The sequence below is a fragment of the Humulus lupulus genome, chromosome X (assembly GCF_963169125.1).
Source record: "Humulus lupulus chromosome X, drHumLupu1.1, whole genome shotgun sequence".
Classification (NCBI taxonomy): Eukaryota; Viridiplantae; Streptophyta; class Magnoliopsida; order Rosales; family Cannabaceae; genus Humulus; species Humulus lupulus.
In genome coordinates, this window is record NC_084802.1 from 5,928,554 (window position 1) to 6,000,642 (window position 72,089).

The window sequence follows — 72,089 nt, forward strand, 5'->3', positions numbered from 1 at the left end:
TCCTCCACTAAACTCTTTGTCACCGAAGCTAACACACCATTAAAGTTACTTTTTCAAAATAAATTATCATGATACATACAGCATTTTTAGAAATGAGTAATGCTCTATGCCTCCATATCTAACAAACTATCATTAAAGCACAGCTTAGCTGATTTAACATTGTGTTATTGTTAACACTTAACTTTTTTCCTCTACTAAAACTAACACACCATTAAAGGTACTTTTCTAAAATAAATTATCATGATATATGCAGCATTTTCCTTCAGAAACTCATCAGCAAGTGATATTATTAGGAATTAGTAAAGATGATCAGAGTGGCAACAGAATACTATTAATACAAAGTCATAATAACTAGAATCTAGCAAAACTACAACTCACAAGCGTAGAAACCACAGGAGTTCCAGCTGGTGCCGCCGGCTTCGGAGGCACAGGCGGCGCAACAGGAGCATTCCCGGCCACAACAGCAGCTTCGCATTCAGCATCACTCAAACCCAACTTCTTGAACGGTCCGCTATGCGTTTCGCTAGCTCGCACCACAAATCGACGATTGGTCTTCGCTTTAATCGCTACAGAATTAAAGCTTCTCACACTAACCAAAGGTCGAAGACCGACGTAGCTTTGGCAATCCAAACCCTTGATTGCTCCCACATTAGTGGGCACATTAAGAATCGTCGTCGACGACGCCATTAATTAACCCAAAACACAAACTCTAAACCAAAAAAACCGTTATTTTGGTTGGTTTAGTGTGTGTTTGGATGGCGAGAAAGAGAAAAGGAAAATAAAGATGTTAGTTTTAGAGAGAGAAGCGATTATGTATGGGATGAAGGAGATAGGAGAGAGCCAATCGGAGATAGGAGGAAGAAGATGACAGACGTCTTTGGATCGGATTCTATTGGGTCCCACCTAAGGACTCACACCAACTCTTCAAACGACATTTTTTTTGTTTCAATGTCAAACGACATGTCGTTTTCATAAACTTGTTTAAATTTTTTTCTCTTATTATAATGCAAGTATGAAACAAAGGATAGAAAAATAATTTGTATTAAATTACTTAAAAAAATAATATTTGACAAACTTTTTAATAATAATATTGTAAATATTTGAATAATTCTATTTTTTAAGCATATATAAAGTTATATAAAATCAACTTTCAAAACAAAATAAAATAAAATAAAATTATTTAATTTTTTTTACTTACTTAGTAAGTAAATTCTTCAAGAACTTATACTTATATATTTACCGAATAATAAATAACATTAATTCATTTTTTTTTAAATAATTAGCTTCTGGTTTTACTTTATTTTTAATTTAGACCAAATTAGGCGAGTCTAATTCGAACGTGACATTGTGCTTTCTTTGACAAAAAAAATTATAAGTAATTAAGCATATACTAAGGTATAAAACTCTGACTTTATTATTGGTAGGTAGGTGTGGTTGATAATATTTTTGGGAAATTTCCTGGATTAATATTTATAAAGTTCATTTTGTTGCACTTTAATCTTAATCTAAATTTTTTGGCGCAAAAATCTCTATCGTTACACATTTGGTGCGGATATTCATCCCTCAACCATTAAGTATATAAAGCGGTACACGTGGCAGCACCCGATTGATAGCAAAATTCACATTTGAGAAATTTGCAGCATAAATACCTATGTAGTTTATTTTGTTGCACTTTAATGTCTAACTAAATATTCTGTTGCCAAAAAATTAACAAAATAATTTATTTACCTCAAAAAATTACTAAAATCTAATTAACAAATTATTGATCTTAAAAAAAATTAAAATTCATCTTAAAAATTGATTAAATTCTTAGTTTTTTAAAGATAATTTTTTTGTTATTTTTGTTTTAACTAACATTTCAATAAGTTGTTAATTAAAATCCAACAATAAAAAATTACTAAAACTAATTATCAAATTATTGAAATGTTAATTAAAACAAAAATAATAAAAAATGCATCTTAAAAATTTATTAAAATCTTAGTTTTGTGTAGATGAATTGTTTTTGTTTTAATTAACATTTCAATAATTTGTTAATTATATTTAAATAATTTTTTGAGGTGAAAAAATTATTTTATTTTATTTTTGGCAACAAAATATTTACTTAGGCATTAAAGTGCAACAAAATGAGCTACGTAGATATTTATGCCACAAATTTCTCAAAAGTGAATTTTGCCGCCAATTAGGTGCTGCCACGTGTACTGTTTGACACACTTAACGGTTGAGGGATCAACGCTCGCACCAAGTGTGTAACGGCAGGGATTTTTGCCGCCAAAAAATTTACATAGGGATTTAAGTGCAACAAAATAAACTACATAGGGATTAATACCGCAAATTTCCCTAATATTATATTACATAATTATAAAAAATATAAAAAAAAAAAATTAAACCCTTTGGACACATTACATGATGCATAATGTGTGTCAATCAGTTTTGTCTAATATTACTAAAATATTTTTGTGGGTTTATATCTGTTGACCCTCGTTTTGGTCAACTGATACGGAGTCAAATACTTGATGTGATGGAAGGTGTTGAAATAGATCTAATGGAAAGAACAGTAAACGACACGACAAATTATAGTGGTTCGGCCCCACGAATCGGTAATGACCTACGTCCACTTAAGCTATTATTGCTATTAATTCTCAAATGAGTGATCAAAGAACTAGGGTTCTCTGAGTTTCACAGACCTTAGAGAGATGAATCATACAATCGTAAGATAATAGCTCTAATTATCTTGTAAAGTATAAACTTAAATTAGCCAAAAGTCCCTTCCTTGAATTATTTCCCTCTATTTATAGGCTCAAGGAGGATTACACGAATTAGTTACAGATATTCTTTCCTAAATAATTGGATCATCGTGGATCATGGGAGATAATCTCGGATATGATTATAATTGTACAAGATTATCTCAAAATATATGGAGTATACGATCAGGTTGGTCATATATAAAATTCGAATGTTACGTCAGGGGAATCTCACTGGTCGATGGTCGAACAAAACTTCTGCCAGGTGTCAGCCACGTGTTAAAAACGCGTGCCACGTCACACATGCCTGCTTTTTGGATAACATTTGCCCCCCAAGTTTATTTATTACGACCAGCAATAAATGAACTTTAAAGAAAACGACTATTCGATTACCCCACCAAATCTGTCAGAGTAGTTCGTGCCTTCTTGGAAAAAGTGACCTACCCCTGTCTAATCATGCCTTTTCGGTTCCCAAGCAATCCATTGACGGCTATCACTCTTCCCCATGCTTTGAAAAGAGGAAACTTATGATTACCTCTTTTTTCATGCTGCAGACGAAATATATAGCTTCTAGAACTTCTTTTTTCTTTTTACGCAAGCTATTTTCTTATCAAGAAACCCTAAGTCAGAACCTCTACTTTCTCTGAAGATCATCTTTCGACGTTCCAGGGACTAGCCGTTCGTCCACCTACACTCGGGATTTCTTCAAAGCTTCATAATCTTCGCTTCGGTAAGTTTCAGAACTTTTCTACTCTTTATTTTTGTTGTGCATGCCGATGTAAATTAACTGTTTAGGTTCTAATATTGTCTGCATTCCTGGGTAGAAATGCATGAAAATAGGGGATTTATAGAGTGATGTTAGATAGGATGGTGTATCTTTGTCATTTAGGAGTTATGAATCAGTTTGATAGTCGAGATCATAAATTTAGGACGTAAAATCGAAGTAAAAATTTGATTTTTATGCTAGTTGAAAATCTGAGTTTTTCCCGCCCTTACTGAAGTTGAAAAAGCTTTTTCAGAAAAGAAAAAAAAAACTTTTTACTTTCACCTTTTGATCTGTTTTTCAAACTTGTTCGCATGGAAAAGTTAGTTTTTTGCTAGAATGCTGTTGTATAAAAGTTTGACTTTTATACACGACCAGTGTTATTCTAATCAACTTTCTAGACTTTCCATCCTCACCTCCCCATTTTTCTGTCCGCAGATTTTAATGCCAGATTTGTGGGGAGGTGAGAGGCCGATCGAAGATGATCTTCTTGCGCAACTACTTGAAGGCGAAGAACAGCCTGCCCAGCGCATTCACGAGATTTCGTTCTCTAGACTCTCTCCTTCCAGACCTCAACCATCTTTAGCCAGAATTGGTCGTGTCAAACCCACTGCCCAAAAGAAAAAGCATGAACACACTGCAAACCCTTCAACTCAGCCTCATTCGCAGGCTAGGGTTCCCTCGACCAGTGGTCGAGAAAACATTGTCCCAGACCCCCTTATCCAGGTTAGGTCTCACCCTCGACATTCAATTCTTCTTGATGTCGAGTGGTATCTTTCTCCACTTAGCCAAGTAACCCCCAGGATGCTTGCTAATTACCTCAGGAAGTATAGCCTCACTGGGGTAACTCTCAAAATCCCCACTGCGGATGAGAGTGCTAATTTTCCTGGAGGCGTTTACAGCGCCTGGTCGAGGTATCACATAGAGGCTGGGGCTATCCTTCCTCTTCATCCATTCTTCCAGGGGGTGGCGAACTACTTTGGTGTCGCCCCTTTCCAATTACACCCAATGGATATAGAATGCTTGTTGCACTCTATATCCTTTATAAACATAAAAATTGCCCAGAGCCTACCCCCCACGAGGTCAATTATCCCTTTGACCTTAAATCCAACCCCCAACAGTCTGGTACGGGTTCTTTCATTTTTTTCACCAGGAGACCACCCGAACCTTTCTGAGTGAAACCACCCACATCTCCAACGTGGGCAAATACAGTCAGGAGTATTTCCTCACGCCTGACATGGTTGTGAATCACCTGGCCTTCCCTCAAGGAGGTACATGCCTTTTTCCACTGGTCTCTGTTTTTACTCAGCAAATTTCCCTGTATTTTTCTGAATTAACTTGTGCTTTTCAGGCCCATGGTTACGACCAGACCCAACACCAGACATGGTGTTGAGGTCTGCCATGTTGGCCAGAATGACAGATGCTGAGAAGAGCGTCAAGTCTCTGGTCACCGAGGCTAACTTGAGGCTGTCTGGCCTCCTGCCCCTCACCAGGATATGAGGGAACCCGCGGCGGTAAGTGCCACTGTCCAGGGAAATCCCGAGCAGCAACCACTAGCGTCTCCTCCTCGACGGAGACCGACTGGGGTTACAATCAGGGAACCCACTGGCACTCCCTCAGCAGAAAGGTCTTCTGCCCCTCAAGGGAAGGGAAAACAAAAGGCAGTTGAGACTGTCTTAGACTTAAACGAGTCTTCCGACGAAAACGATATTGTTATTTCACTCTTAGATAACTTGCCAATTCCCTGTCATTTATTTGACGGGGATGGAAATTTTACATATACTCCAAATCTAGGGCCAGACTTCTTCATGCCAGAGAGTGAGTGTATGACTAGTAGAGTCAATAGTGTAGCGACCAGTAGTAATAGCTCGAGTATTGGACTTTGTAATTTTCTTTATCACTTTTCTGATGTGCCATAACTTGTCACTTATTTTTAGCTTACTGTCTGCATATTTGTTTCTTTTGCAGATATGACTTCCGCAAATGTTTTCGATCTGTACAGCACCCAGGAAGAAGAAGAGGTTCCTTTGGTCCGAAGGAGGAAATCGGCCAGGAAACACGATGGTGAGTCCAACCAAGTACTTCCGGCCAAGAAGAATCGAGCAACCGATCCTTCAAAGGATGGGCCCTCTGGCCAACCATCTACCCAAACTCCTGCCTTTGCTGAGAAGGAAATCTTTCCTCCTCCTGCTGCCACAAATCCTTCACCTACGACTCCTACCGAACAGGCCCAGCAAGCCGAGGGTGTTCTCCCTGGGGCTATATTTTCGGGTCAATCCCTACGGTCGGCCAAGGATCGCCTCACCCATATCCTTAAGCATGACCGTTGTAGAGAGGCCATGGCTGAAGCTGAAACCATGGGGGTCGACCAGATCCTCAATAGGGCCCTTAATGAAGTGGCTAGTGTAAGCATTCTTTTTCCTCTTTTGTGATCATGGTCTTGACTTTTCCTTCTTTGAAGTTGGCCTAACTCTTATTCTTTGATTGAAGGCCATGCTGACCATGACTGTTGCTCATGCCCGCGCAGGTGCAATCATGGAGCAGACCTGAGCGAAGCTAACTGAGGAGCTTTAGGTCCTTGGTCACTTGCCTTGACCACGACCTGTACGAACATTACTGCTCGGTATAAAATGCAAAACTTATAATACAGCAAAACAACACACGTAATGAACAAATACTTGTAAAAAAATTACAAAGCTTGGCAAGAATGACTGGTTGCGCACAGTCCCTTATAATTCTCGTATTTAAATGGACTAAACATGTCTTTACGAGTGATCTTTAAAAGATCTTACACTTATAAGCGATCAGTCATATAACATGACTAACCCTTTTTCAAAACTTGTAAAAAGTAAAAATTAATACAAGCCAGTCCTTTAAGAATGACTGTTTACTGATAATACTTACGCAAGTGTTCTCCATTCCAATAGCGTGGAACGAGATCTCCATTTAAGCGTGCAAGTTTGTATGTGCCTGGATGAAGGACTTCTTCAATCTGGTAAGGTCCTTCCCAGTTTGGTCCGAGTACTCCAGCAGCCGGGTCGCGAGTATTTAAGAAAACTCTTCGAAGTACTAAGTCTCCGACGTTGAACTTTCTTTCTTTTACTTTAGAGTTAAAATACCGAGCGACTTTTTGCTGGTACGCAGCTACTCGGAGTTGGATTTTCTCTCGTTTCTCCTCAACCAAGTTTAGGGGCTCCATCAACAGTTGGCTATTCTGGTCTTGGTCGTATGTGATTCTTCGATGTGAGGGCAGATCCAACTCGACTAGCAACATAGCTTCACACCCGTATGCTAAGGAAAACGGGGTATGACCTGTTGCTGTTTGATGAAAAGTTCTATACGACCAGAGTACTTCAGGCAGCTGTTCTGGCCATGCTCCTTTAGCTTCCTCGATCCTTTTCTTCAGGGTATCCTTTAATGTCTTATTTACCACTTCGACTTGCCCATTTGCTTGTGGATGCGCAACTGAAGAAAAGCTCTTGATGATTCCATGCCTCTCGCAGAAGTCTGTGAATAGGTCGCTGTCGAACTGGGTGTCGTTGTCTGAGACAATCTTCCGGGGCAATCCATATCGACAAACAATGTTCTTAATGACAAAGTCAAGCACTTTCTTTGCCGTTATGGTAGCGAGTGGCTCAGCTTCGGCCCATTTGGTGAAGTAGTCGACTGCTACAACTACGTATTTTACTCCACCTTTTCCTGTTGGCAAGGACCCGATTAAGTCTATACCCCCGAAGGGCCACGGACTTTGCATCTGCTTTAACTCATTAGGAGCTGCGCGTGGGATCTTGGAAAACCTCTGACACTTATCACACTTTCGCACAAACTCCATCGAGTCTTCGTTCATGGTCGGCCAGAAATAACCCTGCCTCAAAATCTTATTTGATAAGCTTTGCCCCCCAGCATGATCTCCACAGAAGCCTTCATGTACCTCCTTCATCAGTTCTTTAGCCTTTTCTGGCGTAACACACCTGAACAGTGGCATGGAGTATCCTCTTCGGCATAGAACACCATCGACCAGTATGTACCTAGCAGCCTGTAATGCCCCAAATTTCCTAATAAGGTTTAGGACCTTGATTAGGAGGTCGGGAGGGCCATAATTGATTTATTATAGTATTTAATGATTATATGCATGTTTACGTGAATTATATTATTATATGATGGGGAATGCATGCATATGGGCTCATATGCTAACTGTGAGGGTATTTTGGTAATTTGGCCACTGTGGGCGTAATTGTATATTTTTGGTGCATGATTGTGATTAGTTAATATAGCCACATTATAAGGTGGGTTGGTTCGAGCTAGTCGACATGAGACGATCATGAGATGTAAGTGTTCGGTCTAGTCATAACGGGTTTAAGTTCGGGGCTCGGGGTGAATTTAATGATTAGAGCATTACCGGGAATTAAAGGGTAATGGGATATGGATTATTGGTGTTTGAGGTTTTTGAGAATAGCGGGAATTGGAGGGTGTTAATTGTGATTAATGAAATATGTGAAAGGACGGTTTTGCCCTTGGTGGCTATTAAGGTTTTATTTTAGACCTAAGGGTATTTAGGTCTTTTTACCTTAAGAGATATATATCAGCCATTGAGGCTGTAGAAGAGTAACAAAAACAGAGCCTCTCCTCCTTCTCTCCCGATAGATTTTCTTCCTCTTTTCTCTTTGGATTTTCGAGCTTAGTTTGAGGAATCGAGCCAAGGAACCAAGCTTAGCCAAGCTAGGGTTATGCTCCACCATTGAAGAGGGTGTGTTGCCAAGATTAAGGTGAGTTTCTAGCCACTAGAACTCTTGGTTTTGCTCTGTTTTCTTAGTTAAGTTTCAGCTGGTTTTTGGGTTGGAAACTTGGGAATTGGTTGGAGTTTTGGCTAGGGTTCTTGGGGTTGTGGTCCCTAGGACATGTGGGGATGGTTTTTGGGTTCATTTGGCACCAAAAATGGGATTTGGAAGCAGTGGAATCGAGTTAGAATTGAGGAAGTCGAAGAAGGAAGTTTCAGGGGTGGTGCTGTCTGGGGGTAGCGCTACAGCGCCCATCAGAGGGCGCTATAGCGCTACACAGGGCTCAGTTGGGCGGTTTGTGTTTCTGTCTTAAGCGCTAGGGCACTAGTAGGGCAGCGCTGTAGCGCTACCCTGTTCCTTCAGAACCCTGTTTTGGGTGTTTTTAAGGGTTTTTGACTTGGGGTTTCAATCCTTAAGGCCCGGGATCGAATCTACTCACTATGTGGGCATGTTTCGAGGTCCCGAGAGTGGGGTTTAGGTTAAGAACCTATCTTTGGTAATTTTCATTAATTGGAGGTTATTTTGGTTATGACTAGGTGACCGTTAAAGGATTAAGGATCGATCGTCCTCAGGGGTCGTTCTTGTTCTAACTCTCACTCGAACCGGAGGTAAGAAAACTGCACCCTGTGTGTATGTGACATGCATGGCTATTCTTGATGCATGTTGGTTGACTATTGAGCGTGACATGCGTGGTTATTATTGGTGCATGTTGGATTGCTGGATATATTGCATATGATGCATGAGAAACATGTGGTTAGGACATGCTTTGTATACTGGGTATGATATTGTTCAGAGCTTGAGCATCTGTGTTTATGCATAGCCCTAATTGTTCTAATACCTGTTAAGTAAGCATGCTGAATACCTTGGTTATGGATATTGGACATGTGATATATGTTTGGTGGCATGGCTTACCTGCGTATGGCGCTGACTTATTAGTCAGAATCGACAATGGTGTCAGATCCGTCTGTGAAGCTGTGACTTATTAGTTAAGTTCACCACGGGCTGAGCACTGGTCGTGTTTTACCGACCCAAGGGTCAGGGGTGGCAGTGCGTTGTGAACGCCGGGCCAACTAAAGATTAGATCTAATCGAGGTCGGCATTGAATGACTCATATGGGGTATTAATGCTGGACCGACCGGAAGGTCAATGAGAACTATAAGCGCTTGCCTGGTCTAAGACTAGATGATTTCAGCCAAGGTATATGACCTCGGTGACTGTTTGTCACATGGCTGGGGGACGCTGTCCTTAGTTACGACTCTAGAGTCGGGAGGATGGTTATGTTGGTGACTATCACCATGCACCTATCATGATTAATCTTATGAAGGAACCACCTATCAATTGAACTATCTGTTGATATTATATCATGTTACCTGATGATATTACATCATGCCATCTGTTGATACTACGTCATGTTATTCGTTGATATTATATCATGTTATACGGTGTTTTCTTGCTGGGCTTCAGCTCACGGGTGCTACATGGTGCAGGTAAAGGCAAGAGGAAGCTGGACCATCCTAGAGTTGGAGAGCTTAGGTGATGACGTGTACATATGCAGCTGCTCGTCCGCCACGGCCGAGGTTTAAAGTGGAACTAGGGTTGAACCCTGTTTTGCCGCTTAGAACGGCCTGTTGTAAATATTTTCTGTAATAAACTCTGAAACTTTATTTTCGGGATCCCAATGTATGTATTAAACGTTCTAGTGAAACGTTACATCTTAACCAAAGTTTTAATCCCTAAACCGCTAAACGTACCTAGTTCACGATTTTGGCCAAATGACTCGGTTAGCGAGTTTAGCACTGTTTACAAGGCACACCGTAACGGTCCCTGGAGTTTGGGGCGTTACACAGCCTGTCTTTGAAGAGTCCTGGCTATGTTTCTATCTGCTGGTAGTACACCACTCGTTATATACTCCCAGTATGGTGCCATCCGTGTATCTTCTAACCGGACCTCCATATTGGTTTCATCTGCTCGTATGCTTGGCTCGTGTAGCCGCTCAACTAGCACTATATTTAAAGTGTCTGCATCCTTCGCACTCGCGAGTTTGGCTAAGGCATCTGCGTTTGAATTCTGATCTCGAGGTATTTGCTGGATGGTATATTTCTCAAATTGTGCCACCATTTTCAGATAGGCCACCATTTTCAGACCTTGTGCTTGATACTCTCCTAAGACTTGATTCACTACTAGCTGTGAATCACTATATACATCCAGCACTTTTATGCTCATGTCTTTGGCCAACCTTAACCCAGCGAGTAGGGCTTCATACTCGACTTCGTTGTTTGAAGCAGTGAAATCAAACCTAATTGCGCAGTGAAATCGATACCCCTCTGGTGTTATCTATATCACTCCTGCTCCTGCGTGAGATTCATTGGACGATCCGTCAGTGAAAAGCTTCCACGAAGGAGCTACGCCTTGAGGCTCAGGCGCACTAGGCTTCTCGCTCTGTTCGTTGTTTGGGAGTTCAGTGAATTCAGCGATGAATTCAGCCAAGACTTGTCCTTTTACTGCTGCTCGTGGTGAGTATGTTATATCGAACTGCCCGAGTTCGACTGCCCATTTCAACAAACGACCAGCAGCCTCTGGCTTTTGTAGAACTTGCCGGAGGGGCTGATCAGTTAAGACTGCGATGGGATGGGCTTGGAAGTAAGGACGTAACTTCCTTGAGGCCAAAATTAAGCAATAGGCTAATCTTTCGATGGGAGGATATCTCAATTCGGCCCCGATTAACCTCTTGCTTACATAATACACTGCCTTTTGTACGCCTTCTTCTTCTCTTACTAGCACCGCACTAGCAGCATATTCGGCGATCGCTAGGTAAATGAACAAAGTTTCTCCATCTATAGGTTTTGATAAGATAGGAGGCTGTGCCATGTGGGCTTTTAAGGCTTCGAAAGCCTGTTCGTAGTCTCCAGTCCACTCGAACTTCTTGTTGCCCCTAAGTAGATTAAAGAAAGGGATGCATTTATCCGTTGATTTTGAAATAAATCTACTGAGTGCGGCAATCCTTCCAGTCAAACTTTGCACATCTTTGATTTTTACTGGCGATTTCATATCAATCAGGGCTTTGATCTTTTCGGGATTGGCTTTGATTCCCCTCGAATTGACAATGAACCCCAAAAATTTCCCTGATCCTACTCCGAAGGAACACTTGAGAGAATTTAGCTTCATTTGATACTTATTCAAAACATTGAAACACTCTTGTAAATCCTTCACATGTCCTTCTGCCTTATTCGACTTTACCAGCATGTCATCCATGTATACCTCTATGTTTACTCAGATCAATTCCTTAAACATGTGGTTAACTAGTCGCTGGTAAGTCGCACCAGTGTTTTTCAGTCCGAAAGGGCATTACTTTATAACAGTATAACCTTGTATCGGTCCGAAAGTGTAACGCCCTACCTCCTTAGAGCCGTTACTAAGTGAGTTTTAAACGTGCGTTTAACTCGTTAATCGAGGTTTTTAGGTCAAAAGTGTAATTAAAACATTAACAGTGAAATAAACTTTGAAAATAATTCCATTTACTACAAATCGTTGAGAGTTTGACACTTGGATCCCAAGATACTGTTTAGAAATATTTACAACATAAAATTTACAAGTTTGAGTCGACTAGACGAAAAAATCTAAGTTTTAATACAACCGTCTCCCAAAACTACTGGCCGTGGCAGCCAGGCAGACCAAACATGTACACGCCGCTTCACACTCTCCATACTCATGGTTGGTTGACTTTCCTCTTGCCCTTACCTGCACCACAGAGCACCCGTGAGCCGAATCCCAGCAAGAAAACCCTCACAAGCAGATAACATATGCACAGCAAACACTTAGCATATAATCAGGCCACCGGTGGGCTAAACACATATGGCCATGCCGTCCCAGGTGCTTTACCAGGCCCTGGGTTCACGGTCCACACCGTGAGGATATCCCAGGTATCCTTTAGGGTCTCACCCTGGCAGCTCGCACTCCACGTGCTCAACGCTGCTCCCGGCCCCATGCCGTACTCGGCCTTGCACTCAATGTGCTAAATGCCATTCCCGACCCTTTGCCGTTCCCGGTCCCCTGCCGATCTCGGCCTGCGCTGTTCCCGGCTCTCGCCGAACGTTTACGTAATCGTATTCACAGCATAACAAACATATAATGAATACTAACAAATTCAATCAAAGGGCTACGCCCTACAATTCAAATATATTGGGCTCAGCCCTGCATACAAGCTCTGTGGAAACAGTGGTTTTCTTACCTGTATCCCGAGCTTCCCGATGCACTAAGGCCGCGAGCACGGTCCTCTAACTCAAACCTCTCCAAGGACCTAGTCACAACACATATAAACACCCTTTAATGCTAACCAATCCAAAACCACTTCCCGGGACCAATCCCACACTCTGGGAATCCCCAAATTCCTAAAACAATACATCGGAAACATCCCCTGAACCCCCGGAGCAAAAGCTCAAAATTGCAAAATTCCATGTCCTGAAAATAACCTAGCACCGCGGTGCTACCCTAGAGGGCCGCGGTGCCCAGCAAGTCAGAGAGCATTTCCCCTTCCCAGAAACAGCCTCGCGCCGCGGCGCCTAAGAACAGGGCCGCGGCGCTCCTTCGCGAGCCCAAAATTCTGGGTTTTCTCTTGCATTTTCCCCTAGCCAAAACACTCCCAAATCCACCCCAAAGCATACCTAAGTCCCAAATTCAATTCAAAACCCCACATAGACCATCTAACAACTCATAAACATCAACAATAAACCCAAACACACAATCAAATCCCCAATTCACCAATTGGCTTGAAACTTTATGAAACTTAAACTAACAAACCAGAAACTTGATTCACAGCAGCTAATACATAACAGAGATGCATAAAACCCTTACCTCAAGTAGAAATTCGCCCCTAAGTCTTCTCCAAGTTCAACTCCAAGAAAATCCCCCTTATTCCCAAACTGAATCTAAGCAAGCTTCATCCCCAAGAACCCACCAAACAGCCACACATCAACTTACAATTTTCATACTAACACTCTAAGAAAATCAAGCTTAGAAACTTAACAAAACGGAGATAAATCCTTACCTCAGAAAAGTCTTGGTTTATGATCAAGTTTAATGGCATCCAACCACTTGATTCTCCTCCTAGATCCCTCAAGTTTCAGCTCCCTTCTTCCTTTCCTTTCTTTCTAGTTCTCTCCTCAAACTTTCAGCCAAAACAAAATATACCTAAGTGTTAAAACGTGAATGACTTCTCTCCTCAGCTGAAGTTATCTAAATCCTTGCCAAAAGACCATCTTACCCTTCTATCTAATTCATCTTCTAACTAAGCCTCAAGGACACTCTTGTCCTTTCACTTATATTACAATTCTACCATTTTCCATCCAAACTTGTTACTCTCAGCAGTTACTAATGGTTACTCAGGTTACCTAATCACCAATAACCGTTAACCACAAACTCACAACCCAACTCATGAGTTTTCCCCAAAGTACCCCTAGGCTCCTCCCGAGTCGGGTATAGAATCCCGTTGTGACTTTTGAGTTATCTAGCTCTCTAGGACCGTCTCGGCACTTGCATCACATTATTATCACCACACACACGTGGTACAAATCACATAATACAATTATCACTTTTATGCCATCGACGGGCTAAAATTACCAATTTACCCTTAACATGCGAACGGGGCCCACATGCATATTTATACCACGTAAACATGAATTCTAATCATATATTCATTTAGATTCACATATTAGCATATTAATTCACTTATTGCCCTCCAGGCACGCTAATCAAGGTCCTAAACCTCATTAGCAACTTTGGGTGTTACAGAAAGCTAGTGTGATCTTCGTCAGGGGGATGCATACTGATCTGATTGTATCCTGAGTATGCATCCACGAAAGAGAGGATCTCATGTCCTGCAGTTGCATCGACCAGCTGGTCGATCCTTGGGAGTGGGAAGCAATCCTTTGGGCAGGCTTTATTAAGGTCTGTGAAATCCACACAGGTTCGCCATTTGCCGTTAGGCTTGGGAACCAGTACTGGATTAGAGACCCGCGATGGATAAAACACCACCCTGATGAACCCATTCTCCTTTAGTTTTTCAACTTCTTCTTTTAAGGCTTTCAATCTATCTTTATTGAGCAACCTTCTTTTCTGTTGCACGGGTGGAAAGCTTTTGTCGACGTTCAGGACATGGCTGATGACTGCAGGATCTATCCCAGCCATGTCTTTATGTGACCAGGCGAAAACTTCTTGGTTCTTCCTTAAAAATTCCACCAGTGCGTGCTTTGTTGTTGCATCCAAATTTTTGCCGACCTTTACTACTCTGGTTGGAAACTTTTCGTCAAGCCGGACCTCCTCAAGGTCCTCGACAAGTCCAACATCTTCCTCAAAATCCCCAAAGCGAGGGTCTAAGTCTCTATCCTCACTTTGGGCAACACCCTATTTGGTGACTTCATCACCTGATTGGGCTTGTGTATCAATGACCATCTGCAACCTTTCTGGGGGAGTGCTCCTCGACATTCCCTTCTTGGCCTTAGAAATTGAGGCGTTATAGCACTCCATTGCTTCCCTCTGATTTCTCAACACGCGTCTTACCCCTGTGTCTGTTGGGAATTTCATGGCTAGGTGCCATATTGAGGTGACAGCCCGAAGGTCTAGCAACCTCACTCCAGCTCCTTCAACCCAGCCGCCCATGTGGCACGTTTTCATTGGCTGGAAATGGGTCAAAACCCACTTTTGCCACCAGCCACCTTCAACCCATATTTTGTGGGTATTGGGCTTTGCAAAATTGTCATTTTGAGCTTTAAAGCTCATCTTTTTTGGTGCTTTAGAAAAAAGGCATATTGACTATACACCAAAATAACTAGGTTAATATTTATAATTAGATTTGATTTTTCAAAATCATATTTTATTATTAATATTTCAGATTTATTTTGTACAAAAACTTGTTGCGATATTTTTGCTATGCAAGTGCACACAGTCGCAGTTCGTAATAAAATGGTAAAAACCAAGTATCGTCCTCAAGGACTGATTTATCAATTACCAATCAATTAATCATTTAATTCTATTTGATTAAACAATTTTCAGAGATTTTAAACTAAGAAAAATACTAACGAAGCACAATGAAGAATTAAACAAATTAACGGAGAAAATACAATTAGGACAATTATGATCCTCTATTTTCCACCCTCTTATTTCCTAATGCAAGCATCTATATCCCCTTATCCCTATTCAAGAATAAGTTGCAACAACAATTCATAATCTGGTCAAGACTTATGAAATTCAATCTAAATGACAACTTCCTATATTTCTATGGTAAGTTGAATCATGTAGAGGGCATTAGCCACGCAACTCAGAAAATAGACAAATAATCTAGATACTTTCGTTCTAAATTAAATTTGCATCCAAACAATCAAAGCATATCAAATTTCACTTTTTAGATTTCAATTTGATTCATAAAATAGCAATTAGAGGTGATCAATCAATAACCGCACAATTAACATAGATTGCAAGGAATTGAAAGAGATGAAGAAGAATATCAATTTTGCATTAAACCATAACAAGGGTTTCCAAAAGATTCACATAAAAGCCCTAAAAGAAAATTTAGCCTATGATATGCATTCTAGCCATATAATGGTTCAATTACAAACATGAAAATTAACAGAAAAAGATGAAAAACTCAGGGACGAATCCTCCAATATGGTGTTCTTACTCCAGCCATCGTTATCCCTTTTCAGCCTCTCTCAGTCGCCTATATGATTCCCAAAAACCCTACTGAAAGTTCCCTCTAGAAAAGACTGAATTGCCCATAAAAAATAACCAATTATGCCAGAATTCGCGAAACCAGCGCTGTAGCGCTGATGTTGTAGCGCTGTAGCGCTAAACTCAGAAACGATACGGGGGAAAAACTGGGCACCAGCGCTGTAGCGCTATAGCGCTAAAGTCAAGAACTATCTTCCTGAAAACTGCGTCCAAGCGCTGTAGCGCTGATGTTGTAGCGCTGTAGCGCTTAAGTCAGTGCCGAACCTCTTCAAGATTTCTTCCTAGCGCTACGGCGCTCCCAAGGTAGCGCTGTAGCGCTACTTACAGAACCACCCAAAAGTCACAAATCCGTCTCGATTTCATTCCATTTTCGCTCCTTTTAAATATTTGCATCACTTAACATCAATAACCCTGAAACAAGAACAAACAAGCATAAATCCGAAATAAAACAACCCTAACTAATGAAAAATAGCCTAAAAACTAGAACCATAAACGAGCCTAAAACTCGTTTATCAAACCTCATTTTGTTGTTTAATTTCTTTTTAGTCATTTTCTCCTCCTATAAATAGGGACTCTTTCTTCACAATTAGCATGTAATTTTGAGAGTAAAGAAACTATAGCAAAATTTCTACTCACTTTCTTCTCTTATTTTCTTCTTAGAATTTTAGGAGAATCATGAGCATAATGGCCTAATCTTCCTAGCAGTTTAGGGATGATTCCATATGCTAGTGATGTTATTTTGCTACTTTGATTTACTATGTTCTTAATGTAATATATTGGAGTTATTTATGTTTTTTCATCTCCATCTCTATCTTGTTATCTTTATTTATTTTTGCTAACAGTACATATGATTAGTCATGCTCTTTCTATGTGCTTTTAATTAGTAAAAGTAATATTGATACATAATTTTATGTCTAATCTTCTATTGCATTATTGTCTTTGGGTATTTTGTCATTTTTAGATTTTTCACAAGATTAACATTGTGCTTTTAAAGTAAAGAACTTTATAACTCAAATGGACTTTTGTTAGAAAAAAAATATGGACTTTAATGTTAGATTTTCCAAGTAAATGTTGGGATGTGAACTATTTACTTGTGTATTTTTGTAAATCAAGTAACCAAGTAACTAAGCAAGCATATGGATGATACTTGAAACCTTTCCATTTCTCAACTCTTGATTACATCTTACATTTATTTCACTTATCTCATTTCATCAAAAAGACAACACAAAAATCTCAAATCTCTTTTAATTTCCATTTGTTATTTATTTCTTGTTACTAATTTCTTTGTGTTATTTTATACTAATCTTTTGATTTTAGGTTACCTCCTTGTGGATCGACCACCTGATTATACTACAACCACCGCTTAGTGGTTGTCACGATTTGGGCGTTAAACAAGCTTCCCTTTAGACATGTGGAAGGAGAATGATTTAGGCAGTACTCCCATTACATGAATCTAAAGTTTGACCCTCCATCTAGGATTACTATTGCTAGAGATATTTACAATGTGTATGTGGATGAGAAGAAAAAACTGAAAAGTGTGATGAGTAGGGAGAGAGTATGTTTGACTACAAATACATGGACTTCCATTCAAAACATCAATTACATGTGCATGAAATCACATTGGATTAATGGAGATTGAAAATTGCATAAGAGGATAATTGAGTTTTTTCAAGTCTCCAATCACAAAGGGGAGACAATTGCAAATGAAATTTGGGGAATATGGAAGGTGTTTACTGTGACAGTTGACAATGCATCTTCTAATGACACGACTCTTGAGAGGATAAAAAATAAATTGGGTGAGAATATTGGTGGTGACTTGCTACACATGAGGTGTTGTTGTCACATTATTAATCTGGTAGATGGAGATGGTTTGAAGGACTTGCACTCATCTATATGCAGTATTCGCAATGCAGTGAGATATGTTAGATCTTCACCGGCACGACTTAGAAGGTTCAAGGAATGTGCAAAGGAGGAGAACATTCAATCTAAGGCATTGTTGTCTTTGGATGTTCCAACTAGGTGTAACTCGACGTACTTGATGCTTGAAGTTGCTTTGAAATTTAAGAAAGCTTTCAGTAGATTAGAGGGGGATTTGAATTTCACTAGCTACTTTGATGAACCCTTGAATGGTAAAGAGGTAGATGGCCCTCTAAGTGAGTTAGATTAGGATAATGCAACAGTGTTTCTCAAGTTTTTGAAGGCTTTTTATCAGTTGACTCTCAAGTTTAGTGGATCATTGTATTCCACGAGCAACCTTTACTTCTTAGAATTTTGTGAGGTGAAGCAGGAGTTGAATGTTCTATCTAAATACTCAAACAATTTGTTGGGCAATATGACAGCTAGCATGTGGAAGAAGTTTGAAAAGTATTGGGGGAATCCTAAAAAGATGAATGTTGTTCTATTTCTTGGTATAGTACTTGATCCATGGTATAAATTGGAGTATGTTGCAGTGTGCTTTAACTATATCTACGAGGAAACAGTTGCAAAAAACTTGTTGAAATCTATTGAGGATAAATTCGTAGGATGTTCCATGAGTACAATGATATCCCTTTCCCATGAATTTTACATGGGTGCTAAAAGACAAATTCATTCGACCTTTATGAGACAAAAGGCAATAAAGCGAGATGGGACTAAGAGGAATGAAGTTGATCGATACTTGGATGCAAATTCTGATGACTTTGGTGATGACTTTGATATACTAGCATGGTGGAAACAAAATGCTAGTAGGTACAAAGTGTTGTCAAGAATTACAAGGGATGTACTTGCAACTCCCATTTCTACAATTGCCTCAGAGTCTGCCTTTTCTACTGGAGGTAGAATCCTTGATCCATTTAGGAGTTCATGATCTCCTAAAATGGTTGAGGCATTGATTTGTTAAAAAAATTGGTTAAGTTCTAAGGGTGAGCCAGTTGTCATTCTCGAATATATGGATGAAGTTGAAGGTTACAAAGATTGTATTGAAGTTCTTCCAGGTGATTAGTCTTTCAACTCTCAAATTTCATTTCATTTCATTTGTATTCACTTGTGTTATTATATGCTAACTTAGTTTCTTTATTTATTTTGTTTTTAGATGAAATCTCATTTCTTACACAGGCTATGGAAATGATTGAGTAAGAACAATTTTAATTATACTATATTTTTCTTAATTGACAACTTACTCATAATATTATTATTATGTTTTCATTGTAGATTGAAGGGTTGATGGTTAGAGGGTATTGTCTTCAACCATTTTACTACTTTATTGTTTGACTCAAGTTTGAAGGATTAATGTTTTCATTGTGTTTTCTTTTAGTTTGTTATTTGATACATTGAGTTATGTTTTGTATGGACTATGAACACTATTGTAAAATCATTTATTGGCATGTTTGACAATATTGACAAAATTAATTAAAGAAGATTTTTCGAAATGGGTAGTTTCCTGTTTTGTTGTAATATGTTTTCTATAATCAGATTATTCTATATATGTTAATAAAATAAATATATAATTTCCTATAAAAGAATATCTTTTCTTGAAATAGAAATTATTGGTATTTATTTTTATTTTTTGATCTAATTTGTTTGTCCATAAATCGTGTACAGCTTGCAAAGATAATGTATATATTGTTTCCTTATTTATTTAAGGAAACTGAGTTTAAAAATTGTCCAGGTTCAATGAATCTATTTGAACGGATTTTCAGTCTGTTTGAACAGATTCTGACTTTCCTGTTTGGGAATATTTTCCATTTATTGGCTGATTGGTTTCTGATTTGTTTTCCATGACCTAAAAGGATTCTAAAAAGTATATAATCATACTTAGGTCGCTGGTTATTTATCATCTTTCTTGGTGTATTATTTTCCAAATATTTTCAAGTTTTAGAGAGACTTTTTATTATGTGAAGAACTTGAGTCCAGCAAGTTCTTAGTGGTTTATTACAGTGTACTTCTGTATTATTTTCTTTGTGCTAATTGTGCAGGTAGAACACACTTGGGCATTGTTTATCAAGCTTCAGTAGAAGTCTTGTTCGTGAGTCACTTTTCGGGAGGAAAAGTGCGAGTGTTATGATTTGAAGGGAGTTCAAGATCTTAACACTTCAGAAATTTGATTAGGAGTTGAGATTACAACAGTTGTGACAAATTCAAGAGGGAGTCTTTATTTGTATAAGTCAATTTGGTTTTGTAATCGTTTAGATATTCTTCTAATAAATTTCATTCTCTGGGCGTGGCCCCGTGGACTAGTAGCAATCTACAAAGATTGTTAATACCACGTATAACTTCGTGTGTTCTTTATCTTATGTTCGTTTTTATCTTCTGGTGATAAACTGTTTAAACATATTTGGTTTCTGTTCAAATAGTCTCTGTGTCTATTTAAACATTTCTGTAACAGTTCAGCAATTAATTATTTAATTTGAATAATTAAGTTGGTAACCATAAAAACGAAATTTCAACTATGAAGTATTAGGTTTGGATGACCTAAGACTATGTGATTTGTTATGTTGGGTTTTTATTGCATGGACTAAAGAATTATGGACTTTATGTTATGTTTTGAAAATATTTTTTTTATTTTTATTTATGTGTTATGGACGTCCCTGTTAGGAACGAGTTTCCTAATATGCAGCGGAATGGTGGTGTGGTTGGCCTAGTGTACAACAAAAATTTTGTAACATATTTAAACTACCTTTAAATAAGCGGATCCATTAATATACATACATTAATCATAAACAAGATAATGATATAATTCATACCTCTTGAAAGCCTATCAAGTATCCTTGCTATCTTTTCGTATTTAGAACAATCTTCCTATCCAAGCCGCTCCCACGTACTCACACCAAGATCTTCCAAAACGTTATCTACATCTCAAGAAATGTGTGAGCACTTAGAGAATGAAAGATATTTTATTTGCGATTCTACTTGATGTACTCAGCACATGACATCAAGAGAATAGGCCTGAGAATTGGTTCTTTATTTTCAGGGAGAGAAAACTATCGTTCTATTTTTCACAGAGCGAATGTTCAGAGTAGTCTCACTCACTTCTCATATCTGAATAATTTTTTGATCAGTCATACTTAACAGAAAATATTCAAAATTTAAAAATAAATCTGTAACTATTTTACAATTTACTTTTTAATTAATTAATTATTCTATTAATGAAAAAATCGAAAAACTAATTTTTTAATTATCCATTAATTAATTAAATAAATAAAATTGAAAATCTCATCCCTGAAAAAGCTGGCCTACTCGCCACACACAGTCCTGGACTGTGTGTGAACGTGTAACTTCCTAATTTCTAGGGATATTGGTTTTTCAAATTTTATTTAATTATTTATTCAAATTACTTTGTCAGATCTAACAACCTGATAACTAATTCAAATTTGAATTCAAATTAATTATCTCTTTAATTAATTATCAAATATAATTAATTATTTGAATAAATATTAATCTTTTAAATTCAAATCCAATTTGAACTTATCAGATTATTTTCTCCCACTCAAATAAAGATATTTAATTAATTCTACCAATTAAATAAATCCAAAAATTCGAAAATAAATATTTAATTTATTATAATTTCGAAAATTATAATTAATTAATTATTTAATTAAATTTCGAAATTAATTTAATTATTTAATATAATATCGAAAATTATACAATAATTAAATATTAATTAATTTTGTTAACTACAACTAATTTGTAATTAATTAATTAATTACTATTATTATATAATTGCATATTTGGCCTGAATAACAAATTTCTTCTTAAATATGTCTTTAAACTATTTTCCCTTCATATCAACTCTTACCTTGAACAGTGTTGATAGAGCCTCTATGGGGATCTATGGACCTATAATTCCAAGCTCCAATAAATTTGAGATTATTAATTAAACTCTTTAATTAAATAATCTTAATTTATTAATCTCGTGATTATTCCACTATAAATATGAGACTGCACTCTTGTAATTATAGACATATCATTTACTGAGTACTTTATATTCATAAAGCGTCCATTGATATAATCATTGCATACAACTTGACCCTCTAATAATGGTTCATAATTAATCGGGAATAAAATTACCGGTTTACCCTTTTAATTATCTCTTGTTTCCTTAAGTGCCATTGACTCTACTAGTGAATGTTAATTCATAATTAAATTATGAATTTGTTTTCAATAACCTTTCAGTCCCAAAAGTCAACCCTTAAGAGAACCATCATTCAATCTCTTGCGATAAGGTATAGATTACATATCTGTATACTATGTCCCCAGCCATCTGTATTAATGAGTTTCCAAAACAAAAGTTTTTAGCCTGATCATTTTGACAGACCCTAACAAGTGAATTAAAGAACTCATATAACATAAACATGAATTCATAGTAACTTCAGGATTAAGATCTATTTGTATATGATCATCAGTTGATATATTTGATTAATACTTCGAAACGGTATTTAACTAAGTATTAATAAATATATGTGGTCTAGTTCTATATATTCTCTAATATATAAAGCACCTCCACTAAAGTTTCCTACCATACTAGTGATCCGGATCTAGATCACATGTATTCATAATACTAGTGGACCGTACTTGCAGTAATTAATCTAAAGATTCCATAACTTTATTTTACTGCGAACTATTCAAGTTCATTTATCTCAAACACAATCCTCTCATACCAATACGTGTTTGAGATCACATATATGAACTTAGGAATTTTCCTGATATTTACATAATATTATCATAGAATAATATAGTCCATAAAATATATGCATAACAAATTCAATTCATTTATTTATTTCATAAAAACAATGTCTACTACATATGCTTTAAGGACACATTTCCAACATTATTGAGTTAAATATATGATTCACATTGAAAAGTAAAAAAAAAAAAAACTAAAGCAATAAATAGAACAATTACTTCAAAAAAAATAATGGAACAATGATAAAGTTCGAACTGTGGTTTCGAACCAAACCAATCCGTTCTTAAGTGGATTGTTTTGGTTTGGTATGAGCCTTTACTAGTCTGGTTTGGTTTTGAATTTTCAAAAAACTGCCATAGTGGTTTGGTTTGAAAAAATTAACAATCCGGACTAAACCAATCCGTGAACACCCCTATAATGAGTGGAGAAAAAACTTGTTTATTATCGATAGAAGATAAATGATATTCTAATTTATTATTTAGTTACACAGTCATATTATCTATACACATATGACACTTATATATAATGTATTTATTATCTATTATATATTATTGTAATAATAATATTTTATAACATGTGAATTTATATTAATATAATTATTAAATATCTAGTTTTGTATTAAATATTATTATAATGATATTTTATAATATTTGAATTTATATTATTATAATTACAAAATATTTATTGTAGTAAAATTTTATAAAAATTATGATAATATATTATATGTTATATATTATTATAATAAAAATATTTATAACATTTGAATTTATATTAATATAATTATTAAATATCTAGTCTTATTTATATATTATTATAATAATAATATTTTATAACATTAAATTTATATTAATATAATTAATAAATATATAGTCATAATAATGACATTTTATAATATTTGAATTTATATTAGTATAATTAATAAATATATATTTTTAATTTGTTTTTAAAATATATTCCATTAAATATTTAGAATATTCTGTTAAAGTTAACAAAAAAAAGTTGTTAAAACTAATAATTTTTGTTTTCTACACACTTTTAATATATAAGATATATTAGAATAATTGCTTCTCTTACTACTTCTTCTAATGTGAATGGACTAATGTGTGTCACCAAAATGCGGATGGGCATAATCGTAAATATAAAATTTTTGTTTGTTTGTTTTTGTACCCAAAATTTACAAATCTGTAACTAAAGTTATGTCATAATTTTGTAAACAACATTTATAGACTAAATAGAAAATTGTAATAAGTAGTAACAGAAGTGTTGTAACTATTATTAGTATTTTTGTAAAATTCCATATTTAAAAAAAAAAAAATTGAGATTTACAATGCTATATATAATTTTTCCAAAATAATATAAACTTTAAATTTGTTGTTTCTAAAATTAAATTAAACAAAAATTTAAAGCTAATCTCAAAATGAAATAAATAGAAGAAAAAAAAAGGTGATAGTGATACTAAACAAAAGTTTCCACTTTTTATTGCAGTGATGAGCTGTTAGCAATGTTGTTAAAGGTTTGAGTTGTTAGATGGGCCGGCCCACATAGTACTGTTTGTCTCTTCTTTAGGGAGTGAAATGGGCCTCCAATCAAAGTGATAATAATCGTTACACAACTTGTAGTTGTAGCAATGTGCTTAAAGTTAAATCATTTAATGGTAAAAAACTACTTTTGAAATCCGTACAACTACTTTTTAAAAGTTAAATCATTTAATGATAAGACACCTTTGTGGATGAGAAAGTCTTTTTCTTATTTTCAAATGGTGAGAGTAATTAAAGTGAGGGGATTATTCCTACTTATGCCCAACTTGGCCTCTACTAATAGGCTATTTGTCTTAATGAAGGATTGAGGTATGATAATAATAGTTTAAGGAGATTAGAATTTATTATTATTATGCTTCGAAATTCCGCGCTTGATGATTATCTACTCTCAAATTACACACTATTTTTAAATTTTAATCTGTGTGGTAGATAACAATGACACATCACAATATGTAAAAATATTGTATAATTTGATAATGTATCTGTCATACTCTTATCTCAAATTTGAGTTGGTCATTGATTGTGTACATGATAATGTTGACCTATATATCAATTTGGTTAAAGGGTGAGCTGTGCTCTTTTGAGGGAGAAGATGGTGATCATCCCAAATCTTGATTTGGTCATTAATGGTTGTTATATGGTTGTAATTTTTACAACAATTTCATATTTTTGCCTGAATTTGTTGGATCTTAAAACTGCATCCGATACATTTTAGCTATGTATTGGTAACACACATCACTAAACCCGAATATGAAAATGCAAAAACCTTAAAATTTTGTTCTGTGCTAATCCTTGCGTATTTTTTTTACTCGAAAGGATCAGTGCGATTAAGAGAAAAAAAATAGTGTGATCCTAATGTCTTATTGCGAAACAATCATAATACTTTTTACCATTTAAAAAATTTAAAAATTTAATACATTTAATAAGCTCATGAAATGCATCAAGTGAAGTTGTAAATTTGGCAAAAATTAACAAAGAATAGAGTAAAGAATTAACTTCGCGATATAATCTCAACCTGAAGTTTAAGGAAGAATAAAATAAGGGTTAGCTATCCATTCTCAAGCACTATATGTTAGACCATCTCTAATACAATTTATATATTAATACTATATTTGACACAATATTTATAATTGTGCTCCAATGCATATGATACAAATTAACATAAAAAAATCATTAATTCATTTAATATTTATTAAGAACATATAAAATTAATTTTTTAATTATTTTTTATTATCCAAATTATATACTCCAATTTTTTTTAATAAACTACATTGCATTTGCAGTTTGAGTAGCTTTTTTAATGATATATGCGTATAAAATATGAACTAAAATATTACATTTAGTAGCATCCCATTTTAATCAAATGTGATTGGTTGAAAAACAATATGACGAGTGTAATGTTTTGGTGCATTTTATGAGTGCACATACCATTAATGCACGTGATCTCAAATCCAGTGAAACAGTGTGGAATGGTTTGATGTGATTTATAATTAAAAAAATTTAAAAGTTAATAACTTTCTACATCCACGACAATTAAACTGATTTAATTTAACACTAAATTCGAATAATACAACCAAAGATTCAAATTTTAACAATACAACTAAAATTTAAACAAGATGATCAAAATTAAATTTAGAACCATTAAATAGTTAGGTAGTTAGTTAGATTAGTTAGTCTGTTGGATTGGTTTGACAATTAACCACATTTGGTTAATTAGTTTTGCTCTATTTACAAGCCCTCTTATCCACTCTTTTGATTTCAAGAAATTGATTTCACAAATTAAATAAAATCATCTCAGTTTTTCTAACATGTTATAAAAAAAAAAAATTAAATAATAAAATTGAAATATATATAAAAATTAATATATTTATAAAAATACAGAATTATGTCATTTGAATCACAATTATAAAATCTTAAACTGTAAATTGTACCGCACCTCATAATTTAGGAAAATTACAGCTTAGAAGAGCTTTGTATAGTGTGATGAGCGGTTTATGTGAGTTGACGGTTTTGTTTGTAGCCATAGGAGATAATATAAATATAGATAGTCTTTAAATCTTCACCAAACTTTTCTAAATTTTCAATACAAACAAATTCAGTGAATTAAATCATTATATAATTTTGATAAATTATTTTATAAAAAATGCACAGTACGATAATTATGCAGTAGGGGCTTCAAAAATAGTCTCACTAGCGAGATTCTTTTATGTTTCTGAACCGTGATAGTTTCGGCCTTATAAATTTTTAGAAAATTTCGAATAATTTACTGTGGTAAAAACTAAGTTAAAACATGTTATTTTACAAGCGCATAAAAAAATTAATCACGCATGTCAATTATAAAAAAAATCGGGCGAAAAACGATTTAGAAGTCGGAATACACAAGAACTCCACTGCTCTTTTTGAAGCCCCTAGATCATATTTTCCCATTAGTTTAATACTAATTATAAATCTACTATTATTAATAAGGAAACTACAAATAAATCCCAGAAATGAGTATCAACTTTTACTGCCAAAAAAATATATCAAATTTAATTTTTGGGTAATTTTCAGCTGCGATTCTTATTTTTTATACTTCGTAATACTTAGGTTCAAAAAATTAATTTTATATCAGTTAGGTCTCTAATATTTTCAAATCATGTCATTTAAGTCCCTAAATGCTATTTTTGTTTATTTTTCTTTGAAAATACATAAAAAGATATAAAATAAATGGTGAATCATTATTAAAATATTTAGATATTTAATTTATGATAATAACAAACATGATATGAGAAAAAAATATTTTCATGATATTTTTAAAAATATTTAATATTTTTATAAATTAAATTAATGTTTTATTAAAAAAAATATTCTTACTTACATTGCTGTTGTATAATTAATATTAATAACTATATTATTTCGATTATATTGGTATTATCAATTTTTATTATGTTTATACTTTTTTATTTTATACATTATTTTTAAAATTTAATAATAGTGTATATAAAATTATTTATGTGCATATATATATATATATATGATTAGTTATAAGTTGTATTATTGAAAAAAATTTTAAAATAAAAATTAAATATGTATATTATAAATATTGATAATTTTATGATAATTTAGTTATTTATATTAAAATTTTATAGTGAAGAATTATTTTTAATGAAAAGCTAATTTAATTTATAAAACTATTAAATATTTTTAAAATGTCAATCAAAAGATATTTTTAATATTAAATATATATTTTTTCAATATCAATATTAAGTAGTATAATTTTTTTTTAAGATTGACTCGTTAATTTTTTATATTTTATTTATGTATTTTAAAAGAAAAAAAAATTATTTAAGGATGTAAATAATATGATTTGAAAATATTAAGGAGATAACTATACAAAATAAATTTTTGGGTGCTAAGTATTAAAAGGCGTAAAGAATGAGATTGAGGTTGAAAAAAACACTTAATTTTTATATAGAAAAAGAGATATTTTTATTTTTGGATTATTTATTCAGAATTTTCATCTGTGACAACATAAAACCAATGATATATCGACACGTGGAAGTTGACCAACCAGAGTGCGAGTACACATGAAAAAATATTAGTCAAGCGCGTGAAAAAGGTTAAGTATCTAAAATACTGTCACGTGTGCGACTAACATGTTTGTCGCGTTCCTTCTCTACCTTCTCTGGCCAAGTCTTAAAAGCTCAGTTAGAGAGAGAGCCAGTCTCAAAAGGCTCAGCTTTTCCAGAGCTAGAGAGAGAAACAAAATCACTCAGAGAGAGCTTCGACAATGGCGTCTAGGGTTCCGATTTCGTTTCTCATTTTCTCATTTTGCATTCTCTTTGTTTCCTCCTTGAATGTGATCTCCGCTGAGGAGACCGAATCGAAAGAATCTGAATCGAAGGAGTTCGTTCTCACTTTGGATCACTCCAATTTCAACGAAACAATCACCAAGAGCAAATTCATCGTGGTCGAGTTCTACGCTCCTTGGTATGGAATTTTATTTTTATTTTTAACATGTTATATTGACCGATCGCAGTATATTATTTGTTCGGTAATTTTGTGGATCTGCTTCGTCATTTCCCGTATTTCAACTTCTTTTGCGTTACTAGTTTTGCGATATTGTATCCTAGATTTGATTTTCTTCGCAATTTAATATTTATATCCGAATATTCGAGCCTTTTTTTCTTTTTTCTGCATGCAATGGTTTAACGATCCTTCATTTTCGCCCTGGCTGATTCAATTTGTGCGATTATTATTATATCATTATTAAATGTTACTGTTTGGGCACTTGAGTATTGTGCTTCTTTTATTTAATTCATTTTCTAAATGTCCTGAATTCAAATCCATCGATTTACTAATAATCTCTGTTTTTTTTTTCCTTTTATCTTGTAGGTGTGGCCACTGTAAGAAGCTTGCTCCAGAGGTAAGAAGCATTTATATAAATTTGTGCACTTACCTTTTTTTTTTTTTCATTTCAGTTGCGTGTTTATATTTGAGGAAAATAATTATGGAATATCAGATTAGCTAACATCAAAATCTATTACGTTGCAGTATGAAAAAGCTGCCTCCATTTTGAGCAGTCATGATCCACCAGTTGTTTTGGCTAAAGTTGATTGTAATGAGGAAGTGAACAAAGGCATTGCGTCTGAATATGACATCAAGGGTTTCCCCACAATTAAGATTATAAGGAATGGTGGTAAGAATGTTCAGGAATACAAGGGACCACGTGAAGCGGATGGTATTGTTGATTATTTGAAGAAACAAAGCGGCCCTGCATCTGCTGAAATTAATACTGTGGAAGTTGCCAGTGGTATCATTGAAGACAAGAAGATATTCATCGTAAGTGCTCGCTGCTTATGTGCTACCGTCCTGCCCCTTACATTTTTGCCTCAACATCCTTACATGGCATAGATATAACTGTCTTTGCATTTGCAGGTTGGAGTGTTCCCGAAATTTTCTGGAGAGGAGTTTGAGAATTTCATGGCTCTAGCAGAAAAATTGCGTGCAGAATATGAGTTTGGTCATACTTCAGACGCTAAACTCCTCCCACGTGGTGAATCATCAGTTACTGGGCCTTTGGTTAGACTTTTCAAGCCATTTGACGAACTTGTTGTTGATTCTAAGGTACTGTAATACAAATTTGTAAAAGTTAAATTATAGTGTGCAAGACCCTTTATTTAAACAAGATTGTTTAAAGAAACCATGTCAAGTAAAGTATCTGATTGAGGAATCATGGATGCAGGATTTCAATGTTGATGCTCTGGAGAAATTTGTTGAAGAGACTAGTGTGCCAGTTGTTACCGAGTTTAACAAAGACCCTAACAATCACCCTTTTGTTATCAAATTCTTTAATAGCCCCAACGCAAAGGTATTGTATGATCAATACTCTTTTGTTTTTCTTTTTCCCTTAAATTTTTATGCGGATGAATTATTACATGATCACACTGGTACTGCATCCTGTAGTCTAGTGATGGAAGATCATACTTGGAAGATTTTTGAAGCATATATATGTACTGTCTTTTTATTATGCACATATATATGTACTGTCTTTTTATTATGCACATATATATATATTATATGTTTTAAGTTTCCACTCATCCGTGGATGCGCAAGCTTTTCCTGCATCCTCTTTTTACTTTTCCTGATGGCATTCGATAAAGTCATCAATTATGTTTTACTTTGAGACTGAGTTTTGGTTTTTGTAGGCAATGTTGTTTCTGAACTTCACCAGTGACGTGGCTGATGCTTTTAAAGCAAAATATCGTGACGTTGCTGAGAAATACAGAACAGAAGGTTTAAGTTTTCTATTGGGAGATGTTGAGGCCAGCCAAGGTGCCTTCCAGGTTGGTGTCTTTTCATTTGCCAGTTCCTATTTGTATCTATTTTCTTCTTTTTGGGACAAGATTTTTTAACAGATAATAATTTATTTCTGTATGCTTGTAACATCATGATTTAAATTTTGAAGTTTTATTTTTCCAGTTGCCAATCTTTTCCTTATGTAGTGCAATAACCCAATATGTTTCGTGGTTTATACTGATTCTGCTTACTTGTTTTACAGTATTTTGGACTTAGGGAGGATCAAGTGCCCCTAATAGTTGTACAGACCAATGATGGGCAAAAGTTTTTGAAGGCAAATCTGGAGCCTGACCATATTGCACCATGGGTGAAGGAATACAAGGTTAGTTTTCTCATCAACATACCTACATCTGAAAGGCTGATCTTAAATTTGTTATACTTATAAATATTAGTGTATGTGTCTTTTAACCTTTGTGGGTGAATGATACAACTGCAGGAAGGCAGTGTGCCACCATACAAGAAGTCTGAACCAATCCCTGAGAAGAACGACGAACCTGTTAAAGTGGTCGTTGCTGACACCCTCCAGGAATTTGTTTTCAAATCTGACAAAAATAGTGCGTACTACAAATTCTCTCTGTAGTGATTTGTGGTCTTGAATTCTCCTAACTTCAATTGTTATGTTGATCTTGGTTCTGTTGTTCACTTATTTGCTTTACTTTTTCTTTCCTCACAAGGAAAATATATGCTTTGCTCCATTCTGGGATTGGTGTACAACTGATTTTATTTCTGTTCTTCCGGTTCTTTTATGTGAATATTGGAATAATGAGATTATACTTTTGCTGCAGTCCTCCTAGAGTTTTATGCTCCATGGTGCGGACACTGCAAACAACTTGCTCCTATCTTGGATGAAGTTGCCACCTCATACGAAAGCGACTCTGAAATTGTTATCGCAAAGCTTGTAAGTTCTGTAACCCTGCTTCTTTATGTTGTGAAGTCTTTTTTCTCCATCATTGAATTGCTTTCTTTCCTTATCATCTTAGTAAAAGATTGAAATGACGAATCCCAAATTGGTTTCTGGTATAACTTGCTTCTTTTAATTTCCAGGATGCTACAGCAAATGATCTCCCAAATGACACTTTCGACATCAAAGGGTATCCCACTCTATATTTCAAGACAGCAAGCGGGAAAATCTCTCTATATGATGAGGACAGGACCAAGGAAGCCATCATTGATTTCATCGAGAAGAATCGGGACAAGGCTGAAAAGCAAGCTGAAAAGGAAGAAGAAGCAGCAGCAACCAAAGATGAGCTCTAAATATGGTATGTTTCTCTTTTTAAAGATGTTTGCTCTTTACAGTTATTCTAGGTGTTAATCTAACAAAATGCAGTTCGCACTCGTTAGAATCGGTATCTCGTATTTGAAATGCCGAGGATTTTTTTGTTGTTGGTTTGAACAGCAATGGCGGCCGCTGCTATACAACGTGAAAAGCATAGCAACTATTTAAGGTACTTGGCGGCTAACATCGGTAGCAAAGAAAATGTCTCGACTTCCCCTCCTTTTACTTCTTCCCGTCCAATTTTTATACTTTCGGTTAGTACTGTTTTTGGTTTCCTTTTAATAAATTTGGAGAGGAGGGTTTTGGCATTTGTAGAGCTTCAAGAGTTTCAGGAATAGCTTATAGCTTACATTGTACAAGTTTTGTTATTGGTAGAAACCTTTAAATTTAGAAACGATATTAAGTTATGTTTTCAGTGCCAGAATCTCGCTTCAATCCATCTAATATCTATACTATACACCAAATGATATGACAAGTTAAACCAATATCCCATTTTAAAAGAAGCTAATCCAATTTACGTTCATTTTAATAACTTTAAGCGATTGTTAATCATCATCAGTTATATTCCATGGTCGAAAATTATTTTTTCAATTCAGCTAAAAAAATACTCTTTTTCTATTCCTCAAGAATTGAGATTGGTAAATGCTAGTTTTCTTTATGAGAAGTTTGAGTTCGTTATTTCAGTTTGAGATATTACGAGTACTCGAAGTAAACAACAACCAATAGGTTTTTTTTATCCATTTTGTACTTGTTTTGATAGTTCTATGGCCTCTGGATAATATCGAAAGTTTTGCAATACATTATCTAAACCAAAATGCAAAATAAATTTAAGAAAGAGACCATTTTTGCTCATAATAAAAGGGGTTGTTGACACATTAAGCATATTTAAGTCGTTACCAACTTTTTCCTCATAAAAAATGTGACGAATAGCTAGTTGTGGCGTGCTTAAAATCTCACCAAACGAATCTAGTTAGTGGAGTTTTCTTGAGGTACGTGCCAATTGCGAATCTAGGCTTGGCCCCACAGTTTTATTTTTTCTGCAAATGCAGTAGCAGCAGCTTATAATTTTACTTTGAAGTAACAAAAACAAAAACAAGAAGGAATCTTCATGATTTTGCTCCACTACTACTACTACTATACAATTTGAAGTGGACCTATTACAACACTTTTTTCGTTCTTTCTTTTCAATGAAACATGTTTTGGCTTTTCTTTGACCATAAATGGAGCTATTTCATTCCCGAAATGGGACACCAACAAACGCCAATGAATGACGATAGGATATACCTAGTTGATTTTTTTTAAAAATGTACCCAATAATATTTACTCAAAATATATAAGACTCAATATATTAAAAAAAAAACTCACTTAAATGTGTGTAATATTTTGGTGCACAAAATCATTACTCCTGTCCATGATCATATGTCCATGCTTATTATGAAAGTTGCTGAGATTATCTTCCTAGAGACAGAATGGAATGGAGTACTTTGCTGTGGTTAATTTCTTGGCAAGTCTAAGTACTTATCTGACTACCAAAACACTTGCAAGTCCCTAATGTAAAATATTGCAAGGAAAAGGTCAGATGGCTTCCACCACTTAGAGAAGAAATTCAAATAAACAATGTTGATGCTGGAACTTGGCCATGTGTTAGATTAATTCAAACACATTTTATAACCCACTTGTTGCTGAGCTTTTTGGCTATTAGAGATGGTGTTTTGTTGATATTGGTTTTAAACTCACATTTTCAAGCTGCTATTAAACTTGTCATTTAAATGGTGCTGAAATTAAAACTCTTGTTTGATTTTGATGGAATCATTTGTAGGTGTGGTTTTAATGGCTTATGTTTTAGGCCTAATAGAGATGCTAATTGATTAGCTCATTGTTTAGTCAATTGTGCCTTGGTTAGCCAAATTAGTGCTCCTTCTGTCATTTAAGGCAGACTTGCCTATCAGTTCTTTTGTAGTATCTTCCTTTTAAAATAAAAAAAAATCATTACCCAGTAAGAAGTTAATTCATAAATAATGAAGATTCACGTCAGTAAAGTGCCTTCTAAGGAACATATTATTGTTTATATAACGTCATTTGGGATATTAAATTGAATTGAAAGTTAGATATTCTAAATCTTTATATATATATAAATAAATTGTAGCTATTTAGACTCTTTTGGCATGTATATATTCTCTTCAACAACTTTGCACGCATAGGCATGGCTTAGCTCGTTTGGTTAACCCTAGTTTTCTTCCATTCAAAGTAACTAGCACCCATATATAAATTGTTAATACAAATTAAATTGACAATATATTTGATACAATATTTGATAATTAAAATATTCAAATACTGTATAATTTTGTTTATTATGACACCACTGGATATAATGGTGCATAAAATTTATAGAATTTTCTATATATATAGGTACCACTAGTAATTATTTTTAATCACTACCTATAGATATTTTTAGTATTTTTTTGTTATATTATTTTGTATAATATGACGTTAGATTAAATAATGTGACAAAATATGATTTGTCACACCTTGTAACATAACATTGAGAGTTACAAAATTGGATATATGTGTGTGTCCAAGTGTAATATATTTTGGAGTTACAAAATCAGTTACAAATTTGTAACTCATAAATATTATCCAATAATGTGTATATTAAGAGTTACACATTTGATATTGAATTTCACAAAGTCATTATGTGATATGGCTGTTGAATACATGTTTTTAACTCCCATTATGTGTAAGGAGGTAACAAAATTATGTGGGAAGAGATTTGGATGTTTTTGGAAAAATTGAAAAATTGGGAGGCTAGAAAGGCCAGCGGCCGTGGCCGCTGACATCCCAAGCCGCGGCCTGGGAGGCAGGGGCCAGCGGCAATGGCCGCTAATGTCCCTAGCAGCCAAATCCAATTTTTTCTTTTCTCTAATTTGAATGGTTTTATGTAATGCCATACGTCACTATGACTGCTTCTTGAAATGACGACTGACCCTACAAACCAACACGAGTTTTTCCAGCGTGCTTTGTCCTCACTCACACGCTTCCTGGGAAAACTTCCTAGGATGTCACCCATCTTGAGATTACTCCAGGTCAAGCACGCTTAACTTTGGAGTTCTCAATTGATGGGCTACCGAAAAGAAGATGCATCTTGTTGACATAGGTAGTACCCGTCAATCCATTTAAGTCATCTTCAACTATGTAGTCACATACCTACACAGTCTTAGAATCATCACACTTGATCTTCACCAGGCAGTGTGGGATTGCACAGCTTTTTACTTGGTCTTTCCCTCTGCGGATCACGAGATTCTGACTATCACATTTTAACATCCAAAGTAACTCCCAAATCTTCATTTTAATTCCATAAACATTCAATTAAACATTGGTAGCAACCATGGGGGTTGGTGGAATTTGAAATTCAAAGGGTGTCTCAAAACTCTATAAATAAGAGTCTAATGTTCACTTGTAAGACACAATATTTTCTATATACACAAAGTACTTGGCTGGAAAATACATCAAAATGCTTGATAATTCCAAACTTAAGAGTCCCTTAGAGTGCCTTAGAGAATAGGGGGAAATAAACTTTTTGGACAAATGTCTTGAACTTTGTTCAAGTTGGTGATCCTTACTACTCTACGCTTTGGTTGTGTGAGAGTTTGCGTTCTTTCTATTGTTCTTATTGTTTTGAGTTTGTAATCTTCTTCTTCTATTTATTTGTATTTTTAATAATTGAGTTGCTGCAACATTTATCTTAATCAAATACCTTGCTATTGTATTTTTTTGTATTTTGGTTTTCCCTATTTCCATTGAATAATATATATTCTCTAACATTTTCGGTACATAAATAAGACGCAACTCTATTGTTTTACATGTCAGTGTATAATATAGTTACACGAGACATCTCATAAATTTTCAGGAAATTCCGAATAATTAAAAATGTTGAAATCAAGATTCAAACAATTTGTTGCACATGTGTTTCTTTCAATATTTATATGCGCATGCAGTTGAGTACTATTCAGTATTCTAAATTATCCGGAATTTCCTTAAAATTTATGAGAGGTCTCCTGTAATTATATTATATACCATCATATAAAAAAAATACAATTACAATTTATTCATATACCGAAAATACTATAAATACACACCCGAAATTTTGTGCAAGATCGTAGATGAATGGAAAATTTTGTTCAGATAAGCAACCTGGCTTTAATCAATTATTATGAACAAACTGATACAAAACTACTTTATAAAACTCCTATATATATGTATCTTTAGATGGACAGAAGTTAACGATATTAATTAAGCTAAAGATTTTATAAATAATAGATTCGCAGTGTGCTGCTAATAATATATACCACACAAATCTAATCTCTACTAAACATATATAAATATATATATATATATAGCACAAATAATTAAAGTACAACAGCATTAAACTTTGCATTTTTTGTTCTTTTATTTTTATTTACCAAAACCCTTGTACCAAAATGCAGATTACAACAAAACCAAACTGCCAAATAAGTTATCTTATATGACCAGCAAGAACCAAAAAATAATTATTTGGCCGTAGGAATATCCTTTGCACATGGTACTACTCAAACTATTGCTATATATATCATATGCATGCATCCATGCACATATATATATACATATATATATAGTATATAGTATATAGCAATAGCTAGGTTAATATATATAGCATGATGATAATCTCGTGATCAACATTTTCACAAGACAGCTATAGTCCTTCGACTCTCGGTCTTCTTCTCTCGGAAGGCCCTGGTTGAGATGCTGATGCTTTTCTCTTGCTCACCTTTATATTATTATTATTATTATTGTTATTGTCAATAATAATAATGTCGTTCACGGTTTCAATAGCAACAACCTCGTTTGCTGTGAAATCGTAATCGTCCTTAATGCTTTGGCAAGAAGAAAAATTATGCTCACGATCGTCGTCCAGGGGTTTGAGAAGGTAATTCTCAAGTTTCTTTAAATCTGATAACTGAAGTGGTTTTAGCAGAAATTCCTCTGCCCCTCCTTCTAAACACCTATATATATACATAATTACTCTATAATTAATTAATCACTTTTAATTATCATGATACATAATTAATTAAAGAGAGAAGGAGAGACTAATTACTTGTTGATTCTAGAAGGTACATTCTCTGATGACATTATTACAACTGGTACATCTTTCCAAAAAGATCCCTATTAGAAGGCATGAGTTGCAATGAGCACAACAATATTATTAAAAAAAAAGAATTGTAATTGATTTTATTTTCTCATATGTTTGGTACAAGTGAAAAATATAAATATGTCAAAAAAAAATTCTTATCAACTAAAATTTCCCTCTATTTTTTTCTCATAATATATTTATATATATATATATATATTTTGATTAAATCCAATATCCAAACATAGATCTTTATATAAAGAAGAAAACATTTAAGAGAAAGAAAAGAAAAGAAAAAGTTTTGGGGAATAATTGATGGACATGTTACTTTTTGAGTAAATTTGGTGCACTTTTTTTTTGGTTTGAACAGGGTGCAATATATATAAATATATATATATTAATGAGATATTTGTTGTGAAAATACTTAAAATATTGTATTTGTAACTCTTAAGCATCTAAGTTATTTTTTTGGCGGCTAAAGTACATTTCGTCTATGTTTTTGTGCAGTTTAGTGCATCTGTTTGTTTCACTGTTAAGTCTGCTACCATAGTGTGAAATTTACTTATAACTTAAGTACTTTTGCCACAGATTTATCTTAAATTGAGTACTTTCACTGTAAATATCTATTTAATTGGACACTTTTACCTACGTGTCACAATCGAACTTAACGGTGGGAATTGACGGTTGTACTAAACTGCACCAAAATATGAAAGAAGGGTACTTTCGCCGCTAAAAAAATAACTTGGATATTTAAGTGCTACAAACATAATAAATTGAGTACTTTCACTCACTACATGACTACTTGAAAATCTCTACACATCATCAATTTTTTTGCAAAGAAAAGATGTTTATTATATAAATGTACATAGAGGAGCGTATTATAGTTAGTTACATATTTTTTTTAAAATATATTGTTATAATTAAATTTGATCATATATTATGAGTTGTCAAAAGTTATAACATATGTATATTCACTAATAATAATCTATCTATCTATATATATGTGTGTATAATTAACTATAGTGATACCTTGACTCGTTTAAGTAAATCATAGCCGCTCATCCCGGGCATACAATAGTCTGTCATGATCAAGTTGACTTTTAACCCCAACTGCATTCGATTACATTCAGATAATAATGCATATAATTAATCATCATATATATATTAATTAAGTAATTACTTGTAAAGTAGTAATAATTAATTAACAATGTCAAGATTCCTAAGGCCAACTTTTTGACACTTGAAAGTGGTCAAACTAAACATGATCATAAAGGAAAAGAATAATACTATGAGTGAAAAAAATTAAGAAATTTCTTATGACTTAAGATAACACGCTACCTAGATTAATTATAGGTCAGTTGAAATAATTAATTAAGGAACCACATTTTGAGCTATTATTCACTTCTATACCAAGATTAGTACTATATATATATATGTACATTTATATATATATATAGGAGTATATAGGTCTGATCATTTCTTTTCACCATTAATGTTGTCACATGCCTAAGATTATTTGAGCCATCTTTTCATATTAATTGTTAGGTATATATATATATATACACTAAATTTGCACTAAAACATCACATTAGAACGGTTCGATTATCTTAATGTGTAATATATATTTTCAATATTTTGGGGAGCTTTATTTTTCCAATTTTTTTTTTATTTTCTTTTCAAAATTTTGGATTGTATTCTCACAAATGTATTATACAAATCTGAATCGGTATACAGAAAAATTGGAAATTATTATCTTATTAGCTTAGTAAATATATATATATATATAATCACACATCACCTAATTAATAAGAGCATTAAATTTTCCTTAACATATAAATAAATGGAGGTAATTATTTTTCAGAGAATTTTTCATAAAACGTTTTCTTAAGTATAAAAGAAGCTAGATTATAAGTTGTCTTCAAAAAAAATTAAGAAACTTAAATTGATAATAATAGACTAGAGAAACCTGGATTAAAATTAAAAATGGAATCATTATCATCATCAGAAGAATATATATATATATATACCTCTTGTGGTTGTGGTTGTGGGGGTGAGTTTGGGGTTGAGGATGATGAAGAAGAAGCACTGGAATTTTTGTCTGAATAATCTTGATGATCAACCAAACCCAGATACTTCAGAGCTTCGTCCCCGGAGTCAACACATGTCACTGTATTAAGTCAACAATTTAATTAAATCACAAATATATAAATCAATAATATATATATATATGTGTGTAAGTGTAATTGACCTTTGTAAGAAGAAACTTTAAGAAGCTTTTCCAAGAGCTTTCTGTCAATGAGACTATCATCCACGGCCAAAACATGAAAATGTTGTTGTTCTTCTTCTTCTTCTTCTTCTTGGCAAGAATTTATAATAATATCATTAACATTTTTCTCTGAAGAAGACTCCATCATCATACAATAAAAAATTCTTCTCTAATTCCTTGCTCAAGATACACACATGAACCAGAACACATATATATAGATATAGTACTAGTAGTGAGTGTACTACTATGTATATATGTATATATATATATGTATTACTGAGAAACAAGAAACCCCTTTACAAAGAATTTCAATTTATTATAAGCAAAGCTCAGAACTCTTCTCTTTTATTTGAGAAAAAGAGAGAGAGAGAGAGGAGTAATGGCCGGTGTCTATTCCCGTAGGTGAAATTTTATCGAGTAGGTGGTGAGCAAAGAGCCAAAATAAAAAAATAAATAAAAATAAAATAAAAAGAGATGTGTAATAAAAGATTTATATATATATGGATAGATTTTATATTAATGTTGTTTGATGTTGTGATATGATCTCTCACTAGATTCTCTCCACCGCTTTGGTACAACCACTTGTGTTCTCTCTCTCTCTCTCTCTCTCTCTTTTATTTATTTTCTTTCTTTGGATTTTGTTTGATTGTCAAGGAAAATCCATAGGGTATATCTTTTTCCCACTTAGTCATGATAATGATGAAACAACAGCATTTATTTAATTAATTAATTTCTACCTATAATATTAGGGTTTATAAATATATATATATATATATATGACAATTCTTCAGCACGAGTTTCACCTTAAGCCTACTTTTAGTGTTTCTCGACTCGTGAACAGTTTTCGGTGTGACTTTTTTTTATGACCGTGGATATTGTAGCTATTTAGAGCATTCTGTAAATTTTTAGAAAATTTCGAATAGTTTACAATACCGTGGTACTAGGTTTTGTATTTTAATAAATTATTTTTTGGAGCATGTGTTTTATAAAATAGTTCAAATAGACTCTTAAATTTTATTTTGATGATAAAAATATTGAATATAACAACACAATTGTTAAGCAGAATAATTTTGTATTTTTGTTACGAATTGATAGTTTGATGAATTATTTATGATTTTAATCAAAATTAGATTTAGGGGCATTTGAACTATTTTACAAATGAAATTTAAAAAATAATGTGTCAAAATACAGGGTCTAAACAAATAATTTATATTTATAAAGTCCAAAATATCATAATCCCATTCACATAATATATTGAGGGGTCATTCTCATATATTATATAAATATATATTGATTAATGACTTTAATTCACAAAAGTGGTTAACTAATTAAACTGCTCGATCTTTTGTATTCTACTTTATTAATTTAATTAGATATTTCATGAGGTCCCAACTATATATCTAGCTAGTTTTATTATTGATTTTTAGGTATTTACATAATTGTTCATATATATATATATATAAACATGAAAACTTAGTTGGAAACTTCTCTTCTCAACTAACAAACATATATGTACCCACCACCTATATATAAATATACAATTAGGATATGACTTTTATTTTATATAATAAACATAATAATGAGATTAGAGATATATATTACTAAGTGTAGATTGTTCTTTTTTTCATTTTTCTTTTTTGTCACTTTGTCATACATATATTTTTATATATAATATCTTGTGTGAAGATCTTGATACTATTATTAAGATACCTACTACAATATTATAGTGCCTAAGTATGAGTTTGAATGTTAGTTTTGGCAATATAAAAAAAAAATAGTGTTTTTTCTTTTCTTCTTTATTATTTTATTATTCTAAAAAGAAAAGTTTGGAGAAAACTCTCATTTTGATTTTGCAATATGTCAAAAAGATAATATGAAAGACTGAGAAAAGACCAAATTTAGTGCAAACGAATCAAAGAGAAGGCCAACATAATTATGAGATCTTTGGAGTACTGAAAAGGGAAGTTAGGACCATACAATATATTATATTAAATACATATGCATACGACAATTCCTATATATATATATTTAATATATATAGAGTAATTCTCTAATATACAATTCACTTTTAGTACTAATAGGGTTTTCAATGTTCTCGATATGTGAATAATTTTTTGTCTAATTTTTTTTATGATCGTGTACATTGTAACTATTTAGAGCATTTTACAAATTTTCAGAAAATTTTGAATAATTTACGGTACCAAAAACTAAGTTCAAACATGTTGTTGCACGCATGACTAATTTTTTTTATGCGCGTGAAAAATATCATACTTGAATCTAGTTTTCGGTATTGTAAACTATTCAGAATTTTCTGAAAATTTGCAGGATGCTTTAAATAGCTACAATATACACGGTTATGAAAAAAAATCACACCGAAAACTGTTCACGGATCGAGAATACTGATAACCACACTAATAAAACTTAAAGTGAAACCCCGATAAATTTTTTTTTCATATATATATATAAAGTTTATATCATTTTTTGTTCTTTTATTTTTGAAACTTCTCTGTTTTGTAAATTAATAATAATAAAAAAAGTACCTCAGCTTAAATTTGGTTATAATAATAGTTTGGAATTTCGTTGCTAATCTTTGATAACGACAAGAAAAATCTAAACTGTTAAGCTGTGATACTGTTTTGAACCTATATATATTTTGTCGACATCATATTGCAATTTTTTTAAATTAACAATCTAAACTAATATTAAAACGAAATAGACCTAAAACTAAATAAATCATACAAAAAAAAAAAAGAAAAGAAAGTAAATTGGGTGTTGTTTAGGGGTTGGAGGAAAGAGCCTCCAAGGGACCTACTAAACAAAAACAATAATTGAATTTTATGGTAAAAAATCTTTGGTGGGGTCAATTTAAATATAATCTTTTGTGGGGTCCTCTAGTTTCCCCTAACCTTATTATGCTGTAAAATCTTCTAATATTACGAATCTATACCCATCCATTCCATACCAAATATTATTATTATTATTATATTTTTTATTTTAATTTAAATTTTTTCAAAAAAGAAAAAAGAAAAAGGGGGTCTTCATCAAAATTTTCTTTTGTCACGCTTGGTTGCTCTTTGTTGTGTGGGACCCAATCATTGTCTGCCACGTGTTGGCTTCTCCACGTTTTGCCCTTATCATAGTTCTGACTGTGGATAACAGTAGGGCAGACGTGGCTGAACATGAACCGCTCGATCACGTTACTATCATCCATAATGATTTTTATTTTTTCTCTTTTCTTCTTTTTTTTTTCTGTCCTTTTCTTCTCTTTTTCTTTTTCTTTTTTATATTTTATACCCTTGCACATCCTTTGTATAACTTCTTTTTTGATTTACAAAGAAAAAAAGTAACGTAAACGTTGTGGAGATTTTTAATCTTTTTTTGTTTTTCAAAAGTAAAGTAAGATATTGTGAGAGGGTAATGATCGACTAAAGTATATATATGGCGACTGATTTTGTACGTTTAGACGAAAAATAAGACAAAATACAATCACTTAGCATGAATCATGCCCCTTAGGTGAATGAGATACAAAATACAAAATTTTGTAGAGTTCCGAATAAACAGATTCTTATATATAAATTAATAATATCGGATATATACCTTCAATTATTTTGATTGATAATTTCGATTTATAAGTTTTAGATCTATAAAATATAAAATAAAAGAAATTAGAACGAGTATATGAGTTTTTAAACTCTCATTAATTATTTAGATGGAGTTATTGAAAGACAGAAAATAAGCAATGAGCTTAGAGACCGATACTTTATATTTATACGGCGAGGCATTTCATTGGAGTCTTTGTCACAGATTAAAATGTTATCACAATTAGTTGGGATATACAAAATCGGGTGACGAATAATGTTTACCATTAATTAGAATATTTACCAATAAATAAAATATTGACTTTGATATATTAAATAAAGGGTAGATAACCATTTGATATCCTGTGTTTTTACAAAATATTATTTTGGTACCCTATGTTTTCAATAATGCTCATATAGTACCCTGTATTTTAAAATCGTACATATTTGGTACCCTAAACTCAAATTTAATTAATAAAATTTTACCAATTTAATCAAACTGTTGTCAATTATGTAAGTTCCAAATTTAAATTTAATTACTTAATTACATATAACTGATGACAGTTTGATCATATTTACAAAATTTTATCTATTTGAGTCTAGGGTATCAAATATGTATAATTTTAAAATACAAGGTACCATATGAGCATTATTGAAAACAGAAAGTACCAAAATGATACTTTGCAAAAATATAAGATACCAAATAAGTAAATTCCCTTAAATAAATTTAAATTAATTAGTTGTAACATAATTGATTCTATATATCATATAAATAAATATTTTAGCATAGTGTAGTCAAAGCTCCTTTCTCGCTCAAGTCTCATCCTTTATCGACAGCTCTTAAATAATAAAAGAAAGAATAATTTATCTTTTTTATTATCTTTCTCTCGTATGTATACGTTAAAAACAAAAAACAAAAAGATTATATATAGCTAATCAATCGTATCAATGATATTGTGATTGGTTTTATTTTAAAACCAACAATTTTAAAATATAAGTTTAAGATTTCATTATTCAAAAGATTGAATTCAATTTTAATCAATTATATTTGTTATATTATTTATAAAATGTAAATCAATCATCTCATAAATATTTTATAATCGTGCCTATTATATTATATATTAACCTAGCTAAACTTAATCTAACACAAATACATGACATGATTATTTATGAATAAAGTATTTAAAAGTATTTTGTTATTAATCAATACGTACAAATACAATTATTGTATATGTATATATGTATATATAAATATATATATATAGGAGTGACGTGCACACAAACACAAAGACAAGCAAGTAAGAATCTAATAATCTCACAAATAAATTATATGTAGGCAGGCATGTAGAAAAATCATCTCATCATCAAATTAATCTCTTTTTTTTTTTTGTTTATTCTTTTTGAAACAAATATAGAAAAAGCAAAGCGTGTTCTGTTTTGCCTTTTCTTTTTAATTTATCAGATCGTGCCATCCACATGCTTGTAAAGTTCTTCTTATATATATATATATATAGATAAATATTTATATATATTGAGTTACTTTGACTGAGAAAAGAACAAGGGAAGTAATGAAGTAATGTGGACCCTTTTTTATTTACTACAAATCAGGATCTAATTGACCATTTAATTAATTAATTAACTCCTTAATCAGCTTGTCCTGAAATCTTGTAATTAAGATTTCGTTAGATCTCTAGCTAGGCCTCAATCAAACTAAAAAGCTTGCTTTTTCTCAATTTTGTAACAATAAAAACTATATATTTTGTTATTTATTTATAGTAAGAAGTTTGAAAAATCATCTCATCTCTTATCTCCCTTTCTTTTGGGTCAACAAAAGAATTTGATGAATATGAGTTCTTTCTCTCTTTCATTCTCTCAAAAGATTATGTGAAAAAGATAATATCTTTGATTTGATTTGATTTCTCCATTTTATTATGTAACTTATTAAATAATTCTTATATCTCTTCTATTTAAAAAGTGTGTAGATAACAGAAATTCTTGGTTTTAACGGTTTTTTTTTGCCGTTAACTTTAATAGAATATTCTTATATTTAACTGTATATTGTAAACATGACTTAAACTTAAATAAAATAAAATAAATAAATAATTAAATAAATTAAAATAATATATTTTTGAGATATTTTATAATGATAATTATTTAAAATAATAAAACCATGCATTTTATAACTTAAATAAAATTTAATTAAACTTAATATTACATTAAACATATAATATATATTATTTTGTTGTCACTGCTGAATTCAAAAACTAGAACAAATATAAACTTAAGCAAAAATAAATAAATAAATAAATCAAAATAGGATATTTTATGATAATTTAAATAATTAAATCATATTTATTTAAATATAATAAAGACATACATATAATTTTTTATCTTATAAATTTGTGTGATAGTTTATTTTTTATCAAGTGATTGGAGCTATTTTTCTTCATCAAATTCATCAAAGCACATTGCGAGATATATATATTATAAATTAAAAATAGTTAATGCATATATACTACTACATTTACTATGATTTTTTTCTATTCTTATTTTATTTCTATTATTAGTTTCTTTTTAGATATTATTGTATTTTATATATATATCATGTAGCCATGTAAATATATATTTATTTCAACGTTGTGTTTAGATGTCATATATGTAGAGATTATTGATATAAATATTTATATATACTATAGAACTATAATTCATTTTATTATATATATATTTAAAAAAAACAATGAGCTAATTTTTATTAAAATTATAGATAATGTTTACAACTTTAAAACCAATCATTATACGTTGCTTTTACCTAGTATATATATATAAAATAGTTCTATAAGAATAAAAAGAAAATGTTATATTAAAATATTTGTTGGAATGAATGATATATATGGCAAAAGTGATTTATTATGATCATTATATTAAGATCTAAAATTCAAAATGACTAATATATTAGTGTTATTTATGTTTGTCATTTTTTTAACAAACATAATTGATATAAATATATATTATTATAAGCCATGTACAAGAGAAAATATTACCAAATATAAGAATTATATGGCGCGACGTAGAAATTTGTCTAATTTTATTAATTAATGTGTTGGAATAAAACGAAAATATTATTATTATTATTATTATTATTATTATTATTATTATTACGCATGTAAAAGCTCAGTACTACGTATATAACATGAAATATATAGTGAAAAAGTTTTTATAGCTTTTGCACCCACCAATAATATTAATAAAAAAAAACCCTAGTTCAATTCACATAATAATTCCTTAACAAAAACTTTCCTTGGAGAAAAGCTTTACTTCAACGTTATACGTACATAATCCACTACAAGATTCTTCATCAAATCTATCAATCTTTATATAATATAATATATATTGGGTAAGATTTCGCTGCGTTCACTTTGTGTTTTCTATAGTTAGATAATTTTTTTATAAGAATGTGTACATTATAGTCATTTAAGACATTAGTTAAATTTTTAAGAAATTCCAAATAATTTATAATGCCGAAAATAAGATTCAAACAGTTGAATTTTACACATGTATATAAAAAAAAGTACATGCGCAACAAACTGATTAAACCTTATTTTTAGTATTGTAAATTATTTAAAATTTTTTAAAAATTTACAAAAAATCTTAAATAACTATAATATAAATTGTCATATACAAAAAAATTATTGACGGTAGAAAATAAAGTAGGAATACAAAATAGTGACACCGATACATTAAAAACAAAAAGTGATTACACCGTAATCTTAGCCACATTTATATATATATATATATAACATATCCATATCTTTTATATATATGCTTTATTACAATGTTGTTGCGCGTGATATATAGAGCAAGATTTTATGGTTGACAAAACACTACTACTACAGGGACACGAATAGGTATCCAATAATCCACTATATCTATATATCTATCTATATGTTTTCTCATCATAAATATAATATATGTTATTATTATATATGGTCCCATTTGGTCAAACTAAGTACTTGTTACCTCCCCCCCATACAATTCGATTCAATGTTTTTATAAATAATTATATCTAATATTCGTGGTGATTAGCTCTCATCATCATATTAGATCAGATCGATGATTAATTATTTGCTCTAATTATTAAAATTATGTATGTGTATGCCCTTACTTCATAATTTGGATGGACCACATATATATCTACTATGGATATGTGTGGCCACGACTAATTAGTATTACATATATATATATATATATGGGAAAAAAAATTAAAATCCATGGTTCACAAATCTCCTAGATTTTATTGAGTTATATATATATATATAGATGTGACAATTTTTTTTTATAGTAGTTTCGTTTTAAGTACTATCGATGGAGCTGTTAGTGTTTTTGACCCGTGAACAATTTTTGGTGCGATTTTTTTTTATAACTATGTATATTGTTGTTATTTAGAGCATCGTACAAATTTTTAAAAATTTTCGAATAGTTTATAATACCGAAAACTAAGTTCAAACATGTTGTTGCACGTGTAACTAATTTTTTTTATGTGCGTGGAAAACAAAACCTATTTTTCGGTATTATAAATTATTCGGAATTTTCTTAAAATTTGCAGGATGCTCTAAACAACTACAATATACACAGTCATAAAAAATCGTGCCGAAAACTGTTCACAGGTCAAAAACACTGAAGAATCCCACTAATAAAACTGAAAGTGAAACCCCTATATAAAAATTATCCTATATATATAGGATATATAATATCGCTCAAACTCAATGTCATTCCATTCTATGGTAATATACAACAACTTCAATATAATATTATTTCGGATGTCATTCCATTATATGATAATATACAACAGCATCAATATAATATTATTTCTCAATTACTTTAACGTTACTATAAATTACTCCATTAATTGAACGACACAATTGCCGGTCGAAGCAACACTACATTCGCAACCTAGATATATCTCTTATATATAAAAAATGTGTAGATAATTGAAATTTTTGATTTTAACAGTTTGTTTTTGTTAACTTTAACATAATATTTTAAATATTTAACGAAATATATATTTAAAATTAATTAAAAATAAATATTTGTGAATTATATTAATATAAATTCAAATATTATAATACAAATTCAAATGTTATAAAATATCAATATTATAATAATATATAATACAAGACTAGATATTTAATAATTATATTAATATAAATTTAAATGTTATAAAATATTATTATGAAAATAATATATAATTCTAATTTTTTACTAATTATATTAATATGAATTTAAACATTATAAAATATTATTATGACAATAATATTTAATACAAAACTATATATTTAATACTTATATTAATATAAATTTAAATATTATAAAATATCATTATAATAATATATAATACATAATCATAATTTTTATTAAAAAAATTATGTTTAAAAAAATTATCATATTATATATATATTTTTAAAAATTATAAATAATGTTTTTGTTTAATTTTTCATGTAATATGTTTATGTAATTTTTATATATATAATATTATTTATTTATTTGAAATTTATATGACAATGTTACAAATTTAATAAAATAATTAATAAATTTTATAAATAAAACTAAACAATGCTAATTGGTTATATCTAGTATATATATAAATATATAATCTTACTTTTGGACTGATTTCGGTACATATTTTGATAATGTATCATATATCGTTTATGAATTTTGCTCTTAAATTATTTATAATATGTAACGGGACCAAATAAATTTTATTTTTTTAATAATACTTTAGTTTAGTAAAAGGATAAAGAAAAAGTTTTTTTTGGGTATGTTAAACTAAACTTTAATTTTGAACAGTGAATTTTACTAAGCATATGCTTTCAAAGTTTTTTTCACTTTAAATGCATATTCGAAAACTACTATTTACAAATAATTTAAAATTTGATCAGTTTTTTTTTAATAAAAAAATATTTTTCGAAATGTGTATATATTCTAACGAAAAATCAGTACCAAGATTGAGTTATTCATTATTCCTTTTCATTGCATTAATTATTGTAATTATTGTTGTTTTAAGTCATTTTCAAAATGATCTTTTTTCAAACGAAAAAATCCGTGGATTAAGATTAAGTTATTCCTTCTCGATACATTAAATATTATTGTTTCTTTGTTTTTCATAATATTAATTAATTATTTTAATAAGTAGATAAATATCAATAATGTAGCGGTGGACATTACTTTAACACAGTTTGATGTAAAATCGCTCTTATCGTGTTTTTGTATATATAGTTTCGGGTACTATTTATATATATATGGAAAATTATAGGGTAGTGATTGGTATTTTTTATACACTTATAAATTGTATTTTTTTTTTATATGACAGTAAATAATGTAGTTACAGTGACTTCGCATAAAATTTTAGGAAATTTTAGAAAATTTAAGATGTCGAAATCAATATTGAAATAGTCTATTGCACACATGTATAAATATTGAAACAAGCACGAGTGCAATAATTAAGTTGTTTGAATCTTGATTTTGACATTCTAATTTATTGACACATTTTTTTGTTGGCTCGTTTTTTCATTGACTCATTTTTTCGTTAACTCGTCTAACACCAAAAAAATAATATTGAGAATATTTTTTAGAGCTAAATAAAGTGTAAGAGAAAGTATCTAGTGTCCAAAAATAATGGAGAGAGAGAGAGTTTTATAGTAGTTCAACCCCAAAAAGATGACCTACATCCATTTAGTCACTGTCATTGATATTGCAAACCATGGATTACATTTGTATTTAGCTTTCAGCTTTTTGGCTGCATTGAAGATGGAGAGTTTTCTCTACAAAAGCAGCCACCCCTTTTTCTTCCTCATTCTTTTTGGTCTCTACTCCTCTTATTTATATTGAGGAGTTAGGATTACATTTGAGTGAACTTAAGTTATTGGGCTTGACCTATTAATTACACAAAGTAACAACTGACTGGGCCTTAGGCATGATCCGGGTCGATGGGTAGTGACACTCCAAAAATGGGTATAACAATAGCCCTCCAAGTCAGTCTTCATATTTGCATAAGGCTGACTTATTGTGTGAACTCTCTCTTTCACAAGGACCAGATATTTAGGCCTTGGAAGTATCAATACTTGACTTCGCTGATCCTTTAATAATGATAGTAAGAAGATTTGAGTTGCTCGTAGGCTAATTGGGCGAGCTTTTCTGAGACGCTCCACTTCTGAGCTAGGCGAGCGGCTCCAAGATTTGAGATAGACGACATGAATGCTCAAGGTTCCGAGAACCTCGAGGAACCAAACAAAATGAATGCTCAAGGTTTTGAAGATCTCGAGGAACTGGGCAATATGAATGCTCTAGGTTCCGAGGACCTCTAGGAACTAAGCAAAGTGAATGCTCAAGGTTCCGAGGATCTTGAGGAACCGAGCAATATGAATGCTCCAGGTTTCGAGGACCTCTAGGAACCAAGCAAAACGAATGCTCCAGTTTTCGAGGACCTCAAGGAACCAAGCAAGGTAAATGCTCAAAGGTTCCGAGGACCTCTAGGAACCAAGAAAAATGAATGCTCAAGATTCCGAGGACCTCTTGGAACCAAGAAGGATGAATGCTCAAAGGTTCCGAGGACCTCTAGGGACCAAGCAAAGGAATGCTTAAAGGTTCTGAGAACCTCTTGGAACCAAGCATGATGAATTCTCAAAGATTATGAGGACCTTAAGGAACCGAGAAAGGTGAATGCTCAAAGGTTCCGAGGACCTCTAGGAGCCAAGCATGATGAATGCTCAAGGTTCTGAGGACCACCAGGGACTGAGCAAGGTGAATGGTCAAAGGTTTCGAGGACCACTAGGAACCAAGCAAAATGCATGCTCAAGGTTCCGAGGACCTCTTGGAACCAAGCATGATGAATGCTCAAAGGATCCAAGGACCTCAAGGAACCGAGCAAGGTGAATGCTCAAAGGTTCCGAGTGTAGGACCTTGGAATTTAAATCTAGATGCATGCTTCCTATTATTTTTCCAAACACATAATTGAAACATAGAATAACATGACATACATATGAACATTAGATTCGTAAGTTAACATAAACACAAAGATGTAGAAACTTACGAATATGCAATGGAACTGAAACAACTCCTTCTTGTAATCTCTCTAACCCTTGATTCATTTCTGTATCAGAGTATTATCAAGAGATTGAACTAAATCAAAAACACAGTTGTTGATGCCGTTTTTCATCAACTTAAAATGTAGAGCACGTAAACAATAAAAACTATGACAAAGATGAATAGTATAGTATAACAATGAGGATTTTTTACGTGGTTCAGCAGTTAACTCTGCCTAGTCCACAAGTCTTTTTTATTAGGATTTTGGAGTTTTCTGGAAATCCTTCAGGGAATAATTCTCCAGAAATTATCTCAAGATAACAAAATTCCGTCCCCCCTAAGTGTCCATGATCTACCTATTTATAGAGGGTTCTCAGAGTTCGTTCCCACATATTTTGGGAAAATACTCCTGTTCATTAATGGGAATAATGACATTAAATTCGGTAACTCCTATATACAAGGAAACGTCCCCTGAAGACCAGGGGGCATATAACAGACTAGTTAATATCCCTTTAATGTAGGGAAGTTACAATAATAAATATCTTTTGGACGCATGGACTGCGTCTCATTATATGACCCATTAACTCGTTCGAGGTCGGCAATCATTATCATGCCAGTCCATGTCTTTAGGTAAATTATGAGCTATGCAGCTTTCCCCAAGACCAACTCGGAGCGGGTAAATACCACCGAGGTTGTTACATTCCGAGCTCATACCCATACCAAGCTCGGGTTACTTGATCCAAGACATTTGTTGATGGATATACTTCGATGCTACGTCTTTCGAGCTTAGAAAGAACTCCGAGGTTACATATCTTCGAGGTTGCCACCTTGCTTGGAGGGTTTGGCACCTGGACCACGAACATGCACTTTAGATATCACGAGCTCACACCTGGCGAATCCAGCTTTCGAGGTCACAATCTCAGGTGTCGAAATCTGGGTGTAACATTTTGCCCCCTCAAAAGTATTAGTTCGAATCTTATGAGAAGGAAAATTTTGAACTACTTTCTTCGAGAACCGTTCCATCACATACTCGAGTATAGACACGCGTCAGTCGAGTATTACTTATTCAAGGTACTTGAGTGCCTTGAAACTCTGCCCATGTCTATCTGCCTGCCCTCCTTTTGTGTACTATCATCTCACTTGTCCCTGGCCGTCAGATCTGATACGGAATCTGGCCAATGGCCTAGATTAGTTTGATTTAACATCTCCATGGGCCTATAAATAAGCTTCTGATCGTCTTCTTCATTTCTCTTTCACATTCAAATTTCTTGCCTCCCCTCAACAGGTTGAAAAACGAAAGACAACGGTCTGTAGATTTTGATATAAACCTACTTAGTACCGCCATCCTGCCTATCAAACTCTGGACATCTTTGTGTTTTCGAGGTGAAGGCATATCGATCAGGGCCTGGATCTTATCCAGATTATCCTCTATTCCTCGAGCATTTACAATGAAACCCAGGAATTTTCCTGAAGATACTCCGAAAGAGCACTTCTGAGGATTAAGTTTCATGTTATATTTCCGGAGCACAGCAAAGCATTCTTCGAGGTCATCCACATGGTTATTGTTAAGTTGAGATTTGACTAACATATCGTCAACATAAACTTCCATGTTGTTCCCTATTTGCTCGGAGAACATCATGTTCACGAGCCGCTGGTAAGTGGCTCCAGCATTTTTGAGTCCGAATGGCATGACATTATAACAATATAACCATTTATCTGTTATGAAGCTCGTATGTTCCTGGTTAGGAGCATGCATGGCAATCTGGTTGTATCCAGAATAGGCATTGTACGCTCTAAATATCCACGAGTTATTAGCGAACTAAAAAAGGGCATAATTCAATCCGCCACGTGGAAACCGTCTACTCGGAGCTGTTGTTATGAGTCTCCACCTCTTTAGCCCGAGCTAATCAAAGGGTTAGCAAGTATACTCGAAGGCATCGGGTTAGCAGTATGGATATCACGAGCTGGCGCTACATCAAGCTCGAGGTGCGGCATAGATCTGGCACCCCCGACCATTTGTGAAGTCAACCACGCAATGTAAACATGCGCATATCAGACATCATGTGTCTACTCCATTCCTGAATTCTCGAATACGCAACATAAACGTGCGTGCTCAAGCACCCCACGACTGGTTTGGGCCATGCGGCCCATTATCCCCATTACCTATTGATTAGACAACACTTCATTGTTAGGTTTTAGGAATTAATCATAAGTGTCACAGAGGTGACATGATGGGTAAGAAGGTCACGGGATGACCCCCTTTACCAACACCTAGATACCCTCTCCCTATAAATATGGAGACCCTGGGCATTGCAGGGGGTTGGTTTTTTTTATTGTAAAGAAACACCCTGTAAGGAATACTTGAGAGATATCAATAATATTGTAACGACCTCCTTTCTTAACATACATATATAGTGTAAAAACAATTTTTAACCTAAATATGACAATACTGAAATTCTGAATTTACAAAAAACTTTATTAAACAATACATAAATAATGTTTATAACCTCAAACCACATAATACTCACAACTAAATAAAAACTTTATCTTACATACAAATCTTAATACTTTTATAAATCATTTTCGTGGCGTTACTACACCTTAACGTAGAAATGAAAATGTATCCAACTGATAAATTGAAAAGCTTTATGTGAATTACAAAGTTCATGAAATACTTTTAAAGCTTTAAGTAAATGATAAAGTTCACAAAATACTTTTAATGAAATATAATAAAACCAAGTTTCTTGTTTATTTATGAAATAGCATAGCAGAACTCCACTCCCTTCAGGTCAGCCCCATATGTACAGTCATGTTGGCTCCACGTATACTCATCAACGATTTATATTTGGGGCCTCTTACCTACAATACAAAACATTAACTGATGAGCTAAGGCTCAGTAAGCAGAATAACTACCTCATATGCATTAAAATAAACGTGCAACATGCTATGTATTTTCTTTCTTTCTTTCACTTTCCTTTCTTTTGGGCCCTAGAGGATGCTGCTGCCGGCATTACATAGGGAATCACATTCCCACCTGAACATAAACATGATAATAGGGAATTTCTCCCTCATAAACATTCATTATATAGGGACGTACATCTCCCTCCTTACATTTTTGGGACGTAGGTCTCCCAAGCAGCACCTCTACTTCAACGCGTTCAATAACTTGTTTGTGAACATTAAGCGTGCTTATGCATAAGAAATATAACATTCTTAAAAATAACTTATGCATAACAACATGCCAGAATAACATATAAAGCATATAAATGCACATAAGACACAGAAAAGACTTGTATTGTAGATGAGGATTCTACTTACCTTGCGTCTTGATAAAACAACCGAAATTGTTAGCTTCCTGGTAAAAACACAAACTATTAACTTACATAAAATCTACATGATGTAATTTTAGTTTATAATTGTTGTTATTCTATTTTTCTCTTCTTCTTATTTTATTGTTTATTTTATGTCCAGGCATATGGTCATACTATAATTGTCCATGGCAAGATCCCGGTCTAAAAGTCGTGGTCATGGTCATGGTCATACGGAAATGTCCAGGTCATAGTATCAGTCCATAATAATAGGGAATAAGGTCATATAATAAAAGTCCAAATAGTCCAAAGTGTGACCATAGCCTATATAAGTTTAGTATTATAAAGATACATAAAAAAATAGTTTATATTTCAATTTTGGCATTTGTAAAATATGACGACATGGTAAAATAATCCATATATAAATTTTAGCATTTTAATGGCATAGTAAAGTAATCTATATAAATTTTGGCATTATAATGGCATGGTAACATAATCCATATATAAATTTGGCATTATAGTAAAATAATCTATATATAAATTTTTGGTATTATAACGGCATAGTAAAATAATCTACATATAACTTTTGGCATTATAACGTCATAGTAAAATAATCTATATATAAATTTTGGCATTATAACGGCATAGTAAAATAATCTATATATAAATTTTGGCATTATAACGGCATAGTAAATTAATCTATATATAAATTTTTGCATTATAACGGCATAGTAAAATAATCTATATATAACTTTTGGTATTATAACGGCATAGTAAAATAATCTATACATATATAATAACTAAATAACTGAAAAGAAAGACTCGGGAAGAGCTTACCTAAAAGGTTTTCGTAGGCTAGCGTTACGGACAGAACTTCGCCTAGATCTCCGAGGTTTAGAACTTTAGAAGGATGTTAAGAATATTTTTGGGTAGAGTAAGAGAAAGGAAATGAGGTTTTTGTGATTTCAAGATGAGTTTTGGAAGGGCTATTTATAGGAAAAACTTGGGATACTATTCTAATAAAATATTAAAAATAATAAGCATAGTGGAATAATAACATATTCAAAATATCAAGCATAGTAATTTGCTTAAGTCATCAATGTGTCACTACTGCATCAACATGTGGAACCCATGGGGTGGACCCCGCTGTGGGACCCATGTGGACCCTACTGTGGGACCCTTGCGGACCCCACTGTGGGACCCACTATGAATAGTACCCGGTGAATAGTAAAAAATGAAAATTTCCCAATCTTCTTATATTACTTAGTCTAGCATTTTTGACTCACAAACTTTTCTGAAAAAGTTTCTCTAACACCCATAAATTAATTATTCCCACCTGTTGGTTACTTCAACAACTTAGAATTGTTAAAATCCCATAATAGAAAACAACTACACCCCCAACGGTCATGAACACTATTCACCAACGGTCATAAATGGCTAGTTTTTGCCCTATAAATACTTGTTCCTTCAACCATTTATTTGCACAACTTCTTCATCTCTTAACCTTCTAGATAAAATTCATCATCAAAACATGAATTTCTCTTTATTTTTCATAACTTTAGTGATTGTTTGCTTGTATTTAGCATCATTCTATGGGTATTATACTAATGAAATGCCCATGAATGTTATAGTTGCATATTCATTAGTTATTCTTCCACTTTACTTAATAGCTCTAACATTCGGTTAGCATTGTAATGCACTCAAAAATGAATAAAAAATATCTTCTCTTATCTTTCATAATTGTTATAATTTGTAAAAAGAAAATGGGAGTTACAAATATTGACTGGTGGACTAGAGGGATTTTAACCTTCGAACCACCTAAAAGGAAAGGAGTGATAACCTTCCCACCATACTAATTTCGCTAGTTTGGAATATAAATATTGTTAGGAAAATATGTATTGCCTCAATGGAAATGGTAAGAAAATATTACAACTCTATGCAAAATATTACAATAGACAAGGATTGATTAAATAAAGTGTTACAACTCTATAACTGAAAAATACAAATAAAAGGAGAATGAGATATAAGATGATAGAAATAGAAAGTACAACTCTATTACAAAAAGATAAGTAAACTAGAAGTGTTTGAACAAAGGAAATAAAATGATTACAACTTTTAAACAAAAGAACAAGTAAATAGAATAAGAAGAAAAGAAGAAAGAGCAATAGAAGAAAATAAGAACAAGAACCAAAACAATAAACTCTCACTCACACAACCAAAGTGAAGAGTGTTGGTGATCACCAACTTGAATAAGGTTTGAAACATTTGTCCAAAAGCTTATTTCCCCCTAACTCAAGCACTAAGGGATCTCTCACAGATTATAGGAAATGCTTTCTGGAATAATCAAGCCTCAAGGTGTTTCTAGCCAAGTGCTCTAATGGATAGAAATGTTGTGTCTTACAAGTGAGCATTAGGCACCTATTTATAGAGTTTAGAGACACTCTTTGAATTTCAAATTCCACCAACCCCCATGGTTGTTACCAATGATTAATTGGGTGTTTTATGGAATTAAAATAGAGATTTGGGAGTTACTTGGCTGTTGGAATCGTTCAAAATTGGATAAAAACTGAAATTGTATGAAGCTGTCAGCCACTAGGGTCGCGGCGCATGTTCCAGGCGCCGCGGCCCTCAGTCAAGTTCAGCAACAAATTTTTCAGTTTTTTCCAAAACGTTCCAATTTATTCCCACTTGATTTTGTAACTTCCATACACAATATGGGAGTTAAAATCACATCTCTATCAACCATTTCTCATATGGCTTTAAGAAATTCATCTCAATATTGTGTAACAACAAATCTACACAATAATGAGTGATATTTAGGAGTTACAAATTTGTGATGAATTTGTAACACCAAATATGTTACATGTTTGGATATTTCACGTATATCCAAATAATGTAACTCTCTATTATACGTTACAATATGTGACACTCTATGTCACATTTATTTAATCTAAAACATTATATTATAAAATAATATAATATTACATTATATTATAAAATAATATAACAAATATTTACATATTACGGTTCACTATTTAGCACTAATCCATCCCGTTTATTCGTATAATTATTTGTTGGTGAAGAACCGCATCAACAGTTTGGTGCTTTCATTGAGAGGATTTAGATTGGTGCTATTGCAGAAACCTAACCATGGTGGTTACTCGTTCGAGGCATGGTAATGAAGCGGATCAACGTGATGGACAGAAGGCCCACCATGCTGCCATATCTGATGAACAAAACCCTGAGGTTCAGCAGCGACCGGGAAAGCAGCTAGTGGGCCAGGGCGACACCGGAAGTTTGGCTACCCGGCCGCCAAATCCGAACCCGGATTTCTACATGGCGATAGAGATGGAAAACACACAGTTGAGAAGTCAGCTGTCAAAAGCAAACAAGCAAATCGAAGAGGTCTTGGCCCAGTTACCCCATCTTACAACCGACACTAATGTTGGAAAGAGGCATAGTGGGACTCATAAGTCCTGCTGGGATAACCGGTCTAGGCCCAGCCGGTCGATCAGAGTCTCGACTCTGAATTATTCTCCCACGTCACACCACCACCAGGAAACTGTGTTTGAGGAATTTCCTAGGGCCGATCAGCAATTCAGCTGATCGGTACAGACCTCAACTCCTAGCTCAATTCCACCCTCGAACGCACCCAGGAGGGTCCGAGGCAGCTCACGGAGGAGATCCAGGGAGGGCTCGCAAAGACAGCCTTCCCCAGCCAGCCATCCTGCACCACGGTCAGACCGCCGAGCACCACGCGTGGAATGGTAGAGTGGAGCAGTCGCGACCTAGCTTGATCCACCCAGACAAGACTAGGTTCGCGTCACCAGTCAGGCATCCCCCGTCACTAGTAAGATACCCATCTCCTCCCCGTCCAGTCTGAGACATTCCGGCTCATGGGAGCAGCAGGAGAAATCCTCCTTCCACCGGTCCTTCCCGTCGTAGCCGACGCACGGGGAAATCTTGGGTCCTCGCCCTTAGCGGCGGGCTCCGAGTTCTTAAAACGGGAGTTACTGGACCGGGATTCATTGAAGTGGCATGTCTGGCGAAGACCTGCGCCATCGTTTGAGTTCGGCTCAAAACTCTCGGGCCACCCCAAGAGCTGACCTTTGAGATCGCCTCAATTCTCAAAGAGGAGATCCAGCTAGAAATGGTAGTCGTGCTCACCAAGGGGAGGGTCTGTCAGAAGTACGTAACAGTGGGAATGTCCCACCTAACCTAGTTCAAGCTAGGAGGGACAATAACCCGCCTAGCGCTTACAATGGGACTGGAGCTGTTGAACAGCCCCAGAACAACCAAGGAAGTAAGGATCAAACCCTAGAGCGTCTAGCTCAGATGGAGGAGCTGATGAAGAAGCTCTTATCAGAAAAGGAAAAATATGAGTACGACTCGGGGGACGAACTCGAGCTCTTCGCCCCCAGCATAGCAGCCACGGCGTATCCACCTGGTTTCCGTATGCCCCACTTGTCCAAATTCGATGGAGACGGAGGCCCGTCCGATCATTTGGGTATGTTCAACACCCTGATGATGGCCCACAACATCGGTCCCGAGCTAAGGTGTTTGATATTTCCTTCCACCTTGACTGGGCCGGCCAGGCAATGGTTCAAGCAGAATAAAAAGCAGTCCATCAGCTCGTGGAAAACCTTTTCTGCCGACTTTAAGAGGGCATTCCGAGCTTCTCAGGCTGCCCGTGTCAAGGTCGACACCCTGACAAATGTAAAGCAGCAGCCCAAGGAACCTTTGAAAGCTTACCTGAGCAGATTCGCAAACGTCGCGGCTCGAGCCAGGGACGCAGATGATAGTTCCAAGCTTATGGCCTTGAGGAATGGTGTAACGCCCCAAACTCCAGGGACCGTTACGGTGTGCCTTGTAAACAGTGCTAAACTCGCTAACCGAGTCATTTGGCCAAAATCGTGAACTAAGTATGATTAGCGGTTTAGGGATTAAACATTTTGGTTAAGAGGTAACGTTTCACTAGAACGTTTAATTTATACATTGGGATCCCGAAAATAAAGTTTCGGAGTTTATTACAGAAAATATTTACAACAGGCCGTTCTAAGCGGCAATACAGGGTTCAACCCTAGTTCCACTTTAAACCTCGGCCGTGGCGGACGAGCAGCTGCATATGTACACGTCATCACCTAAGCTCTCCAACTCAAGGATGGTCCAGCTTCCTCTTGCCTTTACCTGCACCACGTAGCACCCGTGAGTCGAAGCCCAGCAAGAAAACACAATATAACATGATATAATATCAACTATAACCATAGTAACCATTTGGAACCAATGATCCATCCAGATAGGTGACAGTAGCCAAAAGTCACAATAATGAGCATCGCTCCCTCTAGCCACGTGACGATAGGGTCACCATGGCTCAACTGATAAGTGTTCCCTTTATAAGATTGGTTAGGATAGGTGCATGGTGATTAGTCACCAACATAACCTTCCTCACGACTCTAGAGTCGAAACTATGGAAAACGTCCCTTAGCCATGTGACAAACAGTCACCGGGGTTCTATACCTTGGCTATAGTCATCTGGTTGTAAACCAGGCAAGCGCTTATAGTTCTCATTGACCTTCCGGTCGGTCTAGCATTAATACCCCATATGAGTCATTCAATGCCGACCTTGATTAGATCCAATCTTTAATCGGCCTGGCGCTGACAACGCACTGCCATTTTTGACCCTTGGGTCGGTAAAACACGACCAGTGCTCAGCCCGTGGTGAACTCAACTAATAAGTCACAGCTTCACAGAAGGATCTGACACCATTGTCGATTCTGACTAATAAGTCAGCGCCATACACAGGTAAGCCATGCCACTACACATATATCACATGACCAATATCCACAAACAAGGTATTTAGCATGCTTACTAACAGATACCAGTACAATTAGGACTATGCACAACCACAAAGACTCAAGCTTTGAACAATATCATACCCAGTATACAAAGCATGTCCTAATCACATGTTTCTCATGCATCACACGCATCATACTTAACAATCCAACATGCATCAATAGTAGCCATGCATGTCACGTTTAACACAGGGTGCAGTTTCCTTACCTCCGGTTCGAGTGAGAGTTAGAACAAGAACGACCCTTGAGAACGATCGATCCTTAATCCTTTAGCGGTCACCTAGTCATAACCAAAACAATCTCCAATTAATGAAAATTACCAAAGATAGGGTCTTAACCTAAACCCCACTCTCGGGACCTCAAAACACGCCCACACAGTGAGTAGATTCGATCCCAGGCCTTAAAGATTGAAACCCTAAGTCAAAAACCCTTAAAAACACCCAAAACATGGTTAAGAGGAAACAGGGGAGCGCTGCCCTTCCAGCGCCCCAGCGCTCAAGGCAGAAACACAAACCGCCCAACCTCCCTGCAGGTAACGCTATAGCGCCCTACACTGGGCGCTGTAGCGCTACCTTCAGCCAGCCAATTCCCAGATTTTTCCTTCTTCGATTCTACCATTTCTAACCCAATCCAAAAGATTCCAAATGTCAAATTAACTCCCAAATGAACCCAAATACCATCTCCACATGTCCTAAGGACCACAACCCCAAGAACCCTAGCCAAAACTCCAACCAATTCCCAAGTTTCCAACCCAAAAACCAGCTGAAACTTAGCTTATAAAACAGAGTAAAACCAAGAGTTCTAGTGGCTAGAAACTCACCTTAATCTTGGCAACACACCCTCTTCAATGGTGGAGTACAACCCTAGCTTGGCTAATCTTGGTTCCTTGGCTCGATTCCTCAAACTGAGCTCAAAAATCCAAAGAGAAAAGGGTAAGAAAATCTATCGGGAGTGAAGGAGGAGAGGCTCTGTTTTTGTTACTCTTCTACAGCCTCAATGGCTTATATATATCTCTTAAGGTAAAAAGACCTAAATACCCTTAGGTCTAAAATAAAACCTTAATAGCCACCAAGGGAAAAACCGTCCTTTCGCACCTATTTCATTAATCACATTTAACACCCTCCAATTCCCGCTATTCTCAATAACCTCAAACACCAATAATCCATATCTCATTACCCTTTAATTCCCGGTAATGCTCTAATCATTAAATTCACCCCGAGACTCACCCCGAGCCCCGAACTTATACCCGTTATAACTAGACCAAACTCTCGCATCCCATGATCGTCTCATGTCGACTAGCTCGAACCAATCCACCTTATAATGTGGCTATATTAATTAATCACAATCATGCACCCAAATTATGCAATTACGCCCACAGCGGCCAAATTACCAGAATACCCTCACAATAATAAATTCTCCCATATGCATGCATCCACCATCATATAATAATATAATTCACGTAAACATGCATATAATCATTAAATACTATAATAAATCAATTATGGCCCTCCCGGCCTCCTAATCAAGGTCCTAAACCTTATTAGGAAATTTGGGGCATTACAACTGGGATCCTCGTGGGAGGCGGACTCTGGAAAAAGATACAAAGAAAAGGTGTCAGCACCGTGGACGAATTCCTAAACATGGCCCAGGGATGGATAAACCTAGAGGAGGTGCGAGCATCGGTCGCGGGAACCAGCCAAGCCCCTGATCAGCCCACTGGAGTGTGAACAGATGTGAAAATGACTCAAACCGTTACACAGAATAACCAATTGGGTGGAGGCAAGAGAAAAGGGAGAAGTGAGGGCGGTTAGCACGACCCAAAGAAGAACAAGCCCGTGGAAAAATTTAAACCAGTTCACAAACACCAGGGAGAACATTTTCCTAGCAAACTCTGCTCGCCTTCCCTGTAAGAAGCCGGAGCCTTTGAAGCACCAGAAGGCCAAGCGGAACCCCTCCAAGTTTTGTTGATTCCACAACAACATTGGCCACAACACTAACAATTGTAGGCATTTGAAGGATGAGATCGAGACTCTCATCAGAGTCGGACCCTTGGCTCAGTATGCGCGGAATAGAGTTCCCGCCGGTCAACCGACTCCAGAAGCTCCGATAAGTCAGCCCGGGCCCCGGATAAATCAGGACACCCCTCCTCCTGTGATAGGAGGAGAGATCTCCACGATCTCCAGAGGCCCCCATCTGGCCGACACGAGCAGAGGTGCCCAGAAGAGATATGTCAATGAATTGAAGGCTCATAACGGAGTGGAGTTTTTCCCAGAGCAGCATCTACCCAAACAGCAACGACTGGAGAGGCAACCAATCATATTCACCGAAGAAGATGCTAGTCACATCCAGTTCCCCCATAACGACCCTCTAGTCATAGCCACCCAACTCGCCAACCGGAGAGTTAGGAGTATACTGGTTGATAATGGGAGTTTGGTGAACCTGCTGTTTCGGTCTACGCTGGAAAAGATGGGTTTATCTGTCACCGAGTTGAAAGCTACCTCCATGATGCTATATGGATTTTCCAGAGAAGGGTCGGCAACAATAGGAACAACCGAGCTGGTGATTACCTTGGGAGAGGGACCCCGGACTGTCTCAAAACTCCTCAAGTTTGTTGTCATCGATTATCCCGCCGCATACAATGCTATTCTGGGCCGACCTACATTGATATCATTTGAAGCCATAACCTCCATCCACCACCTCGCACTAAAATTCCCCTCTTCCACGGGGATATGCACGATCTGAGGCGATCAGCTCGCTACCAGGGAATGCTATAGCATTTCTATGAAGGGAAAGTCAAGACCCGGGCAGCAGACGATGACCATCCAGGGCGGGAGTGAGAAATCTCAGAAAATTGTACCTATTCCTGAGATAGAAAAACCTCAGAATGCCAAAGGGGAGAGTATCATCTTAAATAATGATATCAACCCCATAATAGGCGAGGATAGATCCGAGCACCAAGCCATCGAAGAGCTCAAGGAGGTGAATATCAACCCACAAGACCCCTCGAAGGTGGTAAAGCTCGGGAAAAACCTATGTAGCAAAAGGATGGCGGAGCTGATTAGGTTTCTACAAGAAAATCTAGATGTGTTTGCCTGGTCTCATGGAGACATGGTAGGGATCAGCTCAAGCGTCATCATGCACACCCTCCACTTGGATAAAAACGTGCCTGCAAAGTCTCAGAAACAAAGGCGCCTAGGAACGACCCGAGCTGAGGCCCTAGAGGAGGAAGTAGCCTGGCTCTTAAAATGTGGCTTTATCCGTGAGGCAAAGTTCCCGATCTGGGTCGCCAATCCTGTGTTGATCTCGAAGCCCAACGGGAAATGGCGGACCTGCATCGACTTTTCCGATCTAAACAAAGTCTGCCCCAAAGATTGTTTCCCTTTGCCAAGGATTGACTAATTGGTAGATGCCACGGCGGGGCACGAGCTCATGTCTTTTATGGATGCGTACTCGGACTATAACAAGATCACCATGAATCTGGCAGACCAGGAACACACTAGCTTCATGACCCCAACTAACATTTATTGTTACAAGGTCATGTATTTCGGGCTGAAAAACGCAGGAGCTACCTACCAGAGGTTGGTAAATATGATGTTTACCAATCAGATCGGGAAAAATATGGAAGTGTATGTTGACGACATGTTGGTCAAGTCAAAAACTGCCGATAACCATGTATTTGAACCTGGAGGAATGCTTTAAGATTTTGACAGAATACGGCATGAGGCTAAACCCCCAAAAGTGTACTTTCGGGGTTGCGTCAGGAAAATTCCTGGGTTTCATTTTCAATACCAGAGGAATAGAGGCGAACCCCGATAAGATCAGGTTGCTACTAGAGATGCCCTCACCCCGGTCGCAAAAAGACGTTCAAAGTCTGACAGGAAGGGTGGCGGCCCTTAATCGGTTTATTTCCAAATCTACTGACAAGTGTTTTCCATTCTACAACCTGCTCCGGGGAAATAAAAAATTTGAGTGGACTGAGGAATGCGAACGTGCCTTCCTCGACCTAAAAGCACATTTAGTCGAGCTGCCCGTATTATCCAAACCAACAGAAGGAGAACCTCTTTTCCTTTACCTAGCTGTCACGGAAGATGCGGCTAGCGCCATACTGGTTTGGGAAGAAGACCGATCTCAAAAGCCAGTCTATTACATCAGCAAGAGGCTTCTCGGAGCTGAGTCCCGATATCCGTTGATGGAAAAGATGGCCTTCTACCTTATTACGGCCTCCCGAAAGCTCAGACCGTATTTCCAGTCCCACTCAATACACGTCATAACCGATCAGCCTTTAAGGCAGGTTTTGCAGAAACCTGAAGCATCGGGACGTCTATTGAAGTGGGCTATCGAGCTCAGCCAATTTGAGATATTGTACATGTTGCGAACTACTATAAAAAGCCAAGCCCTAGCTGATTTTGTGGCAGAATGCACAGGATTCCTAGAAGACCTGGTGGAAGAATCAGCTCAAGCCTCATAGAAAGTCTTCGTAGATGGCTCGTCTAACAAGAACGGCTCCGGGGCTGGAATCATATTGATATCCCCAGAGGGACAACGATTCCACTCGGTGTTACGATTCGGATTCAAAGTGTCCAACAATGAGGCCGAATACAAAGCTTTATTGGCTGGGCTAAGGGTGGCCCAGAAGCTGAGGGCCAGCTCCGTCCAGTGTTACAATGATTCCCAGCTCGTGGTAAACCAAGTGTTAGGAGAATACCAAGCACGGGGAACCAAGATGGCTGCTTACCTGGCCAAGGTAAAGAAAGAGCTATCCACATTTGAGCACGGCTTAGTCGAGCAGAACGCCAATGCTGACGCCCTGGCGAAGCTCGCCACCTCCGGGGAGGCAGAGACTTTGGGGCTGGTGCCGGTAGAGTTCTTGAAAAGAACAAGCATAGAGGAAATCGGGGTGGAGGTCGAGATGATCGACACCAGAACGACTTGGATGACTCCCATCCTCGAGTATCTCACAGCAGGGAAGTTACCCGAGGAGCGAAACGACGCAAGGAGGGTACTTTACCAGGCTCCGAGGTATATAGTGATAGACGGGATATTGTACTGGCGTGGTCTCTCTTTACCTCTTCTACGGTGTGTTCTGCCAAGCGAGGCGAAGACCATTTTGCAGGAGGTGCACGAGGGTTTTTGCGGAGATCACGCTGGGGGGCAAAACCTTGCCTTAAGGATATTGAGGCAAGGGTATTATTGGCCCACTCTGTCAAAGGACTTGATTTCCTACGTCCAAAAATGTAACAAGTGCCAGCGATTCGCCACAATTGCCCGGGCTCCTCCAGTTGAGCCGAAGATGATCTCGTCCCCGTGGCCGTTTGCGTTCTGGGGGATTGACCTAGTTGGTGCCTCCCCACTGGAAAAGGAGGAGTTCGCTACGCGGTGGTGGCTATCGACTATTTCACAAAGTGGGCGGAAGCAGAGCCCCTGGCGACGATCACTTCAAGGAGGGTCCTCGACTTCGTGGTCAAGAATATTGTATGCCGATTCGGGCAGCCAAAGAAGATCGTATCAGATAACGGAACACAGTTCGATAGCGATCTCTTCACTGAATTCTGCGAGAGGCACGACATAGTTAAAAGCTTCTCCTCCGTGGCCTATCCACAAGCCAATGGGTAGGTCGAGGCTGTCAACAAGACACTAAAAGCAAGCCTTAAGAATAGACTGGATGAAGCCAAGGGAGTTTGGCCCGAACAGCTCCCCCAGGTACTGTGGGCATACCGGACCTCGCACTGAACTTCGACGGGTCATACTCCTTTCTCCCTGGCTTTCGGGAGTGAGATCGTCCTTCCTGTCGAAGTAAAGGTAGCCTCCCATAGAGTCCAGACATTTGACCAAGACCAGAACGACAAATTGCTATGCGCGTCCCTCGACCTAATTGACGAAAAACGAGAAGCTTCATAGCTACAGCTCGCGCATTATCAACAAAAGATTACTCATTATTTCAACTCAAAGGTCAAGAAACGCATTTTTAGCATAGGCGACCTGGTACTCAGAAGAGTCTTCTTAGCCGGTAATGATCCCAATGATGGAATGTTGGGACCAAACTAGGAAGGGCCCTATTAAATAACAGAGGTCATGAAAGAAGGAACCTTCAAGCTAGCTCGGCTTAATGGAGAAGCAGTCCCACGGACTTGGAACGCAATACACCTGAAATAATATTATCAGTAATACTTTTGTAAGACTTAATTAGAAAAGCCACCTTTGTTTATTAAATAATGAGAGATTGTCTTTTCACATTGTCATAAATGTTTGTGGATGTAATGTTAAAAAAAAATGGCATGTACGTTTCAAGTAACCACGAAAGATCATTTCCTGATTACTTGGGGGGCATATATCCTGGATACAACCACGTACTAAAACTTAGAAGTTGATTCAAATTGATTAATCGATGTTTTTCTTAAAAATCACGAGATATCAATAAAGGATTAATGCGAACTAAGTTTTTAAAAGTTAATGTCCTGGATACGACCATGCCCTAGAACTTAGAAGTTAAGTTTAAATTGATTGACCGATATTTTTCTAAAAAAGCACGAGATATCAATAAAAACACTAACAGAAACTACGTTCTTACCAAATGCGTTGAAAATGAGTAACAATAAAGGTAAAAAAAATATATTAAAGTGAAATCTGGGGAAACCAATTATCTCGAGGAGAAAAAACCTCGTGGTAGAAGATTACAAATAAAAAATAAAATGAGTAACCGAAGAAGTCACCCCTTCGGCATCCTGCTCGGCTGCGGCGGAAGTCTCCCCAGTCTCAGAGGGCACCTCCTGTTGAATTCGAGCCTTAAACTTCTCGAGGAAGGGCTCCCACACCTCCGGTTCCAGGAAGGAAAAATCACCATCTTGGTTGAAGGCCTAGCAATGATAAAGCATGGCCTCCATGGAGGAGCTGGAAGATGCCCTCTCTACCACAAGGGCGGCCTTGGCCTCCTCAAGCTCGACCTTCGCAGCATCCAAGGCAACCTGTGTAGCCTTGGCCTCCAGTAACTTAGCCCGGTTTGCCTTCAGATCAGCGTGCGCAACAACCAAGGCGGCCTGCGCGACCTTCTTGCTTTCCCTGGCAGCCGTTAGGGCAGCCTTGGCATCTTGCTCTTGTTGTTGAGCAGACGCAATAGTGGCCTAGTAGTCTAGAACTCGTCCCTGACCTCGTCAAACCTGGCCCTGGACCGAGCTATGATTCGGTGTAGGGCCAAAGCCGCCTGCAAGGTCAAAAGATGATAAGGCATGTGCTTTAGAAAAAGCAAAGAGAACCATTGATTAAGCAAACTTACCGTGAGGTTCATGTAACGTCCCTAAGGTAGGGTACGTCTGCCACATACTCGTAATTCTAGGGTTTACGAGTATGTAAGGCACTTGACCAAAAGAATTAAATAAAATGATACGAAGAAATACAGAAAATTTAAAACTTTTATATAAACTTATTAGAAGAAATTATTACACGTATGAATACTTTAAATTTAAGGCAGCCATATGAAAACTCTAAACCATTATTGCATTGCTACTGAGTCCGTGCTCCACAAGTTGCTCAACAGCTAAAGCCACACCTGGAAAAATGTTGGAAAATAACATAATGAGCTAACGCTCAGTAAGCAAATCTCATGCATACACATACACATGAATGTCGTGAGTTTGTAGTGCACATATACTAATATGCTGACTATATACTTATGCATTTCATTTATTGCTCATGCACTTTCAAACTTTACTTTTATGCTCTTTCTTTTAGTTTCACATTTTTATGGGCCCAATATCACTTGTGCACACTGTTTGATTCAGCCAATGCCTGCAGGGCTTGTTACACATATCATATAGAATCCCATGGGTTCTCCTCCGGCTAGCCATCATCTCAGCTAGGCTCATCATAACACTCATTTCATCGTTGCCATAGCTGCCATACTTATTACACATATGGAGGAGAAAGACGGAAACATGGCAAACATATCTGAATGGTCAACTCTGACCTAGCCCACACTAGTGGGCAGCCACTATAAGTCTTATAGACTTCCGTCTTCTTTACTGAACTTACTTGATTGCTTCATCAAAACAGTGGCACCCTTTTTAAACATCTTATTATCACTTTGCTTAAGCCTTGTGTCATTAAAATGTTTAACTTTACATAAGACTTTTCAAGACATTTCATAACTTTTCTCATATTCATATGCATGGTCTTATATCACATAATAATGTATCACATAACTGTACATGCCATGCATACATGCTGATGCTGAAATGCCAATGTTCGTGTTCATGACTCATGTTGATGGTATTCAATCAAGGCATTGTATCACATCTCATATAACTCAAAACATCTTTAGTCATAATACATGAAGCTTTGGGTTGGTGGCGTTGTTATACCTTAACGTAGAGCTATGGCTCAGGTCTAAGGTTTCCAGCCTAAAAACTTAAACGCTTCATATATCATAACATATAACAAATCATGAACATAGAGTAATCCACATATCCATCAACATAAGAACACATACTTGCACATAATTCATATCATTCTTAACCAAGTAAGACATCTTTCACATATCACAGAATTCATCAATTACATATCACACAACACCCTTATGGTGTTCATATAACCATTTTTCACATACTTATCATATGCATCATCATCATACCATACTTAACTCATCAGATGTACACAATCAATGTAGTCATGCATCTTACACTTAAGCACAAAAGGTGAGATTTACTTACCTTAGGTCCTTAGCTTATTTTAAAATTCCTCACCAAGAGTCAATCAATCAAATCCATACAAATCCTATTCAAGGCACATCATTTATTAAATTCTATCAAAATCATAAATATACACTATTGATAGTGTATATTAATAATACCAGAAACTATATAAATGATAATAATAAATTATTATCAACGTAATGCAAATAACTCTTCATATAAAACCATGCTTTAAACCTTGCTCATAAGATAATGTACCCTTATGATAATAATAATAATAATCCCAACAAAAATAATAATTATCGTCTATAATTAAACTTATTTCGATATTAATAACAAAATACTTCAATAGCAATACGTATATGGATGTATATATTCAAATAGTCATTTTATAAAAGAAATCATATTTTTAACATAAAGTTGTAATAATCAATATAATGATAATAATATAAATATAAATATTTATATTATTATTAATTAGTCATAATATCAATTCCAGTGATATAATAAATATACTTTCTCCAAACTTCACTGGTCTTACAAATATCAATAACTGTAAGAAACTAATATTTGATATTATTTTAATATTCAAATATTAATATACAATAATAATAGTTAGATAATAGGTTTACTATAAATCATACTTTTCATATATATATATATGAATCTGTATTCTTGATTTACTTAACAAAATAATAACAATAATAATTAAAATTACTTAATCATAATAATCTCCATATTAATATAAAATCAATTAAATATGTATTTTTATACTTTATTTAATATCTAATATTTTCTAGAAAATTAGACAGCACAACGGCTATAAAGTGGACAATTCCAAAATCAAAACCTTTATCAAAAATATATATAATCCCAGACAGCCAGTAAATTACAGAAAATATTCCATATATCAATAATATATAATTATATACTATAAATACACATAATAACAATTACTCTAATCAATCACAATTAAATCACAATATATAGGTTAAAGAAATTATACCAAAATGATCGGGTTCCACAATAAGTCAAACGATGATTTTCTGAGACTCAAAACGTACTTCGGAACCTCGAACACTAAGTTTCGACCGTCGGTCTACGGTGGATCGCGGTGGCTCGTGGTGGGCCCACCACCCAACTATGATAGATGTAGGAACAAGTTATTGGGTTTTGAAGCCCACAACACGAGGAGCACGATGGTGGTGACGGATCGGCAAATGGATGCCCGAGGTGGCCGAATCGCAACTTTGAAGTCGCGGGGTGGCCGAACTTAAATCGAGTGGTTGAGGCGTTTAATCGGCGAGTGAGCTCTAGATTCCCGCGTAGGACGATAGTTCGGAGGCCTCTGAATCCAACGGTCCGGCGCGTGGCTAAAAATGGTGGCCGGAAAGTACTCCTGCGTCGTCGGCAACAGTAATACGCAGAGGAGAGAGAGAGAGAGAGAGAGAGAGAGAGAGAGGGGTTTTCTGAGGAGAGAGAGAGAGACTCGGGTAAAAAAGAAAGGCTGAAGCCTTTTCTTTTCTTTTTTTTTTTAAAAATTATTTTTAAAATTACACTTGGACCCAAAATATTAAAATTCTTTTCAAATAAGCTCTTTAGCAAAACTTTCTTAATTTTATAAAAATCCCCAATTAAAATTATATGACATTTGGGTCCAATACTTGACTACTCAAGTTTCTCTCTCTTTAATCTCATTAAAAACATAAAATCATATTTTAAACACTATTTTTCCATTACTATTTCTTAAATTTGTAAACTTGTACATTTTATGTATTAAAACTCTGATTTATTATAAATAAATGTATTATGAAAATGTTGGATATTACAGTTCATCCCCAGTGAAGACTCCATAACGTTCTCATGGCTCCTCGTCTCAATCTCCCGCAAGTCCCTTGGGGTGGCATTGTAGCAATGATCCACCATATAGGTCGCGGTTTCATAAACCGTCCTTTGAAAAGCCTTGGGGATTTTCTCTAGGGCCTGAGTGTTGACTGGGATACACACAATGGGAGTCGGAGCTGGCAAGGTCCCAGTTGGTACCTCCAGTTCCCAGTTGGAGACCGGAGGTCGCGGGAGGGTCGTGGCCCTTCCCCTTGGCGGGAGACTTGGAGGTGGTCTCGGGAGGGGGAGATTTCTTGGTCAGCCGGGGCTTCTTTACCAATGGTCCAGACAACCCGGAGGGAGGATTCTCCCCCTGGAAAATGGATCACAGGACGTTGTCCCCGTGGTGTGACATCTCCTCGCCTGAAACAAAGACAAGGAAACATTAGTGTACGTGTAAAAATACTTGATAAAAAAATCTCTAAATAATCTAAAGAATGTATTGAAAAGGTCTTACCCTCCGAGCTAGAGGAGAAATTTATTTCCACGACCTCCGGCCGCGGAGCTTCTACGGGGGAGTCTAAGATTATAACTTCACGAATGAGAGGGGGCTCTGGGTCCGGATCCACCGCAGGACTGGACTCCTCTACATACTGCCTAAGCCCCGGAGCTACTACACCCTCCAGAAGGGAGGGCCAGACCTAAGGTTGGTCCCGTACTCCTCAAAAAAGGCTAACCTAAAGGCCAGGGTATTGTCTACTACTATAGTTCCCCTAGGGCGGCCCATGTCATAGCGCAACACTAGTTGATCAACGCACTAGAGTAGAGTTATGTTACGGTCTGGGTCATTTTGATGACGATGTACGAGTTGGCTGGGGTTAAACCTAGCAAGTCGTAGGTCTGCGCTAGCCCTGTCTAAGTCCTTAAACAAGTATGGGTTACTGTTATCCCAAAAATCAGAAGTAAATGACATGGCCAGCATTAATTACATGTGGCTGACACCTGAAAGAGTTTGTGTTCGACTATCGACCAGGAAAGCACCCTCGTGTCATACGATCGGTTTTTCCATACGGACAGCCTGGTCGTACGTGCATTATACGCGGAGAAGATCTTAAGTAGTTATCATGGAATCCAAAATTATCTCCCATGATTTCTTGAGCATCCGATTATTTAGGAAATAATATCTGTAACGAATCAATGTAAATCTTCCCTGAGCTTATAAATAGAAGAAGAGGGCTCAGGGAAGGGGGGTCGATCCTTTGTATCTCAAGCTTTGAGATTAGAGAGAAACACACGAGATTAATTGTATTTTTCTTCAGAGATTGGTGAAACTCATTGAACTTTAGTTCTATGATCATTTGTTTTGATCTCATATCAATAACAATCTAAGTGGATGTAGGTTATTACCAAATCCTGGGGCCGAACCACTATAAAATATCGTGTTCTTATTATTTTCGTCATCACGTTCTTTTCAACGCATTCATCCACGTCAAGCGTATTTTGACTCCGTGTCAGTTGCCCAAAATAAGGGTCAACAGTTACCTTGGCCAGAGGGGCCGACTGCTGCCCCGGACTGGATCCGCTCCAAGTCGACCCCTAGGCGATCTCAAGAGCCTGCTTCCGATGTACGAGCGACACCTCATCTTCCTCATCCTGCTCGTTGTCATTCGCAGCACCCCCCTCGGAGATGAGCGCCATCTCGCGAGCTGCTGGGATGGTCCACGGCCTCCTCAAGGCCAGGGTCTGGCTCGGAGAAATTAACTTACACGCTAGCATTGTCTCATCAGACACGAGCTGGCGGTAGTCTTTTTCGCTTGGAGGGAGCCCCGCCAAAGTTTCATATTGACCCCCGAGGGCCACCGATTTAGCCGTCCTCGCAAAAATAGTTGCACGATGGTATTCAAGTCAATACGCATGGAAAGAAACAAGTCAGCGACGATTTTGTGAGCTGAGGATAGAAAGAACTTACGAGGACGGTTGAAGTAGTGGTGTTCGTAGTTGCGGAACCTCGTCGACA

The 72,089-nt window shown here is 35.2% G+C and overlaps 3 protein-coding genes and 1 long non-coding RNA gene across 4 annotated transcripts in view; 1 reads left to right on the forward strand and 3 right to left on the reverse strand.

The window, feature by feature from the left end:
- LOC133803437 (delta-aminolevulinic acid dehydratase, chloroplastic) overlaps positions 1–841 on the reverse strand; it is a 4,249-nt gene extending 3,408 nt beyond the window's left edge. Inside the window, exon 1 of the mRNA XM_062241486.1 lies at positions 379–841. Coding sequence (XP_062097470.1) covers positions 379–687 — 309 coding nt within the window. The 5' untranslated portion in view covers positions 688–841. The remainder of the gene's footprint in view (positions 1–378) is intronic.
- Positions 842–27,898: 27,057 nt separating this feature from the next.
- Positions 27,899–31,741, forward strand: LOC133805185 (protein disulfide-isomerase). The gene is made up of 11 exons (XM_062243296.1): positions 27,899–28,172; positions 28,578–28,608; positions 28,737–29,024; positions 29,121–29,309; positions 29,428–29,553; positions 29,891–30,028; positions 30,244–30,363; positions 30,478–30,595; positions 30,827–30,939; positions 31,086–31,300; positions 31,438–31,741. The coding sequence occupies exons 1-10, from the start codon at positions 27,973–27,975 to the stop codon at positions 31,293–31,295; spliced, it is 1,533 nt and encodes a 510-aa protein (XP_062099280.1). The 5' UTR covers positions 27,899–27,972; the 3' UTR covers positions 31,296–31,300; positions 31,438–31,741.
- Positions 31,742–35,723: 3,982 nt separating this feature from the next.
- Positions 35,724–39,169, reverse strand: LOC133803911 (two-component response regulator ARR17-like). The gene is made up of 5 exons (XM_062242053.1): positions 38,730–39,169; positions 38,509–38,648; positions 37,511–37,591; positions 36,449–36,516; positions 35,724–36,356 (listed from the first exon to the last, which is right to left on the reverse strand). Exons 1-5 carry the CDS (start codon positions 38,896–38,898, stop codon positions 36,047–36,049), a joined length of 768 nt encoding a protein of 255 aa, XP_062098037.1. The 5' UTR covers positions 38,899–39,169; the 3' UTR covers positions 35,724–36,046.
- A 13,955-nt stretch (positions 39,170–53,124) lies between these two features.
- Positions 53,125–54,718, reverse strand: LOC133804468 (uncharacterized). Its single transcript, XR_009878499.1, has 3 exons — positions 54,550–54,718; positions 53,723–53,759; positions 53,125–53,263 (listed from the first exon to the last, which is right to left on the reverse strand). It is a non-coding gene; the product is annotated as an uncharacterized LOC133804468 (long non-coding RNA).
- Between the last annotated feature and the right edge of the window lie 17,371 nt (positions 54,719–72,089).

Bases quoted from the DNA above. Each gene is read 5' to 3' on its own strand.
- LOC133805185 (XM_062243296.1), top strand. From the start codon at position 27,973: ATGGCGTCTAGGGTTCCGATTTCGTTTCTCATTTTCTCATTTTGCATT. The intron at 29,310-29,427 runs GTACTGTAATAC...TCATGGATGCAG, and splicing joins AACTTGTTGTTGATTCTAAG to GATTTCAATGTTGATGCTCT. The intron at 30,940-31,085 runs GTAAGTTCTGTA...TTTAATTTCCAG, and splicing joins AAATTGTTATCGCAAAGCTT to GATGCTACAGCAAATGATCT.
- LOC133803911 (XM_062242053.1), bottom strand. From the start codon at position 38,898: ATGATGATGGAGTCTTCTTCAGAGAAAAATGTTAATGATATTATTATA. The intron at 37,592-38,508 runs GTATATATATAT...AATCGAATGCAG, and splicing joins CACAACCACAACCACAAGAG to TTGGGGTTAAAAGTCAACTT. The intron at 36,517-37,510 runs GTATCACTATAG...GCCTTCTAATAG, and splicing joins ATTTACTTAAACGAGTCAAG to GGATCTTTTTGGAAAGATGT.